Below are 72,089 nucleotides of genomic sequence, written 5' to 3'. Positions count from 1 at the left end.
TCTGCGTGAAAAGTTTTTGACACACTTTAGCCAGCAACGACGTTCCATTCGCGATACATCTGACGTCATGAACATTTGGCGTCGCGATGACGAGAGTTTGGAGGATTTCATCACCAGATACAATAAAGAAGTATTGGAGATTGGCGGAGTTCATGAGCAACTAATACGCGCACAATTCAAGTATGCGGTTAGATGTGACGACATGATTAAGGTCTTATCTGGAACAGAAGGCCTTCCAAAAAGCTGGGAGAAAATAATGGCGGCAGCTAAGGTTTACGCGCAAACTGAGAAGAATCTTACTACAAATAGGCCACCGCCACCACACAACAGGCCTGCGGACTTAAGCTCAACCAGCGAAAGAAGGACAAAGAAATCATGGCGTGAATCTGGACCAGGAAGTCGTTCGTCTGAAGATGCCCGCACAACAATTAACAAACTCACCGCGCAGAGGGAGAACAAACATGAAAATAGGGAGAGACAATGGACTCCCCTAACAAAAACTCCGGCGGAGGTCTTAAGTACCGAAGACTATCAATTCAAACCCCCAATCCCAATGAAAAGCAAGCGTAGACAAGACCCGACACAATACTGCGAATATCACAAAGATAACGGGCATACCACGAACAACTGCATCTCTCTACGCACAGAAATAGAGAAAGCCCTCAAGAGCGGCGAACTCACACATTTACTCCAAAATGTGCGTAAAGAGATTAAGCAGATAACCCGGGGTGAAGAAGGCCCAAGCAAACGGGTGAAAACCTAAAAACCAACTCTATAGGTTTCCTGCGGAAAGACATGATTCATCAAGCAAAGCGGAAATGTTAGAGAGTAAGTTAAGTTTCACATAATTATTTTAAAACTTTGTAAAAGCCTCTGTGCTCTATCCGTAAATAAAATTGCAAAGTTTCTATTATTTCTATGTTTACAAAGTGCATGCAATTTCTTTTAGTAAGCGCAAAAACATTATGGTAGTTCTAAAAATAAGCTTCATGAACGATCAGTGATAACATCACAAACGGCCACAAGTTCAAACATCAGCTTTAATACCAACATCATTCGCCTTACTCGACAAAAGCAATTGTACTCATGCAAGATATTGTAAACAAACAAATAGAAACGTCATCCTATTCTTAGCGTACAGATACGCCATAAACAAAAAAAATAAAACTTTAAAGCACGGCAGTGTTTAAGTTACTTGCGCAGCAGCGCACCAGCAGAAATAGGGATTTACATCCCAAATATTACAAGAAAATTGTCCAAAACATTTTTCAACCTATGACAAATCTTCACCCTCATCCGGAAAGATTTCCCTTAGTTGCGCTACGTGATCATCAGATTGCAGCGCAACATTTATCAAATCCATAACCGGCAGTTGCAAGTTGTTGAACTCTGTCTTCAAGGCAGCAAGCGCGGCACCAGTATCCACACCAAAGGTTGCAGACTTACTGTTGTCCCAGTCAACCTTTAAAGAACTGTTCACATGATGGGAACATTCAGCATATCCTTGCGCATACCCATCTCTTCGCGCAGCAACCACTAAACGAGCAACGGTTTTATCTAACTCTTTAGAGTTCAACACAGACTCAGTAACCTATAAAGAGAGAGAAAAGATGAATGAACAAAAAGCGCGTTAACAAGTTTTACAACGAAAAGGAGAAAAGTAACTTACACAGGCAATACCGCGATCTTTTAACCAAGCCATATCGTCCTTCAAAGGTTCAAGCTCGCTTTCCGCCGTAACCCGCACCATTTCTGAACTCTCCAACTTCTCTTTAGCTTCAGATAAGCGGCTGGAGGTTTCAGTATTCTCGGAATGCGCAAGCTCCAGATCCTTTCTAAGTTGTTCCTGATCAGCAACCAAAACAGTAAGTTCTTCTAACTCTTTATCTCTAAGGGCAAGAGTGGCTAAAACTTGTACCTCTCGTTGCTCACTGCGCTCCCTATGAGAACGCGCCTCCGCTAGCGCAGCTTCTACATCAGCTTTCTCTTTTTTCAACTTATCTACCTCCGCATCTTGATCCTTTAATTTTCCAACCTCAGCTTTAAGGTTGTTAATGATATCACGAAGGTTTGATTTCTCAGCAATATCTTTTTCACAAATTCTTCTCCACTTTTTGCGTTCCTCAGAAGGAGAGCAGCTTCAGCTTCTGCTTTTCTCTTCCAACCAGCTACAGACCATTCCTCAGTCTTGCGCTCAGCTTCAAACTTGGCCTGATCAACTTCCAATTTAGCCTTCAGCTGAGCCAAGCGTTTCTCATCTTTGGCGAATTTCTTTTGAGACGCCATAAAAGATTCCTGGTCCTTATGCATACTATACCACTCACGCACTATGCGATGAGTGGTAGACACGTGAGAAGCAATCTCTTCAAAATAAGATTGGTAGGTTTGTTCATAAGAACGACCTTCTTGAAACTTGACTTCTCCAGGCGGAAGTATCCCCTGCATCCAGTCCTGGCATGTGCGCCAACTCGAAAAGGTGTCACCTTTCTTTAAATTCCAAACAGGGGTGTGAGGATCAGAGGCATCTTTCTCCACATAAGTCCGGTACTAATAATCTCCTAGAGTTTCTTTCGGACGGATTGGAGACTGTTTACCAACATCAGCGGATGTGCTTTGCCCCTCAACCGTCACCTTCTCAACACGCTCAGGCATAGCATCAGAAGGGTTAGGGGAAGAAGTTGAAATTTTTTCAGCAGACGTTTCTTTCCTCGGATCTTCAGTAACAGTTTCAGGGGTATGTGGCCTACCAGCATCATCCGCCACACCTGGATCAACAACTTTTTCAGCCTCTTTAGCAGCATCAACAGGCTCCCTAGCCTCAACAATATTCTCCGCGCCATCATCAGCAACCCCTGTAGGCTCTAACTAGTCAAACCCAGGAGAACGCGGAGGGGTGGATGGAAGCTCTTCATTTACCACGGATTGCAGTTCTGTGGGAACAGAGGAAACAGGAACCTCTGAAAAAACAACAAAAATCTTTAAAAGATTTAACGCGCATAAAGGAAACATGAAAGGACAACACTTACCAACAGATTCTGAAATAAAAGAGTCAAGATTCCCTTTTCTGGTAATTTTATTCCTCTGAATTTTCTTAGGAGGTTGACCCTCCGTATCAGTATCAGCTTGTTTCCTTTTACCAGCTTTCCTGTGCACCAAGTGTTCGGGACTAGAATCCAAATCGATAGGATCACTTGGGTTGGATGGGGGAATGTCAGCAGAATCCCTCGGTTCAGGTTTCGGCTCTCGTACAGATACTTCAGGGGTAAGACCCTCCAAAGAATCAGAAACCACCACATAATCACACCTGGAGTCAGAGGAACGGCGCATACCTTTCTTCTCTCCAACATTTTTTGTCTTCGAAACATGAGCTTTATCAGCGCCACCCTTCTTCGGCGCAGAAATAGAAGATACCGCGCGTTTCTTCCTTTCAGGGCCTATGCCCAAATTCAACAACTCACCTACAAAGGCGCACACAAAAATTCACCCACAAAGCGTAAAAAGGAAAACAAAAACAGCTATAGCTTACCAGCACCAGCAGTTGGTTGGACTGACAGATCCGCATCCCGCGGACGAACAAAATTTCCTACAATACGATGGTACCAAAGTTCCTCGTCAGGTTTCTTCTTGATGGTACCCATCCTTCTGCCTTCCCTCTTAAAGGCAACAACATATAAAGAAACAACTGCAAGCAAAAGAATACCAAGTTTTTTTTAAAAAAAGAAAAAAAAAAGAAAAGAGAAAAAAAAATGGAAACGGGGAAAACCCCAATCTTACCATGACCATCCTCGGTGTATACCGGTTTGTCATCACGATCCATCTTCCAATTCAAACTCATGCTGGCCCCAACAAGAGCTTTCTCTGGTAAAGCAATATTGGGCACATCCTTCAAATCTTGATACCAGTTTTCATCAACAGGGGTCTGAAGCGTCTCGATCGGAACGTCTTCTTTCCCCCTTAGAACCATCTTCACCGGAATTATTCCGGCCTTGATAAAAAAGAATTTTTGTTTCCAGTCGTGAAAAGATTTTGGGGGTTGCTGTAGAATCTTCTTTGCAGAAGCCCTCTGAACAAATGAATAGAACCCTTAGGTACAATGCATCTGATGAAAAACCCTAAATCGGGAAACGGTTGGCTCAACATACATTGTCCGACACACAAATTCGAAATGTCGAACCCTAACCATACCAATGGGATGAAGTTGGGAGATATGCAGGTTGTAAAATCCAAGGATTTCAAGAAAAAACTTAATGACAGGCAAGCGAAAGTTACCTTCACAAAAGAAATCCCAAAAACGGGTAATATACCCAGCCGGAGCATCCGCTGCAGTCTGCCCCTCTTTAGGATACAGAGCACCCCAGCTTTTCGGAAATTTAAGATTCTGAATCAAGCCATCAAAGGCCGCTCTGGACCACTTTAACGGTGGAAGAGCAGTTGACATTTCTTCAGCAAGATCCTCTTGGTGTTCTCCGGTCGACATAAGAAGAGGCACTAATAAACTTTTTCTCAAGAGAACGGAACAGGAGAAGTTTTCAACAAAATAATGATTACACAAAAGGAGGAGATACTCAATCGTTATATATACTCATCGCAATAAATGGCATAGGTAACCGCCACAGCAACTTTTTCGAAAAACACAGTTCTCCAGGCAGCAAAGAGAATAGTACCTGACACAAACGTGCCTACACACGCGCGTGTAGGACACGTACAGTAAAAAACAACTGGCAATGACAGACTGTCATTCAGGTTTACTGTACCAGTCTCATCCAAAGCCAAAAATTTTTTACAAAAACCATTATGAAAAATCAGAATGAATCTTCCTCCGGAAGTTGTCCCCTCATTTTTTATAACAAAAAGCATCTCCCTCTCAAAAGTCCAGTGCTCCACTTACTTGCATAAGTACAACACTAGACTGGGGGGACTTGAAGGGGTAAGGTCCCAAAAACCCCATAAAAAGCGCTGAGGACTATACCAAAACCTTACTGATCAACCTTATACCTTGCGCGACCGCGCACTGGTCTCACAAACAGAAATTTAAAGGACAGTCAAACTGTCAAACACTTACGCGCCCAAAGGAAATCATAAACCTTTGCGCTTCCTCCCATAAACAAATGATGAAAATATTGAGATGAATACTCCCGCCTTTATATCCAGACTTGGATATTAATTACCCAGACTTGGGATTTATTTATTCACCTGTCTCCACACGATAAGGTGCCACACCAGATTACAGCAGTAATCTTCTAGAAGAAATACAATCGTGCACCACCAAGACGGTTACAACCGTCTGGACACGTGTCACCATCTCATGCATCCCTGAATTCACAACGGAAGCATGCAATTGGAGAGTAATCTCCACTTGATCACTTTACACGTGGCAAATTCCCAGCCTTTGATCTATGTCACGATCCGTGTGCTCTCACATCGGATCAAAAAGCTTAACGGAAGGGAATGTAACCGCTTACGGGGTTAGCATCTTCCGTTAACTTTTCACTAACGGGTTTTCCCGCCTAAAAAGACTCCCGGCTATAAATATGAGATGGAACCCAGGTATGAATTCAAGTTACACCCACTTACAAAATACATCTTCTTATTCATTACCAATACTTATTCTCACACCGGAGTCGGGTCAAGGAGAGAACCCCCTTTCTCCCCTTGGCGAGGCTAACGGTGCTCTTTTTTGCAGAGTTATCGGAGAAGAAGATCAATCGGATCTGAATCAATCGAGTGGAAACCAACCTTTTTATGCGGATTCAAACCCCCTAGATATCTCGGTTCCGACCATTTATCTAGTGTTTCTTCAGTAACCTTTGATTATTTCCGCACTTTTGCACTGTTTAAGAGATTATCTTAGTTATTGTAGTAGGCCCCTCTTTTGAAGGTGACGTTACCCTCAACCCAGTAGTTTGAGTCAGCAAGGATACAATCCTAAAGGGTCGGATTATTGAAAGATAATTAATTAAGTTATTAATGCATAATGTGGTAGGCCCCTCTTTTGAAGGTGACGTTACCCTCGGCTAAGTAGTTTGAGTCAGCAGGGATACAGTCCTAAGTAGCCGGGTTAAAGTTTTAATAGTAGTTTAACTTATGACGGGGTCAAAGAGTTTGGACACCCGCCATCCAATACCGGTGGGTATTGAAGGAGGTCCTATTAAATTGGCCTAGGTCCTTTGCAGGATCTATACACTGAACAATGGCTAGACTCTTACCAAACCGTTCCCTTAACCCCCGACCAGGTAGCCAACATATCTCCATATAGACCGTGGAGATATGAATGGTGAAAATCTTTTATTTTATATAGACAGTAAAATAATGCCAAGACACCATGGGCAAACGATAAGGAAGAATCACTTTCAACATAAGAAACTAGTTATTAAAGTCATTAATACATAACCAAATAAAAAGTGCGAAAAGATTAAAAACAAAAAGTATTAGACTAAACACTTGTCTTCACCAAGTGATGTAAGAGACTTAGGCAAACATGGCCTTTGATTGTCAAGAACTCTTACGATCAATCTTGGATCCCGAGACAACTCACACACTCTATGATGGACAATGGATGATGGTGGTGGGTGAAGTGTGAGAGAGGTGGTGTGCCAAGGGATGAGTTGCAAGCGATCCAAGCACTCTTATTTATAGGCTGAACAGAAGCTCGGGCACGGCCCCGTGTCCATCCTCCTCTCTTTCTTCATTAATTGCAGTTTGTCTGCATTAGTTGACCAAGCCCCCGTGTCCGCTAGGCACGACCCCGTGTGCAGAAGCGTATCTGTATTATCAAGATTTCCTCAGATTCTACGAATCTAAGAGTTGACCATGGCCCCGTGTCCGCTGAGCACGACCCCGTGGTGGGCGATAGAAGCTTCTACAACTTTGTCTTTTCTGCTGACACTTGGGCACGCCCCCATGCTCATTGGGCACGGGGCGTGTTCAGCCTTCTGTTCTCTTGTTTTGCTTGGGAAGATGCTGTCGGGAAGGCCGGGCATGTCACGTTTGTTCCTTTTCTTGTATATATGTTAGATTTAGCTGCCTTTTTGCTTCTTTTGTTTATTTGAGCTTATTTAATCCTGAAAATACAAAAGGAAGGCAAAAACACACTTTTTCCAACATTAGTACTAAAAAAGGGTTAGTTTTATGCACAATTGATGTAATTTATATGTTACATTTTGTGCACCTTAGTTATTCAGAACTCTTGGCACCATGAGCTGAAAGGCTTTTCAGCAAACTGTTTTCTGTTGTCCGTGACCAATACTCCTAGTAACCCAAATCGACAAATGATGTTTTCCCATACAAAATCAATGATTAGCTTTCCTGTTATCTTTTCCAGTGGTTTCACTTCCAGCCATTTAGTGAAGTAGTCTACAGCTACTAGAGGAATTTGACTCAACCGTTGGCTGGAGGGAATGGTCCAACAATGTCCATCCCCCATTTGTGGAATGGCCAGGCAGATGAGATGGGAACCAAGTCATGCTTTGGGCTGTTTGGCACTCGAGCATGTATTTGACAGGCTTCACATTTTTTCAGTTGCTCGTTTGCATCTCGATGCATGGTGGGCCAAAAATACCCGAGGTTCATCAACTTTGAGACTACTAATCTTGGGCCAAAATGAGCTCCACAAATTCCTTCGTGAACCTCCTTGATCAAGTATTGACTTTGTTTCGGGCCAACACAACGGAGCAATGGTCCAAGGTATCTCTTTTTATAAAGGATATTTTCTTGCAACACATATTGTCTTGACTTTATTTGAACCTTTTCGGCTTCTACTTAATCACTTGGTAGTTCACCATTTGTGAGGAATTTGATCAAAGGGGTCATCCAATTTGTGCCTTCTTCAGTGATGACATCCTGTACCTCGAGCTCTTGAATCGATGATTGCTTCAACACTTCAACCAATACCTTTTTGATGAGATGACTAAAGGTTAATGAAGCAAGTTTGCTTAGTGCATCAGCCTTTTTGTTTTGCGATCTTGGAACTTGTTTGATTGTGCATGTTTCAAATGCATTCATAAGCTCCTTTGCCTTTTCACAGTATTTCTTCATGTTTGGTTCTTTGGCTATGTAGGTGCCACTTACTTGGTTTGAAACAAGCAACGAGTCTGTGAAGACTTGAAGCTTTTTGACACCCATGTTTTTTGCAAGCTTGAGTCCAGCAATCAATGCTTCATACTCAGCTTCATTGTTTGTACTCTGAAATTCAAATGAAGGGCATAAGTGAATTCCAATTCATTAGGATCAATTAGAACTAGCCCTGCTCCTGACCCTTCAATGCTGGAAGCTCCGTCAGTAAAGAGCTTCCAGGTATGGGGATCAGAGGGTTCAGTGGAGGCTGTATTTACTTCCGTTATTATTTCTTTGGGTATTTCCAAAATGAAATCAGCCAAGATTTGGGCTTTCACAACTTTTCAAGGAACATAGGTGATGTTGTGTTCACCTAGTTCCACAGCCCATTTGGCTAAACGTCCAGAAGTTTTGGGCTTTTCAAGTACATTTTTGATTGGTTGGTCCGTGACTACTTGTATGGGATGTGCTTGAAAGTATCTCCGAAGCCTTCTGGCTGTTTTGACTAATGCAAGAGCAAGTTTTTCCAGTGGGGGATACTTGGTCTCTGCCAACTTTAAGGTTTTACTGAAGAAGTAAACAGGTACCTGACCCTTGTTTCTTTCGATGGTCAGGACTTCACTGATTGCATCCTCAGAGATCAGTTCCCGTGTTTCAGGAGATGCAATGTTTGGTAGTGAAGCTAGGTGTTGTTTCATTTGGTTGAAGGCTTCCTCTACTTCTTCTGTCCACCTGAAGTCCCTTTTGTTTGTACACCCTTGAAGGGTTTTGAAAAAAGGAGGGAATCTTTCTGCCAGTTTAGAGGTAAAACGCTTCAAGGCTGACAACTTGCCGTTCAAGCTTTCAACCTCTTTTTTGATTTGTGGGGACTTTGTATCCAGGATAACTTTGAGCTTGTTGGGATTGGCTTTTATGCTTTGCTTTCCTACAATGAGCCCCAGGAACTTGCCTTCCTCAAACCCAAACGAACACTTCACCGGGTTTAGCTTCTTGTTTATCTTTCTGAGGTTTTGGAATGTCTCTTGAATATCATCAAGCATCTGCCCTTCAGTTTTGCTCTTGATTACCAGGTCATCCACATAAGCTTCCATGTTTTTTTTTCTAATTTGTTCAATAAACGTTTTGTCCACCAATCGTTGGTAGGTTGCACCTGCATTTTTCAGGCCAAAAGGCATCTTTTGATAACAAAAAATACCTTTGTCGGTATGGAAGGCCGTTTTCTTTTCATCTTCCCTTTTCATTTGAATTTGGAGGTAGCCTTTATAGGCATCAAGGAAGCACTTGAATGGGAACCCTGTAAGTGAGTCCACTTTGAGATCAATTTCGGGCAAAGGATAACAATCCTTTGGGCAGGCCTTATTCAAGTCTTTGAAATCTACGCAAATTCTCCATGACCCATCGGGATTCTTGACCATCACAGGGTTGGCTATCCAAGAGTGGTACTTGACTTCTTGGAGTATGCCGGCTTGCACCAACCCTTCAACCTCTTTGCATGCAGCTGCACTTCGATCAGGGGCAAGGCTCCTTTTTTGCTGAACAATGGGCTTCACATTTGGTGGAATATTAAGCTCATACTCGGAAATTTCCCTAGGGATGCCGGTCATGTCATCAGGATACCATGCAAAGATGTCCATGTTGTGGGTCAACAACTTCTTGAGGTATGAAAGAGGAGTGAATTGCAAGGATTGTCCTTTATATTTATACCCATTTGCAGGCGCTGTACTTTATGTTTAAAATTGACGAGTTTTGTACTTTATGTTTTCAAATTATACACATTTTGTACTTTAGCCCTAACCCAGTTAGATTTTTCTGTCAAATCTAGTCATGTGCAATGCACATGAGGGTAAAATTGTCTTTCCACCCTATTCTTTAAAAATACATATAAAAACTAAACCAAGGACAGTTCATGTACTAACCCAGTTAGATTTTTCTGTCAAATCTGGTCATGTGCAATGCACATGAGGGTAAAATTGTCTTTCCACCCTATTCTTTAAAAATACATATAAAAAACTAAACCAAGGACAATTCATGTACTTTAATTATAGATACATGTAGTGAAATTTCTAACCTTCAAGAAACCCTAAACACCCAAATATTCGAACATATCCTATCTGATCCAAACACACCGGCATAAATTCAACAACACGAACACATACATTAGATAAATTGAATCAAATGGCGTTCAGATTGAAGGAAATGGTGAAGAAAATAGGCGGCGAGAAGAATTTGAATCCCGGAGTGAAAGAATCGTTGAAGAAGAGTTTGCCGGGGAGTAAGGTGGTGATGAGCAGAGCTCACCGTGGAATTTACGCCGGCCAGCATATTCAGAGCTCACCATGGAATCTCTGATTGGTTACAAAATAGTATTAGATATAATTTTGTTTGATGTTAATTTGTACAAGTTGTGTTTGAAGATGAAGATTCAACAAAACTTGTGTTTTGTTTTCACTGAAAATGGTGAAATTGAAGGGGAAGATTGGGGGATGAGAATGGTGGGATCTATTGGAGATTTGGGGAATAAGAGGGTTTTGTTATGATATATAATTTTTTTTATATGTATATTTAAAGAATAGGGTGAAAAGACAATTTTACCCTCATGTGCACTGCACATGACCAGATTTGACAGAAAAATCTAACTGGGTTAGGGCTAAAGGACAAAACGTGTATGATTTGAAAACATAAAGTACAAAACTCGTCAATTTTAAACATAAAGCACAGTGCCTGCAAATAGGTATAAAGATAAAGGACACTCCTTGCAATTCACTCTATGAAAGAGTTTCTTGAGTAAGGTTGGTGTTTACCCTTATCCTTTGTTCGGGATACTTAGGGTTAATGGCCCAACCATGTTCTTCACTTTCCTTTTTTCCTGAGCTTTCTCCTTCAACCAGGAAGGTGGGGAACTTGACAATGCCTTGGCTAACAGAGACAGCCACGCTAAATTCACTCTGGCCTGGCCTTCTTATGATAACATCGTAGGTGGAAGGCATGTTGATTACGATGAAGGTGAGTGGCTTGGTTCTTTCCATTTCACCTTCCTTGAAACAAACGTAAGTGTCAGTTGGCCTAAAGGCTTGATGGGGATGTCAGCGATCCCCTTGATGGATGACTCAGCTGGGTGAAGCTTTGAACGCTCCTGGTTGCTGAGTTGGTTGAAGTATTTTTCAAACATTATTTTTGTTGCTGCACCCGTGTCAATGTATGCTTTACTTGTTTTCAACGTTCCCACAGTAGCTTCAACTACCAAAGGGTTTGAATGAAGCCCCTTTTGTGAGGGTGGGAAGCACAAGCATTGAAGCTCCCAAGCGTTGCCTCTTAGTAGGGGTTCCTTTAATATTCACCATGTTTACTTCCTTGTTTTTTCCATCGCCCATTTTATCTTTTACCCCCTTGATAAGGTGGGCAAGTTCTCCAGACTTGACTGCTTCCTCAATTCTCTTTTTGAGTCGGAAGCAATCATTGGTATCATGGCCCTTCTCTTCATGGAACTCACAAAATTGAGTAGAATTTTCATTTATTTTGCTCTTGGGCAGGGGCCTTGGTGGTCGGAAGCTATGCTTAACCTCTTCAGTGGCGAGTATTTCTTGAGGAGTTTTGATTAGGGTTGTGAAGTTCATAGCCTTGTCCCTGCTTGAAGGGTTCCAACCTTCAGACCTTCGAGGGTCTGAACTTCGAGATAGTCTGTCATAAGAATTGTAGTTACCTCCTTTTCGGTTAGGGTTGTTATGCCTCCAGCGTGACCCCTTTTTCTCTGCTCTTTGATGTCAACCGCCTCTTCTCCCCTGATGTGAGCCTCAGCTCTTTCGATGGCTTCCTCCAATGTAACACCACGTAAAAACGTGTCCAATTATGTATAGACACGTGTCCTAAACTCTGAATGTGTGAAAGATTGAATTCGAAGGACTAAAGTTGACAAACAGTGAAACTATGTATGCTGAGGGACTAAAAGTGTCAACATGCCAAACTTGAGCCTCTGAATGACCATACGTGTTAAATATATTCTTAAACGAGTGATTGATTGGATATAAGAAGCCATTTGTGAAAATAATCGGAAGATTATAAGACTACAAGGGTTAAACGTGTCAACATGTTAATTCTGACCTCTGAGTGACCTTTTAACGAACCCGAGGCTTCGAAATATTCAAATATACTCTCAAGAATAAGTGATAAAAATTTCACGTGGTTTCGAGATCGTTAAGCAAGTTATCAAGACTTTGGGCTGTAAGTGTCAACTTTACGAAACTTGCATTTATTATGATAATTAACGAACCCGAGCCTAACGAAGTTTGTTTATATATCCTTGGGCCTCTACAAACCAACTACAAGGGCCTTTATTGCCAAAAATGAAGTTAAAATAGGTTTAAATCGATCAGGGACTAAAGCTGCCAAGTCAGAAACTCATTTAACCTATTTCCCGGTTCTACGCGGGCCACGTAAGACCCTTTAAGATCTTACGCGGACCGCCTAAAAGTGCCCAGCGCAGAAACATCAGGACAGGTGCAGGTTTTCCAGCTCTAACCGACTTAACCTCAATTATAACCAATCTAGGGGCTGTTTGTCGGTCTTGATAAACCACTAGGACACCTGGGGTGATCCTAAGGCCTTCCTTAACACCTGCAATTGATCTAGACTCTTGGAAATCACTATCTAAAGAGCTCTAGTTCTTAGTTCATTTGCACACTACACTTGCAAACTTTCAAATACCTCACTTCTGGAGCTTGCATCAGTAGGAGAAGATTACCAAGTGTAGAAAAGACAGCAAGGACCATTAGTAAGATTTTAATTACTTGCTTAGTCGTTTTAATTAGCTTAATTACCGAAAAGTCAAACTTTTCGTAATTTATATTTGACTTTCGTTTTAATCACATATGGACCAGCCACTGATCAAATTGAAAGTGGTTATGGAACCATATGAATGTAAGTGATTAACCCCTAAAAGGGCACCTCCCAATTATCTCGTTTGACTAGTTAATTGTCGGGTCAAACTAGTTTGACAAAATGTCAAACTGGACAGAATATTTAAAAATGTTTTAAATTAATAAAACAGAAGTTCTAAATTATATTTTAACATTCTAATGACTTGGTAATTAATATTAGAACATGTTTTATCAGTCCTAACTCGACAATTAACAGTCTAAGGTCAGTTTATAACCGAAAGTTGCAAAATCTTGACTTTTGCTTTGACTTTCATTTCTGACCCGTGTAAGCTTAATTCTCCCATGTTTTAAGCTTCCATTAGGACCACATTACTCAGTAGTATAACCCTCTGAAGTTATATTGCATGATTCTTAGTGGTTTGAATTATATGCACTTGATCGTTAATATGCTTAAAAATGCCATAAACGCCCTTTTGACACACAAATGAGATTTTTAGCAATGTGAGAGGATAAAAACCTTTGCTACTGATATTTAGACTTGTCCTAAAAATTTGACATCAGTTTGAGGTCTAGATTAGGAGTTATGCTCATTAGCGTAATTAGAAAGCTTTTTATTAATTAAACGGCGTAATTAGCATATAGCCTTTTTAAACCCAATTTTTGATACCAAACTTTTTACCCACTGATGTAAAATAATATTTTGGGATTTTTGAAGATTTTTATTTATTTTTAAGTTGATCATAACATAGGATTCTAGCCTTGATTCGGTAAATGTCGGTTATACCCTTTTCTTGAATAAAATGAGTTTTACATAACATTTTGATACCAAACTTTTTGCTAGTGATTTAATATGATAAATAAAATATTTTGAACTTTATAAACTGATCAAAAACTCAGATTTCCTATTTTAACCCGAAAATCGCTTAAACCCGACTTTTACGCGTCTTAAGCGCATAGAATAAGTTAAAAGTATTTTTGGCACATAAAACTTATTACCTACTGATGTTTTAAGTTAATTTATGTAATTAAACAGTAAACCAAAGTTTTAAACTTAGAATTCTAATTTTTTGACCTTTAAAGCTTATGTGAAATTACCAAAATGCCCCTTCGGTGCATAGTTTGGTTATAAAAGATAAATTTCACATATATACAATACCGTACTGTTATAACTTATAAAAATACATATTTTTACGGATTATATCAGACCTGAAACTCAAGTTAATATTTAAACTCTTTTATAAGCATTAAAATTACCAAAAAGCCCTTATGGGACTTAACTTGGTTTAAATTACTTTTTGGGCATATATGTTAACATCCTACTGATGTATTAACATATTTCAAGCATATTAACAATTAAGACCTGTATATAATTCATTTTGGTTACCCGTTACGCGTTTACGCGTTCGGATCGGTTTACATGACTAGTTTACATATAATAACCGAAACGGGTCAAACCTTATCATTAAATCCTCAATTTCCAGAATGTGTTTAGTTTACCCATATTATACAAGTATCCAAACTTGTCGGGTCTAAACCACATTCTATTCCGGTTTTTGCTTAATCTAGCGTTTAGAACCGTAAAGTCTCTTTCTAGCTAGCTCAGGTAAATACTTTTAACTTATTTTCCCTTATACGGGCTTGGGATATGGTATTATAATAATACCACTTGGTCGGGTATGAAATCATTTAATCGGATTGTAATTAATAAATTGCATAACCCGTTTTAATCTGTTTTGTTTGATAACATGAACACTGGGGGTTAATTCGACTATGTCCTGGATATCCTCGGCTCATTTCATTTGAAAATGGCCACGACCTATGCACGGGGTGTAGGCATACACCTGACAGATGCAAATGCTAAAATATAAACCCACATGTTGGGGATAACTCCTTTGTGGGTTCTATAACTAGTGAGTCGGTTAATCACGACCGGCTTCCAACCGGCCCCAATTGTATGACAAACATATAAATCTGTATACAAGATTATTTTTAAATAATTGTCCCAAGTTATAAAAGATTTGTGCCATGCGCACTTAAATCAATTTTCATAAATGTTTTCAAAAGAGTCAGTTAATTGTATTTACCAGTGTAAACTGACGTATTTTCTTAAAGACTGATTGACAGGTACCTCTTGTAATAGGCTGGAGCTATTGATGTGCATAAAATGCAACATATAAATTACATCAATTGTGGCTTAAAACTAACCCTTTTTTTAGTACTAATGTTGGAAAAAGTGTGCTTTTGTCTTCCTTTTGTATTTTCAGGATTAAATGAGCTCAAAATAACAAAAGAAGCAAAAAGACAGCAAAATCTAACATAAATACAAGAAAGGAAACAAAAGTGATATGCCCGACCCCCCGACAGCATCTTCCCAAGCAAAACAAAGAAGACAGAAGACTGAACACGCCCCGTGCTCAGCAAGCACGGGGCCGTGCCCAAGAAGCAGCAAAAAAGACAAACCCATAGAAGCTTCTACTGCCCACCACGGGGACGTGCCCAGCGGACACAGGGGCGTGGTCAACTTCCTGCAGGCGCATTTATTGTAATTGCGAATTACAATTAATGAAGAGAGAGAGTCAGATGGACACGGGGCCGTGCCCGAGCTTCTGTCCAGCCTTTAAATAGGAGTGTTTGGAGCTCTTGCAACTCATCCCTTGGCACACCACCTCTCTCACACTTCACCCACCACCCACCACCATCACAACACCATCATCCACCACCATCATCCATTGTCCATCATAGAGTGTGTGAGTCGTCTCGGGATCCAAGATTGATCGTAAGAGTTCTTGACAATCAAAGGCCATGTTTGCCTAAGTCTCTTACATCACTTGGTGAAGACAAGTGTTTAGTGTAATACTTTTTATTTTTAATCTTTTGCACTTTTTAATTAGTTTTGTATTAATGACTTTAATTACTAGTTTCTTATGTTGAAGGTGATTCTTCCTTATCGTTTGTCCGTGGTGTCTTGGCATTGTTTTACTGTCTATATAAAATAAAAGATTTTCACCATTCATATCTCCACGGTCTATATGGAGGTATGTTGGCTACCTGGTTGGGGGTTAAGGGAACGGTTTGGTAAGAGTCTTGCCATTCTTCAGTGTATAGATCCTGCAAAGGACCTGGATCAAATTTAGTAGGACCTCCTTCAATACCCAAAGGTATTGGATGGCGGGGGTCCAAACTCTTTGATCCCCTCATAAGTTAAACTACTATTAAAACTTTAACCCGGCTACTTAGGACTGTATCCCTGCTGACTCAGACTACTTAGCCGAGGGTAACGTCGCCTTCAAAAGAGGGGCCTACCACATTATGCATTAATAACTTAATTAATTATCTTTCAATAATCCGACCCTTTAGGATTGTATCCTTGCTGACTCAAACTACTAGGTTGTGGGTAACGTCGCCTTCAAAAGAGGGGCCTACTACAATAACTAAGATAATCTCTTAAACAAGTGTAAAAGTGAGAAAATAATCAAAGGTTACACTACACACGAGTCGGATCCAAGTGATTCATCTTGTCTATCTGTTTTTATTTTTATTTTATTTTATTTTTCAGCATTTTAGTTAGTTTTATTTTCCTAGCTTAAAACCCTTTTTCTAACATTTTGATTTGGTTAGACGTTGAGGATAAACCGGTACTAAAAGCTCTTATGTCCTTGGACGACCTCGGTATCTTACCAACACTATACTACGTCCACGATGGGTGCACTTGCCCATATGTGTGTTTAGTGTTAGTAAATATCGTGTTTTATAAATTTAAAACTTGGCTAAAAAGTGTAAAAAGGGCTTAAAATATATACCTAAAATATAACACACTTCACGCACATCAAGTTTTTGGCGCCGTTGCCGAGGACATAAGGATTTTAAGAAAGTTAGGAATCAACGGCCTAATCAATTTTTTTTATTTTTCTTTTTATTTTTTTTAGGATTTTCTTAATTTTTCAGCTTCTGCAGAGCTTAGCACGGGCCGTGCCTGGTCGGACACGGGCCGTGCCCAGCAGTATCGCTGGCAGTTTTAATTTTTCGAGTTACAGAGGGCTGAGCACGGGGCCGTGTCGGTGCAACACGCGGCCGTGTCCAACTTTCCAGTAACTGGGATCCGGAAAACAATCGTTGTATCTCCGACCACGGGTCGTGTTCAGTGAGCACGGGGTCGTGGTGAACTTTCTGACCAACATTCTTTTCTGTTGTTATTGCAGGATTTGGAACCAGACGCCACCTTCTACGTAGTGTATGAGCTCCAGTTCTAATAAAGACATAAAAGAACCTCTAGAAGAACCCGAACGCTTTCTCATAAAAAGACTTAAAGCTAAAAACCAAGAGAAGGTTTCGGGGGACCCACTTCCAATGGCGGACCAACGTACCCTCATGGATTACCTACGACCCACCGTAGTTAATCTCGGCGCCGCTATCAATGCACCGAATGTTGAAGCCAATAACTTCGAACTTCTGCCACATTTGATACAAATGCTTCAAAACTCCGCAACCTTTCATGGGCTTGCGGACGAGGATCCCCATCTACGTATTACTAATTTCTTAGAAATATGTGATACCTTTCGGATCAATGGAGCATCAAATGACGCCATCCTCCTGCGAATGTTTCCATTTTCACTAAAAGACCGAGCGAAAGCTTGGCTCAACGCCCTGCCAGTGGGTTCGGTAAACACCTGGGATGAACTAGTCCAAAAATTTCTATATAAGTATTTCCCTCCCGCTAAAACGGCTAAATTAATGACTGAAATTAGTACATATTCACAAGAGGATGGGGAATCCTTATATGAAACTTGGGAAAGGTTCAAGGAGCTATTGCGAAAGTGACCCCATCACGGTCTTGCGGTATGGCAACAAGTATCCACCTTCTATAATGGGTTGTTGCCACACACGAGACAAACACTTGACTCTAGCTCCGGGGGACTTTTAGGTAATCGCCGCCCACATGAAATATACAATCAAATCAAGGAAATTGCTCAAACCAATTTTCAGTGGCACACTACCCGAGGCAATAAATCTATTGCCCCGGGCACCCACAAGGTTGATGAAAGCACTTCTTTACAAGCCCAAATCGAGGCCCTTTCTTCAAAAATTAAAAAGTTAGAAACAACAAAAACGGTCTCGGTAATGGCTTGCGAAGGGTGTGGTGGGCCACATGAAAATTGGAGTTGTATGAAAGAAACAGATGATCAAACAGAGTCGGTAAACTACATTGATAATAGACCTAGACCGTCGGGTCTCCCAACGGGTACCTACAACCAAGGATGGCGTAACCACCCTAACCTTGGTTGGAGAGAACCCGGCAATAATAGTAACCAACAAAGTCTAAATCAACGAACAAACTTTCAACAACCAAGAAATGAGTCACAAAATTTCCTTCAACAACAACGTGGACGAGAAAGGCTTGAAGATACTATATCTCGCCTCATCTCCGACACTGAAAAGAAAAACTCAGATCGATTTCAACAATTGGAATCGAATTTTAGAAATCAACAAGCTAGTATACAAAACATTGAAAAATAATTAAGTCAACTAGCCCAAAATTTCTCCGAGAGACCACAAGACGCGTTACCAAGTAATACCGAAACAAACCCAAAAGCTCAAGTTCATCTCATAACATTGAGAAACCGTACCGTGGGTCCCGCGGAAGCTCCGCCACCACCAGCAGAGGAAAGCACAACACCGCCCCAACAAGATAAGGCTTCTCCTATACTTCAAGAGCCCACCAAGGCTCCTCTGGTTCCGTACCCCGGTAGGTTAATTCGTCAAAAGACCAATGAGCAATTCGCAAAATTCGAAAGTCTACTAAAACAATTGCATGTTAATATTCCTTTCATAGAAGTCCTAACTCAAATGCCTAAATACTCAAAATTCATGAGGGACTTCCTCACTCATAAAAGGAAAATTGAATCATTGCAATTAGTTAACCTAGGCGAAGAATGCTCCGCCCTCGTACTCAACAAACTTCCCCAAAATAAGATTGATCCCGGAAGCTTCACAATTCCTTGCTCGATCGGGGAATCCCCCATTCGTAATGCACTAACCGACCTTGGGGCTAGCATTAACCTCATGCCCGCATCAATGTTCAAACGACTCGGCCTAGGAAAAACAAGCCCTACCAAGATGAGTATACAACTTGCCGATAGGTCCGTCAAATTCCCGCAAGGTGTCGCTGAAAATCTATTGGTCAAAGTCGACAATTTTGTCTACCCGGCCGACTTTGTCATACTAGATATGGAAGAAGACACCGAAGTCCCCCTCATACTAGGGAGGCCATTTTTAGCCACCGCACAAGCAGTGGTAGACATGAATGACAGAACACTCACTTTGAAGTATGGGGATAAGGAAGTAAAGTTCGGGGTTGGGAAGAGAATAGAGGACGATGACCCGGTCAATTACATGAAGGTTATTGATTCGAGTTTGGATGATGCTCTCCGACGGTGCAACATGGGATGCAAAACATCCCACTCGGAAAACATATAACCTCACTTTGGGTCTAGCCAAGGACCCTTATAAACGTGGCGCACCACGGAGGCATTCCGCGGAACTATCCTTAGTTTAGTTTAATCTTTTAGTTTAATTTCAATTTGCAGGAATAAAACACACTCGGGATGGTAAAGGATAACAAGGGAAACGAGAAACATATCCCCATACACGAAAACAGGACCATCCGACGACAATTTCTTCATTACAGTAAGCTCAGCACGGGCTGTGTCCGCCCAACACGGCCCCGTGCTGAACACTCTACAGAAAATTGCCCAGTTCAGGTAACTGGACACGGGCCGTGTTCAATGAACACGCCCCCGTGTCCATGCTTCTGTTTCTTTTCTTTAATTTTTTTCGCTGGCACCTGAACACGGGGCCGTGCCCGGTCCCCACGGGGCCGTGTCCAGGATGCCAGTAACATAAAATTTTGCTTTTAACACCATTTTACACATTCAATCAACCTAAAAACTTATTTTTGAGACACATTGAGGACAATGTGTAATTTAAGTGTGGGGGGATGCTAAAACCTTGAATTTTCCAAGTCCTAATAACAAGCCTTACACAAAACTCTATTGGAACCGCTAATCACCCCAAATTTTTTCAAAAATTTTCATTTTTTTACTTGTCTAAGTTTAAGTTGGGAATTCAAGTTCTAACAAGGTTATATTTTTACAAATTTACAACCGATAGCGTCGTGATAAAAAGAACCAACATAAGAAAATTACGAAAAGGCATGACAAACTTAATTAAAATTTGATTATATATACTTGATCACATAAAAACCCTTTCCTACAAAAGTGAGTTTTGAGCCTTTAACGAGCATACAAATATATATCTTTACACTAAATGCTCATTTTTCGTTTCTTGTGTGAATAGCCGCTTGGTTAGTACGACTCTAGAACTTGGCACAACAATACATTCCCGGTCCTTACCAACTTAAACCCGAGTAAGTAAATGATGGAGGCATTAGGACTAACCCCTTTTTTATTCTACACCATTATTTTTCATTTTTTTTACCACCTACCCAAACTCCCCCTAGTTAACCCCTTTGAGCCTAAACCTTTTCATTTCTTAACCCAAAATAATCACCCTTTTTACCCACCTAAACCTTTTTATTTTTAACCATTTTCTTTTAGTAACGACGTTTGGTTTTCTTATGACTTATGTTGAAAAAAAAATTTATTTTGATGAAACCAAACAAATAAACAAGTTCATAAAAAAAATAACTTTGTTTGAACAATTCATCAAAATAAAATAAAAATGTGAAAAATAAAAAGTCTTTCAAAAAACCGACGTTTGCTACGCTTTTCGCCCTTTTACAAACCACTAACCCAACCACCCACCTTTAGCCCAAGCCTAACCCTTCACCCAAAAAGTCCTCTTGATATTTACAAAGGTATATAGTTAAAAAGGAGGAGGATTGATTGCTTGGCAAGCTTATGGTAGGAGCAAGTTCCATGCCGCTCTCGAGTAATTCACTAAAAATACACCTTCGACCGAGTGTTGAGTGATTCCCCCGTGCAGTATGTGAACTTGTATATAAATGGAATTTTAAAAAGGTATGTTATGCCCTAATAAATAATTTATCTTATGAAACGTTTTTAATAAATCATGACGAATAGGATTGTAAATAAACAAAAATAAAACCTAAATAATCTTGGAATTCCCGACACTCTATGACAAGCCCAAAAACCTTCTCTTCTACCCATTCCATTTGGGAGTGAATAAAGCCACATTATAAAGAGTTTTGCTTGAGGACAAGCAAAGATTCAAGTGTGGGGGTATTTGATGTGCACAAAATGCAACATATAAATTACATCAATTGTGGCTTAAAACTAACCCTTTTTTAGTACTAATGTTGGAAAAAGTGTGCTTTTGTCTTCCTTTTGTATTTTCAGGATTAAATGAGCTCAAAATAACAAAAGAAGCAAAAAGACAGCAAAATCTAACATAAATACAAGAAAGGAAACAAAAGTGATATGCCCGACCCCCCGACAGCAACTTCCCAAGCAAAACAAAGAAGACTGAAGACTGAACACGCCCCGTGCTCAGCAAGCACGGGGCCGTGCCCAAGAAGCAGCAGAAAAGACAAACCCATAGAAGCTTCTACTGCCCACCACGGGGACGTGCCCAGCGGACACAGGGGCGTGGTCAACTTCCTGCAGGCGCATTTATTGTAATTGCGAATTACAATTAATGAAGAGAGAGAGTCAGATGGACACGGGGCCGTGCCCGAGCTTCTGTTCAGCCTTTAAATAGGAGTGTTTGGAGCTCTTGCAACTCATCCCTTGGCACACCACCTCTCTCACACTTCACCCACCACCCACCACCATCACAACACCATCATCCACCACCATCATCCATTGTCCATCATAGAGTGTGTGAGTCGTCTCGGGATCCAAGATTGATCGTAAGAGTTCTTGACAATCAAAGGCCATGTTTGCCTAAGTCTCTTACATCACTTGGTGAAGACAAGTGTTTAGTGTAATACTTTTTATTTTTAATCTTTTGCACTTTTTAATTGGTTTTGTATTAATGACTTTAATTACTAGTTTCTTATGTTGAAGGTGATTCTTCCTTATCGTTTGTCCGTGGTGTCTTGGCATTATTTTACTGTCTATATAAAATAAAAGATTTTCACCATTCATATCTCCACGGTCTATATGGAGGTATGTTGGCTACCTGGTCGGGGGTTAAGGGAACGGTTTGGTAAGAGTCTTGCCATTGTTCAGTGTATAGATCCTGCAAAGGACCTGGATCAAATTTAGTAGGACCTCCTTCAATACCCAAAGGTATTAGATGGCGGGGGTCCAAACTCTTTGATCCCCTCATAAGTTAAACTACTATTAAAACTTTAACCCGGCTACTTAGGACTATATCCCTGCTGACTCAGACTACTTAGCCGAGGGTAACGTCGCCTTCAAAAGAGGGGCCTACCACATTATGCATTAATAACTTAATTAATTATCTTTCAATAATCCGACCCTTTAGGATTGTATCCTTGCTGACTCAAACTACTGGGTTGAGGGTAACGTCGCCTTCAAAAGAGGGGCCTACTACAATTACTAAGATAATCTCTTAAACAAGTGCAAAAGTGCGAAAATAATCAAAGGTTACACTACACACGAGTTGGATCCATATGATTCATCTTGTCTATCTGTTTTTATTTTTATTTTATTTTTCAGCATTTTAGTTAGTTTTATTTTCCTAGTTTAAAACCCTTTTCTAACATTTTGATTTGGTTAGACGTTGAGGATAAACCGGTACTAAAAGCTCTTGTGTCCTTGGACGACCTCGGTATCTTACCAACACTATACTACGTCCACGATGGGTGCACTTGCCCATATGTGTGTTTAGTGTTAGTAAATATCGTGTTTTATAAATTTAAAACTTGGCTAAAAAGTGTAAAAAGTGCTTAAAATATATACCTAAAATATAACACACTTCACGCATATCAGCAATTAGGTGTCATAAGAGGATCTTGCAAATCCATAGATACCTGAAGTCTGTTATTTTTGTTTCTTTGTACTTTTATGATCCGCCTGTGGATCTTATTACATTCCAGTCTGTATATTCTTTCACTCGAACACTCAGACTTTATGGTTTGTAATAGTTTATTCACCAAGCCTTCCGCTCTCCTATTATATTGTGTGTATTGACAATGATGATATCAACTACGTCACGATACTCCCCGCCGGGCCCACCGGTAATATTTGGAAATATCGGGGTGTGACATCCAAGGTTTTGGGCAGGCACTTGTTGAAGTCCCTGGTGAGGTACTTAGAGGTGATTGCATTCATGAAGCCTGCAACCCTCATTTTTTCATCGGCCCCCACATACGTCAAACCTTCTTTTTTGTATCTCTCAATGAAACCCTTGAGGCTTTCGTCATCTTTTTGTTTGATCTGGAAGATCACATTGGCATCCTTCACATATCTCCTTTGTTGTGAGAAATTAGCCAAGAAACCCTTACTCAAATCATCAAAGGTTCGAATGCTTCGGGCTGGTAAGTCATTGAACCACATTCGAGCAGATCTTACGAGGGTTTGCATGAACATCAAGCAACATTCAGTGTTGGACCATTTCTCTATCCTTGCTGCCCCTGTGAAGATCTGAAGGTGATTTTCTGGATCTTCCGTTCCGTCATAGGTTCGTATGTGAGAAGGCATCTTTATCCTGGTTTGGAAATCATAATCAACAATTTGCTGAGAAAAGAATGACAGATTGCTTGGTATGTATGGTTTGGCTAAATCTTCTTCTGTTCTTGTGGCCGGGTTGTTGTTAGCATTCCCTTGGGTGGCCAGCACCTGGTTAATGAAGTGCTGCCAAGAAAAGCTTGCCATCATTTGGCCATCATTTGTGGCATGAGGTTGAAGGCTTGAAGGCTTTCAGGTGCGGCTGCATAGTTCACCCCTATAGGAGCACTCATAACGGCACTTCGTGCCAAAGGGAGGACAGACAAGGCTTGTTCCCACGTGGTTGTTGCAGGAGGTGGAAGGCTTGCAACAAGAGCTTGTAACAACTGATCTAAAGTTAACTCGTGCCCCAATGGTGCACCGGTTGCCACAGGCTGAGAAGAGAATAGAGGAAAAGATGTTGGATCTGGCCTTGCAAATGTATATGGATTGGGATTCGGAGGTGGATGGTTGGGACCAACTTCATTCCTGGACACGGCTGGTTGTGAGCTTGTGAAAGGAAGAACGGGCGGTCCAGGAGACAATGACGGTTCTGGTTCATCATAATCTAGCCTAATCCTTACTCCTTTGTCCCTTTCCCTGTTCACATATTGGTTAATGAGAGACCTTAACTATAGGAAATTGTTAGCGACCCCTTCAGGGGTAAGGTCAATACGTGTGGGAGTGTTGGATGTACCGACATTAGGAGATGGGACTCCCGAACGAGATGGGGTCGGTGTTTGGAATGATAGAAACTCGGGGATATGTTGCTCTTGTTGGAGGGCTCTTCGATGTTGAAAGTGAAGTAGGTACAACTAAAGGGGTTTGGCTAGTGCTGGGGGTAGAGGTACGTGGGACTTGATTTACCTCTCCCGGAGATTCTCCTTCAGACGTGATGATTTCAGAGGGAATGGAGCTACACTACTGGTCTTCTTTTGAGAAAAATGAGCGGCGTAGCCTCACGGTGGACGCCAACTTGTTGCTACAACAAATATGAGACCTGGAGTAGTGGACAAGCTGGTTAGGCAAAAAGCTTCAATGGTTGAAGTGTAACACCCCAAAAACGGGTTTGGTAATCAAACCACGTTAATACTAAAATACGGGTAAAGTACCATTAGTTGTAAAATTTACCCGGTGTGTATTAGTATTTTTTTTAGATAAATAAATCTAATGTTAAATAAAAAGGGTGAAAGAATGTTAATGAGAAAATAAAGTTACGAGAGGCCCGAATTAACGGGACTTAAAATAACTCGGGTTATAACTCCCTCGAAACACTCCAATTAACTAGGAATATCAACCTAGTTAAATATATGCCTTAAAACAATGAAGAAAACTTGGGTAATAACCCTTTTTACAAAGTTACAAACTAGAGGGGTCAAAAGAGGAAGATTGAAACTTGATTTTTATTAAAATCAAAACACTACACACACACGTGTGTGTGTGTGTGTGCGTATGGCGGCCAGGAGCAAGGAGAAAGGGGTTTAAACCCTAGCTCAACAATAACTTCAAATTAGAGGATCAAACGAAGGCCAAACTCATATTTGAATACACATAAACAATCACCAAGTCAAGGGGATCAAAAGGTATGTCGAATTTTTGACATTTATGAAGTTGTGAAAAGTCGATTAACTTTACAAGATGCGATTTAGGTATGAATCGTAGAAGCTATGACTAGATTAGAGATGTATACTTGCTTAGGATTAAAACCCTAAGTGAAAATTCTATATATATTGCTATGATTTGAATACTTAGATGAATTACCACACTCAGGTAAGTGGGTTTTAATGTTATGATGAAATTGATGATATAACTAGGTTTAGAATCATCATGCATGATAATGTTAAGAAGGTGTTTGATTAAATCATGAATTCGGGTACATGATCATAAATGACTTGAAATGGGTTTTGAATGTTAAGATGAAATTTGGTAGAACTTGATTATAGTAGGTGTTGGGACAAATGCTAGTGATATGATGAAACGGGTTTCACTCGTATATGAGGAACCCTTAGTTCTTGCAAAAAAATAGGTGAATAAACTAGTCAAGATAACCGATTAAACTAGTTAAAGTGTTGGAAATATAATAAAATTTGGTTGGAACTTTAGTTAAAACGGTGGCAGAGATAACGCCTACCGGGTAATTGAGAAATGCCTAAAATAGTTGACAAACTTGAATGTGCATTTTATATACTAATAGGCGTTTGACCTTTTAAAAGTCAAACCGACCATTAATAAGATCGAATGATAATTTTGATAGAAAATACATAAGATGGAATAGTCATGATTGACAATGACTAAACTAACCATCTTACGAAATATGATGATAGTTTGACGCCTAACAAGCTAGGTGGAAGCTAGTGGATGAAGCGGGTTAAACGGAGCAAGTACGGAAAAAAAAGCGTGGCATGGATGCAAGGTAAGTGAAACTTACACCCCTTTGTAGAATATTTTTTTATTCTATAAGTACAAATACGATAAAGATAATATGGGAAATATCGATTTCCGACGAAATTGATGCGGGTCGGACTAATATAAATAATAAAAACCATGGTTTATGGTAAAAGGGCAAAACTGTAAATTGATCACGAAATGACTAAGAAATTATGAGTTTTCAATAAGATTACCTTGTAGTGTAATCTAACATCGAGAAAAAGGGCAAAAATGGAAATTTGGTCAAGTGTCGACTAATGTAAACCGAAGCTAAAAGGGTACTCAAGGCGTAAGCCAAAATGGGCTAAATAAGTAAGGAAAGGGATCTAATGAAAGAAAATCCGAAATGAATCGGATGGGCAAATTGGTAATTTAAAAACCATGTCTTGGTACATATGTAATTGTTTGGTCATATAGGCCAAACGGGTCGAATGGTGGTGATAACACCATTTGACAATATCGAATAATGTGGCTGCCAAGTCTTATGTTAATAGGAACGATTAGCAATTCGTATAATTGCGTCACCATGGAATATGTGAAAAAAAATTAAAGCGAGGTATAAATCGGGTCTAATTGTTGACCCGGGCCAGGTACGTATATATAGATTTGTAGTTAAAAGTGCAATGATTGGTCAAATATTTAGTGAAAGTCCTTCATCGCAAAATGAAGGACTAAACTGACCAAAAAGCCCTCGATGGGTCAACCGGGCAACCCTTAAAGGTTGTTTAGAAACTTATATTAGGACTATGTAACCCTTAGATGTGTATAAAAATTGTACGCATAAACTTTCAAGGGTTAAATGCCCTAAAACGCGTCTTGCCGCAAAATGACATATCCGAGGGATAGAAGTAGGAATAAATAGTCTATCACATTAAATCCACCACAATCATAGTTGTGGTGGAAGATTAATTAATATGGATGGGTGGAATTATGATATATACAAGGAATGAGCGTAATTTAAGTTTAAAAAGTGCATAAATACCCTTAACGGGTCAAAATAGAAGTATAAGCAAAAGCGGGTTAAGAATGTGTATAAACCCGTGATTTGAACCTTGTACAATAGGATATAATTATAATAATATGTTTACAAAAAAGAAACAAAGGCGACAAACAAGTTTGTTAGATCAAATCACGAACTGGTCAAGAAGTGTCGTAATTGAATTTCAAGCTGAGAGCCTGAAATCTAAAATTTTGCGAAGTTAGATGTTGGATTTTTACTCCATAAGATGGAGAATTAAATTACGAACGCGTAGGAAAAAGAATCGCGTAAATCGGATCAATAACGAATAAGTTATGGTCGTTTCCGTAAAAACTGGTATTGCTGGAAAATGCAGGTCCCAGATCCAGACCTGCTGAAAAACGGTCTCCCCCGCGCCACGCGAGGGAGCAAGGTGGTGCCGGCGCGTGGCGCGACAGCACCCTGTTTCGGCGAAAAAATTTGTATTTTAATCAGTTTCGCTTCCCGGACTCGTTTAGACACGTTTTAAACTGCGTATGACTAATTCAATTCATGTTTTATGAATTGTAGGTATAATTTACAATACCGAAGGACGATCAACCTCAACGAAGAACCGAATACGATCAAGATACAGGCTTCCGCACACAGTTTCGTCGTCTTTTAGATGACGAATTCATACATCATATGTTGTATTGTTTATATTGAGAAAAGTTTTAATTTAACCGTATTTTCAACACATTTGTAATCATAATAACAAGTTTATTTTCGTAATCAATACGTAATCCTTTAGAATAATAGCAAGGGTGTTACATGAAGTTTGCCTAACGCAGGTCATGGGGTCCTCCTACGTTTGCTAGACGTAGAAGGAGGTTCACTAGTTATGTTTGTTGTTTACTTGAAATCCTTGGCTGAAGAAGGTTCAACCTCGGATGTAAGGGCAAGTAAGTTGTATAATTTAAAGTGAAGAAGAGAAACGTGCATGAAGCAAGTTCTCGAAAGACAAGAGAGAAGATCAGAGATCCAAGAATATCTGGACTGATCCGGAATGTCCGAAATGAATGATGTGTGATGTTATTATAGAGAAGGTTTCTTCCCAAAGGGGAAACCTTTGACTTAGTGAACCTCTGCTGGAGTAGGAGGCTTACCCATTTAGGGGTTAAAGGCTTTGGACCTGCGGGTAAAAGGCTGTTCTCTTTTGTGCACGTTACTTTTGCGGCTGAGTTGGTGAGTTATCAGTTGATGTGACTGATTACTGTGCTTGTTCTCTTCTGCTCACAATGTTTCGCGGGTTTTGAAGCCTTTAACCATTTATCCTTTTGAGCTGTTATGTGTTTTAGTCATGTTATTGAGGCTTGGGCTACCCCTGTCATCAATAACCGACCCGCTACTTTCGGTTTTAAAAAAAACCATTAACCAATCCTCGATTTTTTATTTGATTCGATTTTGACGATTTAATTTTATCGGTTAATTTGGGTATGATTCAATTAATTCGGTTTTTTTCAGACCCCTAATTCATACATTCGTAATTCATCAGTTGATGACAAATTTAATAAATACATTGTATTGTTGATAGATTCAATTGATTTTGAGTATTCTAATTCTAAATAGTATTAAATTCCACCGCTTAAGAAACACCTATCAATCATTATTATTACTATTTATACCACAAACCTACAAAACTAATAAACATTATTCTCATCCAATATACTAATTGACAACTTTGTTCCCATTTATATCCCCGCAATAATAACACACACAATCTTCAAAAGAATCACGAGAGAAGTGCATTTTACTCATTTGCCAATTTCCCATTTCCCATTAGTTTAATACTTAATCACATTCTAGAACATATTCATATCTCCATCTAGAACTTTTGACTCTTGACTTTGACCAGTCAACAAAAGTCCGTCCATCTCCGTCGTCCCTCCGCCGTGAAACTATCCCTCCAAAATTTCAAAAATACCCCTCACCTACCATACTAAACTCGTCAACCTCCACCAAATAACCTGACAAAAATATTAAATACCGAAGGACAAAACGGTCATTTCATCCAACAAATTCTATTCAAAAAGCAGCGGCCGGTGATCAATCAAGACACACGTTCTAAATAGTAATAATAATATAGCTTTAAGTACATTGAAAGTACTTTGCGTTAATATCATTGGATTCACATGGAGAAAAATCTGGAAGAAATGATTGAAGCTAAAAGATCAGATGAAGAAGAAGATGCAAATAACTTGAAGAAGAAGAAGAAGATGAAAAGGATCAGAAGAAGAAGATCACTGATTGTGAAGAGATTAAGTTGTTTCAGATCACAGGATTTTGGTCATCCGACGATCGATGAAGTTGACGGTGATGGTAACGTGGATATGACGTCAGCTTCCACCGGCAACAAGCACTCTCCGACGCACCTCGTTGTTATGGTCAACGGCTTGATCGGCAGGTCTGTGTTTTGGATACTCTTCAGTTGCTAGTTGAAATTGAAATTGAAACCCTAGGTTGTTATGTAGTGGTTAAATTAAATAGGAGATTATAAACTTTTAGGATCTGTTATTTCACCGGAGATTAAATATGAATCGGCGGTGAATAATCGTCGTTGATGTGGATGATTGTAATTGTGTGATCATTTAGGAAAATGGATGCTAATATAGGTTATGTGGTAAGATGCTGAAATAGATTCAATGTTTTGTTGAATTGAACCGTAAGGAAATCTGAAATTGGAGTTATGATTTGCCCTAAAGTGATCTTCATTTTCGGAATGTAGATGTTATACATAATAAGGTGTTCAAAACCGGATATCTGAAATTTTCGGATACCAGATTTCACTATCCGAATCCGTATCCGAAATTTTGGATATCCGATCGGATATCCGATTATCCAATATTTTTTTTAATTTTTATTTTTTAATATTCGGAACCGGATATTTTGGAGATTTTTTCGGGTATTTCGGATATTCGAATATCCGATATATCCGAAAATTTTTAAAAACACTATACGAATCCGAAAATTCGGATATCCGAATTCATATCGGATTTTCGGATACGGATAGTTTTGAACATCTCTACATATAATGATATGTCTGGCTTTTTACTTTCTGGCAGTGCTCATAACTGGAGATATGCTGCAAAACAGTTTTTGAAGAAGTATCCTGAGGATCTCATTGTTCACTGTAAGTGTTTCTCTTCCTTATTTACACTTGAGCTTCATTATCTAATTTCTGTATAGTTTGTACTCATATGGTTGGTTTGAATGAATACAGGCAGTGAACGCAACTCTTCACTATTAACATTTAACGGCGTCGATGTGATGGGAAACAGATTAGCAAATGAGGTTCATCATCTGATATATTTTCACTACCTTTAAAAACTTGAAATAACCTCCAAAGGGGTTTGCATAAACAACATTTAAAATCTTAAAATGACTTGTTTTTTTCTTTGCAGGTACTATTGGTAATAAAACGCCATCCTAATCTACAAAAGATATCTTTTATCGGTCACTCACTTGGTGGCTTAATAGCACGATATGCTATCGCTAAGCTTTACACACGAGATTCTACGGATATTCACTGCTTAGAGTGTGGCTCTAGTGCAAGAATTGCTGGTTTAGTGCCTATAAACTTTGTTACCATTGCCACTCCACATCTTGGTACAGGTGGACATAAACAGGTGAGTTGTAAATTATAATTTAAATATTGTTGGTTTGCCAATAATACCAGTTTATAATAACTGTTTTAAATTACTTCCCAGGTGCCGATGTTTGGCGGATCTAATACTGTTGAGAAAGTAGCTAACCAAATATCATGGGTTCTTGGAAGAACAGGAAGACACTTATTTTTAACTGATAAACCTCACGGTCAACCCCCGTTACTTCTTCAGATGGTCAACGATTGTGAAGACTTAAAGTTTTTGTGAGCCTACATATCTTATTTTTTGTGTTAATTGGTTTTTGTTATCGCGTTAACTATAAAAAAAAAAGAAACTTGCTTTTATATCTTTGTTCTATTCATATTTGCAGTTCTGCACTGCAGTCTTTCAGGCGCCATGTTGTCTATGCGAATGCTCATTTTGACCGTATCCTGTTTCTAGTTACGTGCATGTAGTAACATTTCAAATTTTTATAAATTTTGAAAATTATTTTATTTTTCTTAACTAAACACTATAGATATTGTGGGTTGGAGCACATCATCGATTCGCCGAAGAAATGAACTGCCTCAGGTATTATCTCCGGTCTCAAATATAGCAATTTCATTTATATTTCCATTATTTCGTATAGAATATCATTCGGGTTGTATCATATTGACGTAGCAAATTCTTAGAAAATTTTGTAATTATTTGATTTCAGCGGAAACATCTTGTAAGAAGTGGTAAATACCCCCATATATTGAAGGGAGAACAGGACACAACAAACACCGCAAAACAAGAAAACTCCATCAAATTGCCGATTAGCAACTTCAAGGCGGCCCGTGCTTCCATGGAAGGTATTGTTTTACGAAATGACGACTTCTGTACTTACGTAATTTTGACTTTATGCCAACTATTTTGACTTGCAGAAGCAATGATCAGAGGGTTGACTAAAATAAGTTGGGAAAGAATTGATGTTAGCTTTAAAGGAAGCAAACAAAGATACTTTGCCCATAACACAATCCAGGCAAGTATATATGATAATTCCACAATCCATATTATATTGCAATAATTTGTGAAAAGTCAAAATTGATATAATCATTCAGATTATTGTCAAAACTTAATATTAATTTCTTTTTTTAATTTATGGTCACAGGTAAACAGTCCTTGGATAAATTCTGATGGTGCTGATGTAATACAACATCTTGTTGACAATTTTCATCTACATCATCTTTAACAGAAGTTTAGTATTCATTTATGGGGCTTTTACAAATTGAAGCTCCCAATTTTGTAACCTTCATTATTGTTGTATCAGTAGTTATTATAGTTGAAAATGTAACGTCGTTGACCACGTAACGATGTCCATATTTCATTGACCTGTATGTATACCAACTATGTAACTTGTTTGTTTGTGGATGGTCATGGATTCAGATAGGCTAAAACCAAAACTGTAACTGATGTTTAGTTTTGAGATTTTCATAACTGAGTGGCGTTGGGTAGAATGATTAGCTTTTAGTGGCATAAGTGATTTGGTTAATTCAATTAGTTGTTAATACATTCAAGTTATATGTCAAATATAAAGCAACAAACATATTAATTTGTAAATGGGAAGGAGACAAGTGATATAATGTATATGAAAATTTTGTAATAAACTTGGTGGTTTCCCCATGCATCATCATACACATTAATTTTCCCATAAACTAAGGTAGGGTCTGAGAAGAGTAAGATATAGACAATTTTATTTCCATTCATAGAAATAGAGAGGCTGCTTCTAGTGAGACCCTCGGCTCGATAGTAGTTTTGCATCAAACCTTGGACATAAGACACATAACACTTAGCAATCGGGAGAAAGACTGATTGATGCATGTACCCCTTTGTCTTTCGGCTATCAATGCCACCACATGATGCATGATTAACCGTCCGTTGCGTTTAACGTTATTTTCACGAAAGTAATAAAATAACGTTAAAATTAGTGCAATTTCACTTTTTCCCCCCGAACACTCACACATATATATTATACGCGCACACCGCAAGCTGGATAAATGGTTTCCGCTTGAGTTGCATGAGGAAAATTGTATAAAAAGTTTATTCAGCAAAAATATTTGCTTTAGTGCTTTACTTGCACCGAATATGCTCCTTGTAACTAGTGGCGAAGCTTGAGATTTCCGACTGGGGGCGGAAGTCACCGGACATAAAAATTTCTATAAAACCCGGGGGAGTAGAAAACGTATATACCCAAAAATTTCTATACGAAAACTACATACTCTTCACTACTGAGCGAAAAAATTCAGGGGGTCGGCCGCCCCTTAAAAGCTTCGCCCATGCATGCTTGTAACTGAAAGAAAAACAGACAAACCGATAACATGTGAAAAAGGGTATTGTTACAATGTTACGTGTTTTATATCGATAGTTGGCATATGTACCCGTGGATGGTCATGGTATGGTAGGCTTTAATTCATTGGGAAATAATAAGAGGACACTATTAAAGCTACGGCGCGAATATGCTACGGTTGACTTTTTTGGTTTATTAATATTTGCTAGATTTGAGTGCGTATGGAGATTAGACACGACAAATAATATTTTCTAATTGAGGGTGTCACTTCAGATAGCAATGTTTGCTTTTTTTTTTTTTTTTTTTTTTTGAAAATTAAACTTCATTAAAACAGCCTCCGACCCAAAAGGGCAAAAGGCCAAACACAACACAGCACCCCGACCCAAACGGGCAAAGGGCAAAGAAATTACAACATATACATCGGGTATTTACACCACTCCGACCATCTAATATACTTACAAGTAGTTCTATTTTTAACCCAAGCAAAACTTCTAGATTTTAACTCCCCAATAATGTCATGCGGACTGCATCTTTTCTGATTAAACACCACTTCATTTCTTTCTTTCCATATGCACCAAGATGTTATCAAAGCCAACCCATAGATAATCTTCTCCTCCTTCTTACTACGCTTCATGAATTTGTGGATATCTAAAATATCTTTAAATTCAAAAAGATAGAGAGGCGGGATGTTGCACCACTCGCTGAATGCCGACCATACCCTTAGAGTAACCGAACAAGCAGTGAACAAATGTTCGACCGATTCCTCGGCTTCCTCGCAGAATGGGCACATAGATGAAGATATGTCCACATTCCTACTTTTTAAATTTATTCTAGTAGGAAGCCTATCCAAATTGCCTCTCCAATTCATTATATTGCACTTAATAGGAACCCATTTGCACCAAACAAAATTTGGTGGATGACATGGACCTCTATCCATTATCAACGCTGATTTTACCGTCTTCACCGAGAAACCGTTCTGACTATCACCACTCCAAATCCAAGCATCCTTACCAGAGGAGAGCCTCACCAAACTAAGCACCTCGTAACATTCCTTCCATTCCTTGAGCTCCTCTTCCGACTCAGGCTGCCTAGACCACTGCCATTTGAACACTCTGTTACCTCTTTCAGTTTCCATTCTCTCTGCCACCCTGCACGATTTAAACAACTCCAAACAAAAAAGATGGGGCCACCTCTCCATGAAGGGAAGGTTACCCACCCACTTATCGATCCAAAACCGAGTATCAATCCCATTCCCAACTTTACTCATAATAAGATGATTTAACCCTTTCCCATTAATTTTCATTTTAGAAATCAGTTTCACTATGTTTTTCCAGCACCCCGATATATTCTCGTTAATAGGGAGGAAGCTTCTTTGGTTATGCTTACAGTGACATGCTTCCACCAATTTACTCCACAGATTATGGTTATCCGCCCTATATCTCCACCCCCATTTGACAAGAAGTGCTTCGTTGACCTCTTTTAACCTGCTAATCCCCAACCCACCTTTTGACTTGGGCCAAGTCACCCAATCCCAAGCCACCTTTTGATAGCAATGTTTGCTAGTGGAAGTATGAATCTGGTTCCCCAAAGATAAATGCATACTTTTTGGAATGGTAGAGATTGTATTTGCATTATGAATAAAGCACAAGTTTGTGAGAAATGACAAAATCTTATAAAGGATTACCATTTTTTTTATTTTATTTTTTAATAGGCCTTGAGTTTATTGTTTCAAATATAACTTCATAATACTTAGAAATTCAAGAAAGTAGTTATTTTAAGTGTGCTACGTCTATGGTTATGTGTTATATATGAAGCCAAGGACGGTTGTGTATCCACTGGGTTCGCTTATGTCACTTTATTATATCAATGGATGCTCAAAACTACGTAGTATGTAAATAACCTCTCGTCCTTTTGTGCATCACATTATGTTAACATATACATACGCTTAGCTGACAAGATTTAAAACATTCACGAACAAGACTCGTGTAGTGAGTGTTTTATTCACGTATCTAGTTATTATGATTCCTATATAATGCATAAGTTTAAAAATTTAAACACCAATTGCATAACAAGGAGAATGCAAGTATGCAACAGTGCCATTCGTATAGAGGATGGTGGTCCAAGCATATCAGAGGTTTAAAAACTCACAAGTTCAATTGTTGTTTTTGATTGGTGTGTATGATCAATCAGGTGAGCGGTGATGTGAAATGTTATCAACTTATCAGAAGGTCAAAGCATGATTGTATCACTTCCATATATTTTCGTGAAAAGCAACAGATTAATGTGGGCTACAGTCCAATTTCTTACTCATTTACATAGAGTTGACTCTTCTTGGCTTTTTAAATGAATTTTAAAATTATATCTCGACTATTTACAAACCTCATAATTCCTTAAACATTGCATTATACATGGATAGCAGAGAACTTGGGGCATGTTGGGCAAACGTTATCTAAAATTTATGTAACAATCCACTCCATCCGACATTAAATTCTTCCTGAAGTTCCCATACTTCTTAACCACTTATCATACGAAAAGAGCATACAAAGTAGGGAGCGGTTGTCAAACATCAAATTGCACTTTGTTATTAGGGTTTGTACCTAACATTTTACATTTCGCGGGCATATATACGTGAAATGCCCCAAACCCAGGTGTCTCATTTGTCGGATTTACTTTTTAGCATATAATTCTTAAACCATAAATTTTATAAATACGTGGCGGAAAACAAATATCCAAAATTTAAACACAAAGTCAAAACAAAACAATTGTCTTTAATTCAAAACTTAACATAGATAACGATAAATAGGTTGCGAGTCTTCTAGAAAGAGCCTTCATCGGAGCCTACACCAGAGAGCTCTCGAACTATCCAACTTTAAGGTGATGTGCATGCTAAAAGTCAATTACATTGAGCGGAGTTCTAGTTAAATAAGGCAACTGTAACTTTAATGTGGACACGCGTACACAGAAAACCAACTTCCTGAGGGTAAGGACACCCTAAAGGACTGGTTCATCCAACAACAAACACGCCTTGCTGAAGAGTATTGCAGGCATATCCAAGAAAAGCAACGAACGACGGTGCGGACCTTGTCTTATGATTCCCCACATCAGCCTCGTCGCCAACCGTTGCTTACGGATGGCCACGCGAGAGGAGGTAGGTAGGAACACAGGGACAAAGGAACTTGTCAAAGTTTCGGTGGCACGCATAACAGACATGGTGGACACGGGAAAGGCCGTAATGTTAGCTGCGGGGGTCCCCGCGATAACATTCATAGCTAGGCTATTACCACGCACCACAACGAGATTCATGATGTAGACAATTACACGAAGGAGTATGACCCCACGTACCCAGATGGGGAAACACAAAGCTACCACACTACAAGGAACCAGCACGGTCGCATATACAGCAAACCACTGATGCTCGCGTACAATCAGATGCGGAATATGACTTCTCAAAGCCTTCCTCTTTCACAAAGAAACCAAAGTTTTCACGGGCATAATTTCGAATTACATGTTCCTTTACGTGCAAGGCAAGGAAACTAGTGGAGTGGATAATTATAATTATAATTATCATGTCCTAAAATAGATAGATTTTTAGCAATCCTAGTTATAATCTAATAGGTGTGTTTAGATTATAAATACCATGCTTTGGGTATTATTGTATGAAGTCAAGTTTTGTGATAGTTTCTTGACATTAATAAAATTTGGGGTAAATTACACTTTTCGTCCTTTATGTTTCCAGCGATTTGCAATGGATGACCTTTAACTTCAATAATTATAGTCACAGTCCTTTATTTGAAAGACTCATTACACGTTAGGTCCTTTAGCACTAACCTGGTTAAAATTATCAGTTAAGTTTCACCATATGCAAGGCACATGGGGGTATTGCAGTCATTTTACCATATTCTTTTATTTTAAAATATATTTATAAATTATAAAGAAATCAAAAACTAACTTAGTAAAAAAAAACAAAAACTAAAAAACATAATAAATCATATCATTTTGCTTCTTCTGCACATCATAATCAAAGTCAAGAAATTAAAAAACCAAGTGCAGCCACCACCAAATATTCATCTCTGCTAGTCTCCAGCAACCATGAGTGCCACCTCCACTGCCAGAAACCACCACCGTCTTCTCAACCAACATGCCAGAAACCCACCAAGTTCTAAGGTTTTGGGGTTGTTGTAAGGAGAGGCAAATCAGATTTAATCGATAAGTAACAAAAATAACAAAAATGTAGTCGGTATGCACTGCAGATCTGCTCAGTAAATCAGATATTCTTACAGTGAAGCTTTTAGACGAAGGTGAAATGTGTGTGCCATCAAGAACTTGCTTCTGCCGCCGTTTGATGAAGATGGGTTCTGTGTGGGGGTTTTCCAACAGAGTTTAGGCCACAAATCTGTTGTAATCAGTCGATAGAGATGAAGCCAGTGTCTGATTGAGTGCCAATGGTTGGGGCATGTTGTTTACTTCTTGATGGACTGAGTGGCCGGAAAAACAAATTGAAATCGACAAAGAAGAGCATAGATCTGGTGATGATTTTGCGTTTCCGATGGTGACGAATTCTAATTGTGGTGCAGCCATGCCGGTGTCCGATCCACTTCTTACAGTTCAAGTTTGCAGATCTAAGCCAAATAAACACACTTTGTTCTTGAATATTCTTGCGGTTCATGTTTGCAGATCTGAGCCAAATAAACACATTTTGTTCTTAATATTAATTTAGTTCAGAGGATATGGTTTTTAGTTCAGAGGATATGGTTTCAATTTTGGGTGCTTGGTTTTATAAATGGGTGCAGATGACGCAGCCCTTGACCCCTACCCCGAGAGCGGGTGGTCGCGAGCACGCAGAGCCGGTGGTATCGGTGTTTATAATTTGTGTTTATTAATTTGGCAGCGGAAATGAGACATCAGGACCGTAGTTAGGAAATATTTATCAGAGTTTAAAACACCAAACTTTTTATATAATTAAATAAATGGGATAAAACCCAAGTTTTCATTACAATACATTTGTAGGACAAACCCTGATTTATTGAAAACAAAATCTTATTTTTATTTAGGTAACTTTTATAGCCACATCTTTAAGCCTTCAGTGCTCTCCAGCTGGCTTCTATTAGCTTCACATTAAGTTACCTGAAACGCGTTTTAAAAAGGTTTTATCAGCAAAAAATATTGGCGAGTGCATCCCAGTTTAATCAAAACAGTTTTATAACTTTACAGTATTAAGATTTACAATGCTTGTATCTATCCAATTATTCAATACAATATTGCTACTGGGCAACCTTTGTCCCCCGTGCTTGCGGTCATGCTACTATTCGCAATAGTAACGAGTGTCAAGTAATGTATACAAAACCCCACATACTGATAATAATTGTAGAATTACAAAAACTTAATCTCTTTAAGTATTTTGATAAGCATTTAGGGTTTTGTAAAATATTTGAAACAATGACTCACAAAAAAGGGTTTACAAAAAGAGAATACTCACAAAAAGTGTGACAAAAAGTAAGATGTACTTACATTGCTGATTTAGATAATACTATAGCTTCCTGGTGTTTCTCCTGGTTATTATCTATTAAAAATTTAAACAATGCACACGTGTTAGTAAGATAACCCAAATCACATTAGCCATACAACACGAGACAGAACTCCAACGAACTGAGTCAGGCAGAGCCTTGACATGCGTTACGGAGCCCTAGATCAATCGGGTAGGGTAACAAATACGTGATCGGGGGTTATAATACTTACAACGAGACAGAGCTTCGTTTTTTAGGGGTATAATACCCGATTATAATTGCCCATTATAGATCAAAGAGAAGAAAGAAATTTGAACGGTTTGCAAATGAGGCCGAAGGCCTCTATTTATAGTCTGACCGAAGGCGGCTCGCGCCCTGCGACTCGCCTGGTCAACTGGGTCGCGGCCCGAAAGGGACACGTGGGGCACGTGGCTGGTTTGGGTGTCCTTGGCAACTCAACGTAGTAGACTTGACACGAAAGGGACACGTGGCTGGTTTGGGTGTCCGGCAAGTAATAGGGTCTCGCGCCCCGCGACTCGCCTGGTCAACTGGGTCGCGGCCCGAGAGGGCACTATGTTATTGTTTTTATTTGATTTTTATTAATATTAAGGTATTTTAGGGCTGTTTCTCATATACGGGGTATACTTTAGGATGTTTAGGGTTGTGTTAAGGGGTTTTAGGAAGGTTGTTATAGAAGAGTGGTTAAAGTTGACCTGAGATGTTTAAATCCATAAGGGTTTTTTTTTTCAATTCTTGATTTGTGGGTGTTTCAGATTGGGGGAAACCATATGTTTATGTTGTTTAGAGGGAGGGAGGTGTGAATTTAATGTTTATGGGATCAATCATATTGATTTGATGATGGATTAGTAAGAACCGGAGAAAGATTGAATCCACACAAATCATAAGGGTTCTAGAGAGGGTGTTTATGGTATTTATTTAATTTTTTTTTTGACATAAATGCCCTCACATGATGTGCACATGACCAAACTAACTTTAAATTTAAACTGGGTTAGTGCTAAAGGACGAAATGTGTAATGAGTTTTCCAAATAAAGGACTATGACTGTAATTATTAAAGTTAAAGGGTATCTATTGCAATCTGATACAAACATAAAGGACGAAAAGTGTAATTTACCCTAAAATTTGGGTGCTTAGCCAAGTTCTATTATTTTCCGATTTATTATTCTGTTCAATACCGATTCATCTTGTATTGGTATCAGAGCAACCTGAGAGAATTACTAACCTACGATTGAGCATTGGGATCGGAGGTAACTCACGTGTGACTGTGAACCAAAAGGAACTGTCTGGAGTTAGTATCGAAACGGATCTGGTTGCTGCGTAGATTCAGAGAAAAGGATCAGAATAGGTGACAACAAGTGTGGTGTGTTGCTGTTGGTTCTATTCTCAGACGAATCGAGGAGAGTAGCCGAAAATTACAACGGTGGTCGCTGGTGTGTTCGTTACTGTTTCGAGAAAAGGGAAGCATGGTTTCAATTTGTTTTATCCAAAAAAGTGGAACGGTGTTTTGATTCCCCATAGACAATTAATTGAGGCAATTATACTTGATTGTTTTTGTGTATTCCCAGAAGCACAAAAACAACGATTTTTCAAAAGGATTTTGGATTTCTTTATTAAAACGTGATTTGTTTTTAAGAAAACGTGATCTCGTGGGTTTAAACGCGATTAAGGTTTAAAAGCGTTTTGTTAGACGAGTTTTAAACGTGTAGGATGGAACAAACTGAACCAGTTACACCGGGTTCGTTTAATCTTACGTATAGTCGACGTAAGAAAAATATGGTTGGAAGCGATGGCAGTAGCGACTCGAATACCGAGAAATCGGTTCCAAATTCAACATCACTTCAATGCCCGATGTTTAATAAGGTTAATTATACTATTTGGGCGTTGCGTATTCACGCATTTTTGTTCGTTCATGGCGTGTGGGAGGCCATTGAACCCAGAACTGAAACCGATGTGAAGAAAAACAATATGGCAATTGCTTTGTTGTTTCAATCCATCCATACCGAAAGAACTGATCTTGCAAATTGGTAATCTGAAGACGACAAAAGAGATGTGGGATGCACCGAAAGTGCGCCATCTGGGAGCCGATCGGGTACGCGAAGCAAGCCTACAGACACTCATGTTAGAATTTGAGGCATTAAAGATGAAGGATTCTAGTACAGTTGATGAGTTTTCGAGCCAGTTAACAGGAACGTCTTCAAAAGCGGCGTCTCTCGGATCTATAATAGAGTAACAAAAGATCGTGAAAAAGTTTCTCAGTGGTTTACCAAGGCGGTTCATCCATATGGTAGCCTCGGTTGAGCAACTTGTGGATCTGAAAACAGTTGCATTCGACGATGTTGTTGGTCGAATGAAGGCGTATGAGGAACGCATAAAAGATGAAGAATTGTAGTCGGATAATCAAGGTACACAAACGAAACTTATTTTTAATAATTCTAATGCCTCTTCAAGTTCCAGACAGACTTCACGTGATTCGAGTAAGGGGTGTGGGAAAGGCTCGAACCGTGGACGTGGTGGTGGTGGACGCGGTCAAAACCAATCTTGTCAAAACTGCGGGTCACAAGACGGGTCCAACGAAGGGGATAAACAACAAGGAAAGAAGGATTATTCGAAGGTTCAATGCTTTCGATGAGACAAGTTCGGTCACTTTGTTTCGAGATGTCCAGAGCGAAAGAAAGAGAAGCAAGCAAACTTGATCGATGCGGAAGAAATTGACCCGTCTTTGTTTATGGTGCAAGATGTTCAAGAAATCGTTTACTTGAATGAAGAAAAGGTCATTCCAAAAAATTACAAGAATGGTTCGGAAGAAAAATACTTGTGGTATTTGGATAATGGCCCGAGCAACCATATGACGGGTAATATATCTTTCTTCTCTGAATTAAATAAGTGTGTTGGTGGCAAAGTTAAATTCGGGGATGGTTCTCAAGTCGAAACATGCGGGAAAGGGTCTATATTACTATTGGGTAAAACGGGGGAGCAAAGGTTAATGACCGATATTTACTATATCCCTAGTTTACGTAGTAATATAATTAGTCTCGGTCAAGCAACAGAGTGTGGATGTGATATTCGTATGAAAGACGATTATTTATTAATGCGTGATGCTCAAGGCAAGGTATTAATGATTGTTACTCGATCTAAAAGTCGTCTTTATACGATTAAATTAAAAGTTGGAAAACCCGTTTGTTTGAAAGCTCGGATTGATAATGAAAATTGGTTATGGCACGTGAGATTTGGTCACCTAAATTTCGAGTTCATGAAACAAATGGTGAATAAATATATGGTCGTGGGGATGCCAAAAATCAATCATGAAAATCAAATATGTGATTCGTGCTTAGTCGGGAAGCATACGAGACAATCTTTTCCGAAGACGGCGTCGTTCCGGGCAACGCGTGCCTTAGAACTTATTCACGGAGACTTATGCGGTCCAATTTCTCCGAGCACAATAGCGGGAAATAGGTATGTATTTGGCTTAGTTGATGATTTTTCACGTTTCATGTGGACTTTTCTTTTGAAGGAAAAAAGTGATGCGTTTGAAACCTTCAAAAAGTTTAAAGTCATGGTGGAAGTGGAAGTTAGTAGAAAAATCAAGACGTTTCGAACCGATCGATGGGGAGAATTTACGTCTCACGAGTTCAATCGGTTCTGTGAAAACGAAGGGATTATTCAACACTTAACTGCTCCATCTTCACCTCAACAAAACGGGGTGGTGGAGAGGCGAAACCGTACATTAGTGGAGATGACTTGAAGTATATTAAAAGCGCGACAAGTTCCTAATTTTATGTGGGGGGAGGCGGTGAGGCACTCAACCAATTTAGTAAATAAAACTCCAACACGAGTGTTACACGAAGACAAAACACCGTACGAGATGTTAGAAGGAAAGAAACCGGATCTTCAATTTCTTAAGGTTTTCGGATGTGTCGCTTATTTGAAAATTGTTGGCGGACATCTTCCAAAATTAGACGATCGTTCGACTCGTCTAGTTTATCTTGGAAGCGAAAAAGGTCCGGGGGCGTATCATTTATACAATCCGACGACTCGTAGAATTGTTGTGGGTCGCGACGGAGATACGGAGTTTGATGAAACGCGTGGTGGGAATTGGGGAAAAAAGATTGTTTTTAATAACCAAGAGTCTTGCGAACCAGGTATGTTTTGGGTAAACTTTGATGGCTTAATTGATACCGGAGATGGAACCGTGAATACAGAATTAATTCGGTCCACCTCTGAAATAAATGGTGACTCCGAAGATACAAGACATGATGTTGTTGGTTCTTCGACCGCTACTTCGAGTTCAACAAACAACTTTAAAGCTACTTCATCAGGCCCACAAAGTAGAAGCCCAGTTGATGTGAATTATATGGTTTTGCCAAATCCAATGCAGCGTGAAAAGGCTGCTGTTATTCATGCTCAAAGCCATCAAACTCCAAAACATGCAAGTATTATTTCACAAAAGTCAAATTTAAATGGTGGTCAAAACCAAACCCAAGATGGCGTGACTAGTGACAGTATGGAATCAAACGATGTTGTCACTCCCGAGCCATTTTACGACGATCCAACTGAAACATTGTTACACCGGTACCTTTTAATGATTATATATTAAATTCGGGTACGATTGATTTTAATGATTATATATTAAATTCGAGTACGATTGATGAAGATTTTTTTATTGCTTGCAGATGATGAACCAGTTCGCTTTGACGATGCAAAATCTAAACCGGAGTGGATGAGAAAGCAATGCGTGCAGAAATCGAGTTAATAAATAAAAATAATACGTGGTCGTTGACCGAGTTACAGCGTGGTGCAAAAGCTATTGGATTGAAGTGGGTTTTCAAGGTTAAGCGAAACGCAGATGGCTCACTAGATAAACACAAGGCTAGACTCGTGGCAAAGGGTTATGTTCAACAACCCAGAGTCGATTCTGATGAAGTGTTTGCACCAGTTGCTCGACTTGAAACAGTTCGGTTACTTTTATCTCTCGCAGCGAATGAAGGTTGGGAATTACATCATCTAGATGTTAAATCCGCGTTCCTACATGGCGAATTAAAAGAAGAATTTTATGTCGTTCAGCCGGAAGGATTCGTTAAAGAAGGCGAGGAGCATAAATTTTATAAATTGTCAAAGGCGTTATACGGGTTAAGGCAAGCTCCACGTGCGTGGAATACGAAATTTCACAGGTGCTCTCAAGAACAAGTCGTATATTGAAGAACCGTTGGAACGGACGTCTTATTAATCAGCGTGTACGTGGACGATTTAATTGTGACGAGTTCAAATTTGAAACTTATTATGGAGTTTAAGCGCGAGATGGCTAAGAACTTTGAAATGTCATATTTGGGGAAGCTTACTTATTATCTTGGAATTGAAGTGTTGCAGAGCAAGGACGGGATAAAAATTAAGCAAGAGGCGTATGCAAAGAAAATACTGACTAAAGCCGGTATGATTAACTGCAATCCTACTAATGTTCCCATAGACCCGAATGTGAAAGTTTCTAAATTTGAAGACGAAGAAGATTTTGATGCAACGGAATATCGAAAGATTGTCGGGTGTCTCCGATACCTTTTACAGACTCGACCAAATTTGGCGTTTTCGGTCGTAGTAGCCAGTCGGTACATGCAATGCCTGAAGCAATCTCATGCAACTCTCATCAAGAAAATTCTTCGCTATTTAAAAGGTACTTTTAGTTATGGCATTACCTATACTCGAGGAGAAAATATGTTGGACGGTTACAGCGATAGTAGTCACAACATAGATCCGGACGATGGAAGAAGTACTACGGGAAACATGTTTTATTTTGGGTCTTCTCCAATTATTTGGTGTTCTCAGAAGCAAAGTAGAGTTGCTTTATCATCGTGTGAGGCAGAGTATATGGCGGCTAGTGTAGCCGCGTGTCAGACGGTTTGGCTAAAAGAATTGATTGGTGAATTATTCGACAAGAAAATTCAAGCGACAGTGTTACGTGTTGATAATACCTCGGCAAATAGCTCTCGTGAGGAACCCAGTTTTCCATGGAAGGAGCAAACACATAAAATCCCGGTTTCACTACATTTGGGAATGAGTTGATCATGAAGATATCGTGGTCGAGCATGTTAGTGGCATTGATCAAAAGATGGATATTTTGACGAAGGCTCTTGGGAAGATCAAGTTCAAGGAGATGACTGAAAAGCTTGGAGTTGAAGACTTATCAGATACGAGTTCGAAATTCCGGGGGTGAATGTTGGTAATTTCGAATTATATGTTCCTTTGCGTGCAAGGCAAGGAAACTAATTAAGGAGTGGATAATTATAATTATAATTATCATGTAATAAAATAGATAGATTTTTAGCAATCCTAGTTATAATCTAATAGGTGTGTTTAGATTATAAATACCATGCTTCAGGTATTAGGGATTGTATGAAGTCAAGTTTTGTGACAGTTTCTTGACATTAATAAAATTTGGGTGCTTAGCCAAGTTCTATTATTTTCCGATTTATTTTTCCGTTCAATACTGATTCATCTTGAATTGGTCTATCTCTTGCGGATTAGACTACTGCTTCTTCAATTACTTTACTAGGAGTTTATACGTTATCATAACACACCGATACAAAAACCTAGTAAAATGCTTATTAGGGTCTTTTGCCACCAACGTCTTTTTCTTAAAAAAAATGTAACACGTTCAAGCATCACTATGCTACTAATGTTGTGTTATTTTGTAAATTAAACGAGCTTTAATTAAAATAAGGCCAAAACAACATGCTTAATGATATCAACTAAACATAAGGATAGGATGTTTGAAAACTAACATGTTCAATGTAAAAAGTTGTTAATATCTGCTATAAATTCTCGATCTGTAATTACAACAAAGACAACTTATGATAGTATAATACAAGTTACATCATAAATTGTCTTTGTTGTAATGTTTTATTGCTGTATTATTTTAATTTTTATGTTTAAAAAAGAACCACCAGTTAGAGTTGTAAAAATTGTAGTTTAATTTTAAAAAACCTTTTGTACAGATAAAAAATAATAAATAAAACAAGGTTGTTAATGTTTAAATACTTGTGTGTGTACTCTGTAATTTTGTTATTCTTTTTGTACCTATGTGTAAGTATTGTTTCTATATATTCAGATGCATCCTCCTATTGAGGTATGCGAAACATTCTCAATCATTCCTTTTTATTCACATGGTATTAGTGTGCCAGTGATCCTCCCCCTCCCCTCTCTCCTTTCGCCTCCCACTGTCTTTCCGACTTTCCGGCGCAATGGCCTCCTCTTCATCGAATGATTCTCCAGTCACCCTTAACACAATATTCCATATGCTCACTATCAAACTGACCTCTTCTAATTACCTCATTTGGAGGCATCAGATGCAACCAATCTTGGCCTGTCAAGACCTGCTGCCACATATTGATGGCACTGCTCCCCCCGCCGCTGAAGTTCTGGTCGACAACAAACCCTCCCCTAACCCGGAACTTGTCAAGTGGCGCTCTGAGGATCAAAAGGCCATTCTCATCCTCCATGCCAGTCTCTCTGAGGAAGCCCTTGCTGAGACTCTTGGCCTTCCTACTGCCCATTCTATTTGGTTGGCTCTTGAGAATGCGTATAGCAACACGTCCATTGAGCGCATCCAGAATCTCAAGGATCAACTTCGCCAACTCAGCAAAGGAACCCTAACTGTTGCTGATTTTGGCAGAAAATTCAAGATGTTGTGCGACCAATTGACTGTCGTTGGCCATCCGGTTCCGGAGGCTGACAAGCTGCACTGGTTTTTGTGCGGGCTAGGCCCGTCATTTGAAACTTTTTCCACTGCTGTGCGCGCGTCTAAGCCTTCACCGACCTTCAGAGACCTTCTTGCTCAGGCCGAAGGGCATGAGCTCTTCCTGCGGTCCATCCATGGGTCCAATCCCAACCCAACTGTGGCTTTTCAATCTCAATTTAATCACTCGGTTCCGTCCAGGGGTCGAGGGGGTCGCTCTCGTGGGACTTTGAACAGTAATCGTGGACGTGGAAGAAGGACACCACATTGCCAATTGTGTCGGGTTGATGGCCACTATGCTAATCGCTGCCCTAATCTAGCTTCTTTCGCCTCACATTCTGGGAACACTAATGAAGATCTTGTGCGTGCTTTCCATACTCAGTGCAATGTTATTCCGGATTTACCGGATTGGACCGCGGATTCGGGAGCCACCGATCATTTCTCTAACACCTCAAAGAACATAAATCAGGCCATTCTGGTCTCGCGCAACACCAATGTCACCTTTGGAAACGGTAAATCTCTTCCGGTCACTCTAAAGGGCCACTCCTCTATTTCACCTAATATACATTTAAATGATGTATGGGTTGTTCCGAATATGGTTCGCAACCTCCTTTCTATTAGCAAATTAACAACTGACAACAATATGGATGTTTTATTTTCACAACCAAATTTTTATATTCAGGATCGGTCGACGAGAAGGGTGCTCGCCCAAGGTCGGTGTGAAGATGGCCTCTATGTGTTGAATAATGGACCGAAGTCCTTTGCTGCTACCTCAAAGTCCTCTTTAAAAGCATCCTATGAACTATGGCATTGCCGTTTGGGCCATGTATCTTTTGATACAATTTTGTTTCTTAATAAAACTGGATGTTTAAATGTTATGTCTATTTTGCCCAAGCCCATTATTTGCTCATCTTGTGAAATGGCCAAAAGCAAACGATTAACTTATTCTCTAAATGAAAAACGTGCAACCAATCCTCTTGACTTGGTACACTGTGATCTATGGGGACCGTCCCCGGTTACATCTATTGATGGATACCGATACTATGCCATATTTGTTGACGATCACTCACGATTTACGTGGCTATATCCTCTAAAAAGCAAAGCTGAATTTTTATCCATCTTCATGGTATTCATCAACTTTGTGCAAACTCAATTTTCCAGAAAGATTAAAATATTTCAAAGTGACGGGGGTACGGAATTTACAAACAATCGAGTCAAAAAATTGCTTGAGGACAATGGAACTTTCCATCGCCTGTCTTGCCCGTATACACCTCCACAGAACGGACGAGCAGAAAGAAAACATAGACATGTGGTTGAAACCGGCTTGGCCCTTTTATTTAATTCCAACATGCCACCATCTTTTTGGGTTGATGCCTTTTGTACTGCCGTATACACTATTAATCGATTGCCTTCATCGGTCTTAAACGGTCGATTTCCATTTGAACAACTTTTCAAAATTAAACCCACTTATGACAATTTTAGGGCTTTTGGGTGTCGTGTTTACCCGTATCTCCGTCACTATTCGGAGAACAAACTCTCACCACGAAGCCTTCCATGCATTTTCTTGGGATACAATACTCAATACAAAGGCTATAAATGTTTCGAACCGGGCTCATCACGCACGTTTATTACTAGACATGCTCGATTCGATGAACATACTTTTCCCATAAAAGATGGGGATATCCCTCATAATCACTTATTGCCCTGGCAAACATACTGTGATGACTTTCCAGCTCCACATCATTGTGACACACCTCCTCCAACCATCCTAAAACCTCAGCCTACTAATCCACCTTGTGGCCTTTGTGATGATGAACCCACTTCAGCCCACTATGTTCCTCTCACTACTACCCAACCCAATCCTACACAACCACCCCATATCACGCCAACTCCAACTACTCAACCCACTTCTCTCGGCCCACCCGAACCACCCTCTTCCGTCATCCCAGACTCGATACAAACTCCGACCCACACCCATACCCAACCCGAACCAACTCATTCTGATTCCCCGATACAGCCTGACCTTCATGGTGACCTTCCTCAAAACCCTCAACCAGTCACCAACAACTCCACTCACCCTATGACGACTCGCTCCAAGTCTGGTATCTTTAAACCCAAACACCGTACCTACTCTGCTTATACCCAAACACATCCTCTATATTCGACTTTGTTCTCAAGTGTCACACCTAAAACATATAAAAGTGCTCTAAAACATCCTCGGTGGGTTGAGGCTATGAACAAAGAATTATCGGCCCTTTCCAACAACAATACGTGGTCTCTTGTACCCCGCCCTTGTGATCAAAACATTGTTGGGTCTAAATGGTTGTTTCGGATTAAGCATAAAGCAGATGGTAGCATAGATCGATATAAGGCTCGCCTTGTAGCTCAGGGGTTTAGTCAAATACCTGGGTTGGATTATCACCACACGTTCAGTCCGGTTGTTAAAGCCTCGATAATTCGCATTGTCTTGTCGCTTGCGGTTATTAACAACTGGGATTTGCACCAGTTGGACGTCAATAATGCTTTTTTGCATGGCCATATTAATGAGACTATTTTTATGGAGCAACCACCCGGATTTGCGGATCCGCGATTCCCTAATCACGTATGCAGGTTAAACAAAGCCCTATATGGCCTTAAACAAGCTCCTAGGGCTTGGTTTCATAGACTTAGTGCATTTCTATTATCAAATGGCTTTGTCTGCAGTCGTGCCGACACCTCCTTGTTTGTGTTCAAACATGATGGATGTGTTATGTACCTTTTAGTTTACGTTGATGATCTTATTCTTACAGGCAATCAGAAATCTGTTATATCCAACTTCATATCCAGCCTAAACAAAGAATTTGAAATTAAAGACCTTGGCAATCTAAACTATTTTTTGGGACTTGAAGTTGTTTACACGCCAAGTGGCTTGTTTTTAAGCCAAACCAAATATGCTCATGACATTTTGGAACGTGCGGGCCTTCTTAATTGCAAGCCTACTCCCACTCCTTTATCTCCAAATGCGTCCTTTGTTAAAGATGGAGTTCCATACAAAGATCCTACCTTTTACAGGTCTCTCGTTGGTGCACTTCAGTACCTGACCATCACTAGACCAGATATTTCGTATGCGGTGAATCAGGTGAGCCAGTTCCTACAAAACCCTAGTATTGATCATCTTCAGAATGTCAAACGCATACTTCGGTATGTCAAGGGAACGGTTAATTTTGGTCTTGTATTCTCACGTCCAACTCAGACGAAGACCATTGGGTACTCTGATGCTGATTGGGCTCGTTGTCTTGACACTCGTCGCTCCACCTTTGGGTACTCCATATTTTTAGGTGGCAACCTTATCTCATGGAGTGCTAAGAAACAAGCCACTGTTTCACGTTCCAGCTGTGAATCTGAGTATCGGGCAATGGCCAGCACTGCTGCTGAACTTGTTTGGATATCACATTTACTACGAGAACTTCATGCTCTCCCTCCTGATCGTCCGACTCTTCTCTGTGATAATAAAAGCGCCCTCTTCCTCACTCAGAATCCAGTTTCCAACAAACGCTCCAAGCACATTGACCTCGACTACCACTTCATTCGGGAACTAGTTGCCTCAGGGAAGTTGTCTACTTGCTTCATTCCGACCAAGCTTCAGGTTGCGGACATCTTCACCAAAAGTCTCTCACGTCATCAATTTGAATTCCTCCGTGACAAACTTCGCATTAGTCCACCACCGTTTCGCTTGTGGGGGGATGTTAATGTTTAAATACTTGTGTGTGTACTCTGTAATTTTGTTATTCTTTTTGTACCTATGTGTAAGTATTGTTTCTATATATTCAGATGCATCCTCCTATTGAGGTATGCGAAACATTCTCAATCATTCCTCTTTATTCACAAAGGTAAACAAAATAAAGGAAATAAGTGATGTCTACGAAGTAAATGGTTCTGACAATTGCTTTTTCTTTCTCAATGTCCATATTAATTAAAGTTTATCTGAACTTCATCTTCTTCGTTGTTTTAATAAAGGACATTTTCTCCGTTCTTTACAACGAACGCTGCAAGTTTCTAATGACCCGAAATTTTCATTTCCGTCAACCATAAATTTCATTTCTTCTTTATCTTCATCTATACTCAGTGGTATCCTAACATTTGCTTAGAGGTATCCCCGATAAATAAAATGAAGATTTAAAAAAAATACACTTCATCAAGAAAGTTAAGCGGCATCCCGAGCAACCCCTAACCCCTATATAGATCCGCCCTATATAATACAAAATGAAAGAAAGATGTTATTCCACGAAATGTTTGATAGCTTTCATATGCCCAACATTGTATTTTGTATCACTTTTATCTATTGTTTTCTCGTTCTTTCAAAAAGTATAACATAGTATCTACATCATCATCATATTCAGTAAATTGTACCAATAGCAAAGCTAAGGTAAGGTCTGAGGAGGATAAGATGTAGACAGTCTTACCTCTACCCCGTAAGAATAAAGAGACTGCTTCCACTAAGAACTTCGGCTCGATAGTAGTTTGCATCAAGCCTTGGACATAAGACACATAACACTCAGCAACAATTAAAACAAAGGCCGATTAGTGCATATACTCCCTTGTCTTTTGGCTATCAACGTCACCACACGATTAACCATCCCCCTTTTTTAACGTTATTTTCATGAAATTAGTAAAATAACGTTAAAATTAGTGCACTTTCATTTTAGCCCCCTAAACACCCACATATATACATTATATGCGCATACCGCAAACGGGGCGTAGATAGTATCTATGTAATATAATATTTGTAGTTCTCAAACCTCACACAGTGTATTATATTAGCACATAAATCTTTATACATGAACGTGTTGCTATAAAGATAATCAATCAGCAACCTTCTCTTTATTATAACCTTAACAATTGGAAGAAAGGGTGTTGGACCGGCTAGCTTGGTTTGTTAATGCAATAAAGGTATTATCTTGTAACACACCCTCCTCTCCCCCTTAATTAGTAAGTAACCTTTAATATTTCAGTAACACACTCTTTACTCATACAGAAATTAAATTTTATATCCGTATCATATTTTGATTTAATTATTCGGTATGCTAAAATCAAAAGGCAGACTATTACACTCACATATATTATATTTAACACTTTAAACCAAAATATGAACAATTTTATCGAATAACCATATCAATACTTGAATCAAATTATTATCATTCCTACCTTGAATAACATCAAGGATATTATTTAAACCTGGTATGTTTGTTATGTTTATTTTCAAGTAACGATAGCCAATGTCACATGACAATGTAAGAAAATAAGAATTTATTCATTTTACTTTTAATTTTATATTTTGAGGACTAAAATTTCGAACACCATGCGCAAAAAAAAAAAAAAAAAAAAAAAAAAAAAAAAAAAAAACCACATGTCCAAAAATTTAAAATACCCTATAGATTTATTAAATTGTCTAAAAATTTAAAATACCCTATAGATTTATTAAATTGTTAGTTACAAGAGTTGGTAACTAATTATCCCATATATATAAATAAGCAACTTTTTTATGCATTTGCACTTGTACCTTGTGTTTTGGGAGTTTCCCAAAAAAAATTTGATTTTTACCCATAGTCCCCCACATATCACCCAACCTCACAACCGTCTCCCAGAAGAAGAACAACGACCCCGGCAAATCCCCACTATCACGGCGGCAGTACCCATTGTTTGTAATCACCGTGAATCGGAATTGACAGGAGGTATGCCAGCAGCTATGCAAAAGGTTGCCCGAATTCTTGACAGTGATCTATGCAAAAGGTTCTTAACAGCGATCTATGCAAAAGGTTGCCCTAATTCTTAACAGCGATGAGTTAAGGTATTTTTGCTCTTTATTTCGATTATCTAGAGTTTTTAATCGGAATTTTAAATCATCTCAACTAGATATATGTTTGCTTTATTTTTCACGAATCTGTTTCTTTTATTCTATTAATTGATTATGCAATTCTTCAGAAATTGGTGTGAAGTTACCTAAATAGACCACTTTTGAAGGAATAAGTTTTGTTGATTATTGATATTGAAGGTATAGATTTTGTTGATTATTGATATGTGTAATGTTGATTGCTGGTTTTGGTTTTGTTTTAGTTTTTTGTTTGAAGGGATTAAACGGTAAATATATGATGAGGGTGATTATGCTTATTAGTAGTCTTCAAATCAAGTGGCCATTTATTTCTGAACAGTAAGTATTTGTTGATGTTTTTTTTTTTTTTTTTTTTTTTTTTTTTTTTTTTTTTTTTTTTTTTTTTTTGCAGAAAGTGATGTTTAGACTATGGGGTGTGGAGGGGCTTGGGTTGGGGGCATTGCTCGACACGTGCCGAGGGTGAGATCCACAAGGTAATACTCAAAAAGTAGGGGCGTGGTGTGGTGTGGCTTAGCTTGGTGTGACGATCCTATATTTTTTTTTAATTAAACTAGCTGTTTGGCACCCCCAACGGCTATATTGAACCAGCCAACCAAAGCCAGCCATGTCACCCCGCCCCACGCCAGGCACAATCCCCACGCCAGTGGGTCAACGCTAGCACGGTGTGACCTAGCCAGCGTTAAAGACTAACCGCCGTCCCAACCCACGCCCCACACCCCACAGTCTTATGTGGCGTTTTTTTGTTGTTGATGAACACATTTAATAAAAGTTGTTTTAGGGAGATTTGGTGTTTGTTAGACATAGATGGATATCACACAGCTATCACCACATTGGTGGGGTGGTAGAGGCTTTGTGCCTCTTGGAGAGAGACCAGAAAGGGAGACTTTTGAAGGTTCTGGGTTCAGTCGGGCATCCAATTCGCCCAAGATTTGAAGGTTCTGGACTCAGGCATCTAATTCGCCCAACATTTACTCATTGATTATTACATTTGCTTTCTTAACGATTTTATTTCACATCTTACACTAGATATACAGAAATGCTGATTCTTCACATAAAACTGAAGCAGATAATTGAAGAATTTGTTAAGTCACAACAAAGGAAGAGACATGGTGAAGAGATGAGTATGCAAAGCTAATGGAGGGATACAATAAAATGCAGCAAGAAAAAGACATTCTAACGAAGGTATACAATAATCTCATAAACTGATTCACTTATTTTGACTTTTTGGAATCTTGAAATTAATTTTCACTTTGATATTGATTTATTATATGTTTTAACAGAAACTAAAAGCATGGAAACCCTACATCAAGAGCTTATCAAAATCTGGAACTCAAAGCAAAAGAACAAAAGGTAATGTATTCCAACCAACCGTGTTATTCATTAGTAATTTTGGGGGTTCATACCTCATAGTGGGTATGGAGGTTGATAGTTGCTATGTGGGTTGATAGCAGCATGAATAATACATGAACACCATGTAATTTATGAACCATTTCATCAAGGTGGTATTTAATTGGCATATGATTTTAGGTGATTAAAGGATTGAAACAATTTCTTTGCTCAGACAAAATGGGCTTCGAGGACAACTTTTGGCTATTTAAGCAGGAGGTAGAATTTGTTTTCATTCAATTGTAGTGACTTTTGAAAGAGGATTAAAGTGATTTTTGTGTTGTATAACCCGTTAGGCATGAAAGGTGGGTTGAACTCTAAATTTTTATGGATATTATACAACATTTATGAGTTTTTGTAAAGAAAACTCTTGAAACCAAAAGTGTTATTTTCAATTTCAAACATGCTACAATATAATGCGCAATCCTTTGACTAAGTCCGCATCTACCGGCATCAATGCTTAGATGTTTAACCACCAGTCAAACCTACAATAAGTGTATGGGTTAGAGACTTTGTATAATTAACCAAATCGTATCTATGCTGCGTGTTGCGTTACGTTGCGTGCCGCCGCAACGCGCGGCGGGTTAAAAATCCTAGTTTATCTTAAAATGTAAAATAGTTAGTTCACCCTCTATTCTTACACTAGCATAATGATATCAAATTATCAATTTATGCTAGTAGCTATAAACAACCATAATTCAGTTGAACAATTTAGTTCTAATCTACCACAGATATTTTTTCAATCAACATAATTTGAACGTTATTCTAGTAAACGTAACTTTATGTATGTCCCCGTTTGGGAAAAGTTCAAGGACTCGTATTGAAGCTACTTACAAAAACCTAAAAGATAACAATTCACCTTTTACCTACCTAATTGACAACATATTTGTACTATTTTCATATATAGTCTCTTGGTGACAGTGTGGCACCAAGTGTTTATCCACATCAAAGTGGTTCAAGTCCGTCTAAAGTTTAACGTATACACCCAAGTGAAGTTCATAACATCTTGTGATCACAGATAACACATATGGTTTCATGCGTGATTAATTAACATAGACTGCATAGTTGGATGTCATTTTGTTAAGTGAAGTAGGACTAACTGTTCAAATAGCTCGTAACTTGAAGTTTGCTTGAAAATGACTCAGTTTGTAAACAAACCAAGCTCATGACAAGGTTGGCTTCTCGTTTGGCTCACTTAAATTAACCCCAACACTCTTTAACATCTTTATAGCCCAAATAAAACAACTTCAATCTTTTAAGCTCAACTCTTATTATCCGGTCCACTTCACATCAGGCCTAACTCATTACCCAAACATGCCAACTCACCCATTTTGCCACCCCTAATAATGAGTTAGGATGGGTATGGGTTAAGATGGGTTTGGGTTAGGATGATTTTATTAAGAAATGGGTTAGGATGGGCTTAGGTCAAGATGGATTTTCGTCAAGATGGATTTGGGCATGATAGGCTAAAAATATAAATAAATAAATAAATAACAAAAAAAATCAAAAAATAAAAAAATCAAAAAAATAACTCCTCGCGGTTGATGGACGTGGGGTTGTTTCGGGCTGTGGTGTTGACGACGATTAACCATACGGCGTATAATCATTTTGTGGCAGGTGCGGATACCGTTGAAACAGGCCAGACTGTTAGGAGGTATCAAAACATTATATAAACTGACAGTAAACCGATCTTCAAATAATTCATCATCACTGTAATCAGCAAATGGGTGGTCATTTGTAGCACTAGTGATACAAACTGGGACACTGGGTAATTTCACTGGTCATTTGCAGCACTTGCGGTCTTAAATCACAAAGTTTAAATTTAAAAATCATGCAAGTCTAACAGAAGCATTTCATCGAGCAGTTGGTATGCATATATTATATTACAATGTAAAAACGTCTAATTTGATTCATTTCAGCCCTATAATCACAAATTTAAACAAGAATCATCATTAAATTCGAGCATTCATGCACTAATGTAAACTTTGATTTTCAAAATCGATAGGATTTACCACCAGCAAGCATCTGTCACAGTGAACAGATGGCTTGAAGTTGTTACTTGTTTGGAGTCTACACAGCCATAGTTGATTCAATACAAACAGTGGATTGCAGTTAAGAAGCGGGATTGTAGAACAAATTGGTTGGTTTCGGTCTTCATTTGCTACCCAGATCGCAAGACCAAAGACACCCAAAATGCAACAATTAATCCGGTCTTCGGTTCTTATATATCCTGGGTTTTGGGTTTCAATCGAGGTTCATGATAATCGATCAGATCAATTTCTACAGATCAACTGTGTTGGGGTGTTTTTATACTAGCTCATTCTGGAATCTGGATTTGTAAAGCATATGATAAACTTTATCATAGATATCATCTGACCCACGAATTATTTTAAGTAAATATCATACAACCCATCCTGACTCATCCTTAATTATTTCTTAACACATCCTCATTTTTAAAATGACCAAAAAAAACCAAATGGGTTTTTATTGTCAGGCCTACTCATTACCCAAACCTACCCAACCCACCCATTTTGCCACCCCTAATTGTCACTATTCAAAGGTTAAATATGGCAAGGATGTAAAGGGGGTTTAACAAAAGAGGAACAGAACTGTAGGAAGTGCAAATGTTAGGACTTCACATTAAACCCTTAAACTTTAACTGTTTTATCTCTGTTGTAAAACATTTTTTCCTTATTACTCCCACGAAACGACGCACGCTTGAGAACCCATTTGGTCGAGTAGTCATTCGAGCATCAAGGCTAATTCTAACAAAACATCATGTAAAAAAACACACGATCAAATTGGTTAAATGCAGTAAGAAAGCGTATATATAAAGTCACCATGACCAAATTCCAAATCAAATATCTACAACACATGCAAACTGTTGGTTCACCATTTGCTGCTACATTTAAAAGACGTCAGAATGCATAAACTCCTCATCTTTCTTCAGCAATAACATCAAGAAAACCAGTTGAATCTCACAACTTTTTCTGCATGTTTGGCCACAACTTCACGGTTGGTTAACTTCAGGTTCTAACCACTTCCAGCTTCTTGTTAGCGACCCAACTTTATTATAATCTGGCGATAAACCCTTTACGATACGCTGCCAGACCGTTTTTTGTACTTGCTTTTCGCCAAATTCAGAAGAAAATCGGTAAATATATGCTCGTATTCTGGCATTTTACCATACCCTGAAAGTGTAACATCCAAAACATCCGTAAGATCATATATTTTCAAGTACAAAATAGATCTAAAGTTGAAAAGCATAAATTACCAGGAAAATAGTTTATATCGATTACATAAAACCGATTCTTGGTTCCATGCTCACGAATCATATCCAAGTTGAACAGATGAAGCCCCTGCACCAAACAGCATACAAAATATAAATAAAGCGGTTTTATTTATTTATTTATTTTGAAAAAGAGAAGGAAATTGGGGTATACTAGACGACGGCGAAGTTCTCTGGCAAGGCGTTCAAGTAAGGCCCGTGGAGGAAGCTCTGCAAGAGAACAAAGAAAACGAATCAGGTTATCATGTACTTTACCACAGGTGATTAGTGCCTTTTCTAACATTTTTACAAGTAAGAAAAAGATTTACCACCAATACATGGGTCTAAATCTGCATCATCTGCTGACTGGGAAGCAGATGAGACCCGAGGAAACCGGAATACACCAACACTTCTTGACAGCTCACGCTTGCTGACATCAGGCAACGAGAAACGCCTAACAACCTTGATTGCATCCCCGACAATGTACACTTTGAACAAAACACCTCCTAAAATCACATCAGTGATAACCATTTTCAATTTTCAACATACCAAACATACGGATAATTTCATATCTACCAACAAAACATCATAACATCAACTACACCCGTTTTTTAATTTATGACATTTATACCCTTCCTTCAAATTGACATTACGATATAGTCGTCATATTATAAAATATAGATTGTATTTATAAACATATAAATATGAAATATTAAGTATTTTGAACGGGTAAATTTGATATTAATATTTTTAGTTGGGTAAAGGTTTTGGTATATACTTTTTGGACCCCCTGGTCTTATAGAAATTTTTGGGTATATACGTTTTCGACCCCCCGGTCGGAAATCTCAAGCTTCGCCACTGGTAAAGGTGATATGTTAAATTGCAATTAAATACCGTGATTAACGAACTCTTGAAGAACAAGGGGAGGCTCAAGCTTCTCAAGGGAATACTCATCGAAAGCTAGTGATAGTTCATGTGACTTTGCAACCAATGGCTTTGCAACTGCAACACGTGTATAAATTATAAGAAAATTAAGATTATAAAAATATATATTTTTATAGAAGTGTGAGAACTTACCAAGAGGAAGGGTTAATCCTGCCTTCTTAACAGCGCTAGAGATGGAAGATGGGTCCTTTTCTATTACCAATTGTTTCGGGACGCCTACTGTACCTGCATCCGGTACTAACATTTGAGAACCAACTCTTTTGGTAACATAAAGCTTTAAAATATTAACTTTAGTGAAAAGAATTACCATATGCATCAGAAAAGTCCAGATCAGCTACATCTTGAAGCATAGATTGTCGATTGTGAACATGTTGTATTGCATCTGGAGGATCCAGGACCGTTACTTCTGGATGTGTCAGCCGATAATCCTACAAAAATCATACAAAAAAAAGTTAATTTATAATAAATATTGTATAGTTTTCTTGTCATTGTAAAATATCGATTATATAAACATAAAACACATGTATTACTGGAAATTATCAACTTTATATAAAATAAAAAATTTATATCGTAATCCAAAATGATAGCTATGAATAGTTGTAGTTACATATAAACTAAGGAGATGTTTGTTTAGCTCTTAATGGGGCTTTTAATTGGTTCAGACCTCTTACTGGTTCAGCACTTAATGGTTCAGACTGTTTGTTTCGCGAACAAATGTTTGAATGGTTTAGACATTTGCCTCTGAATATTATACCAAGTCTGAATGGTTAAGACCTCTAATCTGAAATGGTCAGGCATTTGCCTCTGAACGGTTAAGCATTATACTGGCTCTTAATGGTTCAGACCTCTTACTGATTCAGCACTTAATGGTTCAGACCTCTTACTGGTTCAGCACTTAACCATTCATATATTGCCAAACAGCCCCTAATATTATATAACAAATGTCACGGAATCATAGGAGAAATGATAAAATGACATAAATCTCACAAAATTAAGCCATGTTTGGCTTAGCTTTTCAAAACAACTTGTAACTTTTTGGAAAAGTTAATAAGTCACAATGAAGTGACTTATTGACTTTTCCCCTCACAAAATAGTTTCACCCAAACACTTTTTAATTTTTCAAAAAAGTCAATAAGCTAATAAGTCACTAAAATAAGCAATCCCAAACACCCCCTTAAAATGGTTTCACAGAATTTGTATATATGTTTTTTTTAATCAAGTAGGATTTGTTGCATCTTTATCTTCGTCCCAAAATATACATAGCTCAACTAATCATAGAGATTTGTGTATTTCTAAGAAAATTTTCAAAAAGATAACAGAACATACAAAAATAACAAGGAAAACCAAACTATTCACAGTCAAATTATATATAAATAATTCATTTAAAAATTGATCCCCTAAAATCTGTGTTTATTGACATTTATAATAACTATTATAAAATAAATATGAAAGTTTGAATAATTTAAAACTGTTAACATGTATATTGTTACGACATTTTCACGGAAGCAGGACAGTCAAATTCAGGTAAACCTCAATACCATATATATTGTCATTGTGTATACTGATGACAAAGATGTTATAAGTATAGTAATAATGATATTACAATAAAGAAGATGATTAACAAAACCAACCTCGAGAATTTGTTGCCACTCCTTCCCAGATAACTGCGCAAAAAAAAATTAAAACAAAAACATCAGTGAAATCATATATTAAAGATATGTTGAAAAGAAAGAAATGAAATAGAATGAAAACTTCACCATTGTAGTTGATATATGTATTCAGACCAATATTGAAGAATAGGCCGCACTGACCTTATGCAACACAATGTCAAAAGGACCTTGATCTGAAAGAGGCCTTGTTTGATCAATAGGAACAAAAAATATCCCCTTATTCCTGAAACCATTACAACCAACATTATTATTATTTAAATAATCAATTTATTGTCAAATTAGAAATTGTACTAACACGAATCACTATTTAATGAAAGACTCATTTCACCTAATCCAAAACCGAATAAATAAGTCATTTATTGCACAATATACCCATGTAGTTGACCCCGGGCTTCCGAATAATAATAGGGGTATGAATCTAACATGTATTGTCAACAATACAGTAAGCAAAGTCTATTATGACCCACAGTTGAAAAGTTATAAGAGAGGGTCCAAAGGGTCAAACATATCAGAAGGGGTCGGTCTGCTATGTTGATCCTCTATTTGTCAAAATTTTCTATTAATATTAAGAATACCCGACTTGTATTGTCGACGATACAGTAGGCAAAGTCTATCATGACCCGAGGTCAAAACGTATCAAAATCAACAGGGGTATCCAACTTATAATGCCGACGACATAGCAGGTGAAGTCTATTGTGACCCGCGATTGAAAAGTCCAGGTTCTAATGTCACATCCGAATAGTCACACACAAGAATCATTCTAGAAAAGTATAAAAATCCCACTAACCAATGAAAGGTAGGTGATACTTATAAAACAAAACAACTGTTCCTTAGACCTAAAGGTACAACTACTTCAAACTTATAGTACAAGTCACTAAAGCATTATACTTCATGTCTAACTAACAATATTGCTTGCAAATACCATCTCTCTATTCCAACATACAACTCATCTTTTACAAAGCAGATAGAATCAAAGCCAAAACATATAAAAAAAATATGAGAATATTCACACAATAGAATCATTCTAGAGAAGTATACAAACTCCACTAACCACTTGTGTGTGTGTGTCGGGGGGGGGGGGGGGGGGGTGGGTATTGTTTCTTACACATAAAGGTACAACTGCTTCAAACTTATGGTACAAGTCACTAAAACAATGCAGTCCATATCTAACTAACAATATTGCTTGCAAACATCATCTCCCTATCCCATCTCATCTTTTACAAAGCAGATACAATCAAATCAAGAACATGTCAAAAGAATATTAAAAAATATTCACACAATAGAATCATTCTAGAAAAGTAAACAACTTGTGTGTGTGGGGTGGATAGGGATATTTATAAAGAAAAAAGTATGTTGTTCCTTACACCTAAAGGTACAACTACTTCAAACTTACAGTACAAGTCACTATACCAAAATAGTTCATATCTAACTAACAATATTACTTGCAAATACCATCTCTTTATCCCAACAAACAACACAACTCATCTTTTGCAAAGCAAATAGAATAAAGCAAGATTATATGTTCTTTATATTTTTCATCAAAATCAACACAAAAAGGTAAAATTTTTCATCAAAATTAACAAAAAAAGAAATAAGTATTATTTAAATTAGATGAAATTAAGACAACCCAAATAACAAGATCAACAAAATACCTAGCCAAACCTTCAAATTTGGGCTGCAAAAAGCTCTTAATCTTCTTAGACGTAAGAGCATAACCCACAACAACCACCTTCTTCTGGAACCCTAATTCAACAATCGACCCACAATCACTATTCGATTCCATATCTCGATCCTCTTCGCTCTCATACCTCATAATTGTACGGACGATTTAGAACCGAATTAAGGAGAAATGTAGGAAGAATTTTGGGGATTTTGAGAGGAGATAAAAGGAACAATAATAACAAAGGGACAAAATCAAAATATGAGATATGAAATGATTCAAATTGAATGTGAAATTGGTGTGTGGTTGTGGTGTATATATAGACAAACAAACCCTAGACCTCGGAGAAGGTTCGGGTGGCCACTTGGTTAGATGTTGTGTATGGTATGAGATGACGGTGAATATACATGAATACCCATTATCAATTTGTCATCTTTTTTGTAAGTATTGTGATGTGGGGGTGATGAGTTGTGACCCATTTTGGCATATTTCTATGTGTCACTAAGAATCAAGAATTCTCACCCACTCCTTTTTATTTGGGGTGTTGGTGTTGAGAACTTTTTCTTATTCCATTAGTTATAAGTCGTATACCCCGATCATTCATGATCATTTAAAGTGTAGGTTATGAGTTCGAGATTCGGTTGAAGCAAAATTTCTCTGGGTTGAATAATAGGTTTTATCACAGTGTACGTTCGGGTGGTGGGTTTCCTCTGGAATGGCGACGGGTCGTGTCTCCAACGTCATCTGCGTTCGCAGACGTAGATGACCTTTTGCCATTGGGTTTACTTGGGTGATCGAGCTTTTATTGATCGTTTAAAAATATAGACGATGTGAAGGTTTTGTATAATTATAGGTTTCTTTTATGTTTGATACATTAAGTGAAATATTTGTTGGATGACTCAATATTGTTAGGTAGCATGAGCTAGACTTGGGCTTTAGTTAACCTTTTATATTTTAGGAGATTATCATATTTCCTTCTTGTTACATAAAACATATAAAAAGGTATAGACTTAAGATATAAACTAGTTAAACAAGACATTTTTGTAGAAAACTAGACGAGGGTGAATACGTTTTTTTAATTTCTTTGTTAAACATTTGTTTTACTTGATTAAACACGTGTCAAGAACCCAACAATGCACTTTTAAGGGAAGGGATGACAAAACTGATTTATAGAGGTTCGAGAGATGTTAACTAATCTCTTTACGTCCGCTACCTGTGTCACACCCCCAAAATCCCACACGCGGAATACCACCGCTTGGGAGCGTGACTGACCAGGATCAAGCCATCAATCATATCAAACATTGCATTTAATATAAAAGTAAATAACGTAAGTCACCATGACATGATTGATGTTTCAAAACCAAATACTGTTTTAAGTAGCGGAAGCAATGTAAAGTAAATCCAAATAAAGTTATAAGTTCGATAATGTTCATGATCCATCAGCCCACAACGACCTGCTCCTCCCTGTGCAAGCTCCGTAATGTACCTAAGGTCCTGCAAGGCATGCAGCAAATAATCAACAAACTAGTTGAGCGAGTTCACAGAAAGTAAGTTCATAACGTAATGCATAAGTATAGCTAGTGGGGGCTTCCCAAACTAGTGTGTACTAAGGGTGGGGGTTTCCCATGTTCATCCTGGTTAATGAGGGCTTCTCATTAACGGTACTTACTAGACTAACTTCCGACCATGTGTTCTTCTTTACCGAGAACAGGAATACGTACAGGGTCACGTAGGCTTTACGTGACGTGCCCTTCCCCGAGGACAGTGGTACGCGTGGGGGGGGGCTACGTAGGCTTTACGCAGCGTGGCCTTCCGACCTGGAAGCCAGTGAATGGTATTGGGTTACGTAGGTTTTACGTAACGTGTCCTCCCGACCCGGGAGACATATGGCAAATAAACTGGGTTACGTAGGCTTTACGTAACGTGTCCTGACTAACCTGAGGACGATGGTCTATAGTCTGGTATAAGCGTAAGTACGAGTAACTCTTTTAACGATAACGTATCCAACCCAATTCCCAACCCGGGAATCCCATGCCTTGGCTGTGTGAACTCACCTTGGTTTGCTCGGCATATACACAGAAAGTACAAGTAGCAAGTAAATGGTCACTCACGTCCTATCATGGTTATTATACGAGTCAGGTTCGTATATAGCACGTATATAGTAATCACGTATAGTCATGGCAAGCACGTATGCACGTAATCAGATAAGACATAGCATGTGAGGATCCAATTGTCTAAGTCCAATCATACCCGGCCCAATGACATAAGCAGCCCAATAACAAAACAGTCCAGATTCTCAATCGGCCCAAATAGCAAACGCATACAAGTCCATTAATAAACAGTCCACAATTCAAATCGTTGGGCTCAATAGATTGGGCCCGTGACAGTGAAGGCCCAACAGTGTGCGTGTAAACGATGGTCTCGAGTCGCAACGGAGATCTCGAGTCGCAACCGGAGATTACGAGTCGCAACAGCTGGTTGCGAGTCGCAATGGAGATCTCGGTTCATCATGGTCTGGTTACGAGTCGCAATCTGACTCGCAACCGTGGTTGCGGTTCGTGCGGTTTGGTCTCGAGTGGGTTCCGACTCGCAACGAGCGATACCGAGTCGCAACCGTGTGTGTGTAACCGGTTTCCATAAATCCTGCATTGACTTATCCGTGATTTCAGCTAACAGTTAGGCAGTTTCGGAAATCAGATCAAACAAGGATTATTCAACATTCAATCATATTCATAATGTCTTCAAATCATTATCATTTAGCAAATTCATAACCGTATCAAATCAATAATCGGATTATCAACCAACACTAAACCGAATCTTAATCATAACACCGTCCTAGCATGCACCCTAATTCGCATGTACAAAACAGAATCATCTCAGCCGATTACAAACATCAATTCGGACCAATTAACAAATCACTCATGCAACCTATTTCGTATGAAAACATGATCATCATTCACAGAAAACCGATTAACAAGAACACCATCAAATAACTCATACCAACCGAATACTAAATCATACAATCCGATTTATCATGGCATCACCTAAGCATAAAACACAGAATCATAGATAATATACTAACCGATTACAAGTAACGAGATGTGATCCGAACAAGAGGGTGATCGGATGGCCTTGTGCCGTCGGTTCCTAAACAAGCCGAGAGAGAGAGACGAGATAGAGGAGCTAGGGTTATGTGTGTGTATTCTTGTGTTGTAACAAATAAGAGGAAAACAAGACCCTTAGTTTTGGTATAGTGGTTGCGAGTGGGGAGTGGGCCAAGCCCACTCGGCTGCCTAATGAACTCGTGAACAAGAAGTGGCCCAAAAGGCTCGTGTACTTGGTCCGCATACATACGACATACGTACACACATAATGCATATAACATAACATATATCATGAAATCAATTAATCATTCGGGTTTATAAAATCACATATCGTGCACAAACGTTACATCAAAGCAAGCCTAAAGTTCGAGTTGTCACATTATCCCCAACTAATTGGAAATTTCGTCCCGAAATTTGGTATGCACTCACTGAGGAAGCTAGGTAAACTGTGCTGTTCACTGATTTTCCTGGGGTGTCACATCCTCCCCCCGTTGATCTGGAATTTCGTCCCGAAATTCCGAAGTAGTAGCTTCGGCCTCAGTAGTGGTTGCCTGGTCCCCGAATAACTGGGGGTACTTTTCTGTCATCCTGTCTTCGCGTTCCCAGGTGTACTCTGGGCCACGTTTGGAGTTCCAACGAACTCGGACAAGAGGGATTCTCTTGTTTTTGAGGACCTTCACATCCCGGTCCGTGATTTCTACTGGTTCCTCGACGAACTGCAACCGCTCGTCGATAGTGAGTTCCTTAAAAGGAATGATGAGATTTTCATCTGATAGGCACTTCTTTAAGTTCGATACATGAAAGACATTGTGAACTGCCCCGAGTTCAGCTGGTAGGTTCAACTTGTAGGCTACCTTGCCAATCTTTTCTATAATTTCGAATGGTCCGATGTACCGCGGATTTAGTTTGCCCCGTTTGCCAAAACGAACCACACCCTTCCAGGGTGAGACTTTCAATAAAACCCGGTCCCCGACCTCAAATTCCAATGGCTTTCTACGCTTGTCCGCGTAGGCTTTCTGACGGTCGCGTGCTGCCGCCATGCGTTGTCGTATCTGTGCTATCTTTTCTGTGGCGTCCACTACAATCTCTGGACCCGTGATCTGACTATCTCCCACCTCTGCCCAACAGAGAGGTGACCGGCATTTACGCCCGTACAATGCCTCAAATGGAGCGGCTTGGATGCTGGTGTGGTAACTATTATTATACGAGAACTCCACCAAAGGAAGATGCTTTTCCCAGCCGTTGCCGAAATCGATAACGCATGCTCGAAGCATGTCTTCAAGTGTTTGAATCGTTCGCTCAGACTGCCCATCCGTCTGAGGGTGATATGCTGTGCTCATGTCTAACCGTGAGCCGAAAGATTTATGCATCGCTTGCCATAGTTCTGACGTGAATCGTGCATCGCGATCCGAAATGATAGACGTGGGCACCCCGTGCCTCGAGACAACTTCTTTAAGATAGACGTCTGCAAGTGTGGAGAACTTGTCCGTTTCCTTAATAGGTAGGAAGTGTGCAGACTTGGTGAGTCGATCCACTATGACCCATATTGTATCGTTCCCCCGCTGGGATCTAGGTAAACCCGTAACGAAATCCATGGAAATTTCCTCCCATTTCCATTGCGGTATCTTAGGCTGCTGAAGTAGGCCAGTTGGTTTCTGATATTCGACCTTGACTCTCGCACAGGTCAAGCACTTTCCAACGTACGTAGCGATGTGGGCCTTCATACTAGGCCACCAATAAGTAGTGCTGATGTCGTGGTACATTTTATCCGACCCTGGATGTACCGAGTAGCGAGACTTGTGAGCTTCATCCATTACAAGTTCGCGTAAACCGCCATAGAGAGGGACCCAAATCCGGCCCGTTACATAGTAGGCGCCGTCTGCCTTCTGTTCCATCTGCTGTCGTGAGCCGCGTAAGGCTTCAGCCTTGACGTTTTCGGGTTTCAGTGCTTCTGTCTGAGCAGCTCGTATCTGTGCAGGAAGACTAGACTGAATCGTAAGCTGTAGCGCTCGCACGCGCTTCGGTAAAGTGTCCTTTCGACTAAGGGCATCAGCCACAACATTGGCTTTGCCTGGATGGTACTTGATAGCACATTCGTAATCGTTAAGTAATTCGACCCATCGTCGTTGACGCATATTCAAATCCTTCTGCTTAAGAATATGCTCGAGACTCCTGTGATCGGTGTAAATCGTGCACCTGGTACCGTACAGGTAGTGTCGCCATATCTTAAGTGCAAAAACGACAGCTCCCAGCTCTAAATCGTGCGTCGTGTAGTTGCGTTCATGAACCTTGAGTTGACGAGAGGCGTAAGCGATAACCTTGTCACGCTGCATTAACACACATCCAAGTCCCCGAATGGATGCATCGCAATATACCACGAAGTCATCTGCGCCCTCTGGCAAAGAGAGGATAGGTGCACTGCAAAGTCTATCCTTTAGGTGCTGAAAAGCAGTCTCCTGGGGTTCTCCCCAGCGATAGGTAACACCCTTCTGTGTCAGTAACGTAAGCGGCTGAGCAATCTTCGAAAAGTCTCTAATAAACCGTCTGTAGTAACCTGCCAGACCCAAGAATTGACGTATCTCTGTCGGTGTACGCGGTGCAGGCCAGTTTCTGATTGAATCTACCTTGGATGGATCGACATGGATCCCATCCTTGTTCACTACGTGGCCTAAGAAGTGGACTTCACGAAGCCAGAAGTCGCATTTAGAAAGCTTGGCGTACAACTGTTCCTTCCGAAGGAGTTCCAAAATAAGGCGAAGATGCTGCTCGTGTTCCTCCTGACTCTTGGAGTAAATCAGAATGTCGTCGATGAAAACTATGACGAACTTGTCAAGATAGAGTTTGCACACCCTGTTCATAAGATCCATAAATACAGCAGGCGCGTTTGTTAACCCAAACGGCATGACAAGAAACTCGTAGTGACCGTAACGAGTTCTGAAGGCTGTCTTGGAGATGTCCTCATCCCGGACTCTCAGCTGATGATACCCCGACCTCAAATCTATCTTCGAATAGTAGCACGACCCTTGCAACTGGTCGAATAAGTCGTCTATGCGTGGAAGTGGATAACGGTTCTTCACCGTTACCTTGTTGAGTTCACGGTAGTCGATGCACATCCTGAACGTACCGTCTTTCTTTTTCACAAAAAGTACTGGAGCTCCCCAAGGCGAAGAGCTTGGACGAATAAAACCCTTTTCCAAGAGTTCCTGCAGTTGCTTTGACAACTCCTCCAATTCCGATGGAGCTAGACGATATGGTGCGCGAGCTATGGGTGCTGCTCCTGGAGTGAGCTCGATCTGAAATTCGACCTGACGATGAGGCGGTAAGCCAGGTAAGTCTTCAGGAAACACCTGAGGGTAATCACGTACAATTGGAATATCCTCCAATTTCTTTTCCTTTGCTGATGCGTCTGTAACGAGAGCCAGAATGGCTGTGTGACCTTTACGTAAGCACTTCTGAGCCTTCAAGAAAGAGATGATGCCAACCACTGCACCACTCTTGTCGCCTTGAACTTCTAGAGGTTCCTGACCCAAACGAGGAATGCGAATAACCTTTTCGCTGCATAAGATTTCTGCCTGGTGTTGGGATAACCAATCCATCCCAATCACGACGTCGAAGCTACCCAAGACTATGGGAATGAGGTCGATAGAGAAAGCTTGACCAGCTAAGATAAGATTACAACCCTGAACTACGTGCGTGGCTTCTAGACTTTTACCGTTAGCTAACTCTACTACATGTTTGGTGGGTAAAAGTGTTGGTGCACGTTTTAGCAGTTGACACATTTTCACAGACATATAGCTTGTATCCGCACCCGAGTCAAATAAAACAGTAACGTAAATATTGTCGAGGAGAAACTTACCCATAACAACGTTGGGATCGTTCACTGCGTCGCCTCGACCTAACACAAAAGCACGACCACGAGCTTCATTGCCGTTGTTGTTGTTGTTTCCACCATTGTTGTTCCCGTTGCCCTGGTTATTGTTGTTGCGGTTCTGGTTCAATTGAGGGCAATCGCGTTTGAAGTGACCTTCAGCCCCACACTGGAAACATCCCCGGTTTCCACGCTGTGGCTGCTGCTGCTGCTGCTGGTTCTGTGGAGCTGGTTGCTGAGGCTGCTGATTCTGATTCGCAGGACGGGGGCTCCTACAGTCTTTGGCCTCGTGCCCCATCTTAAGACACCTTTGACAGCGACCCTTGTTACACGGGCCGTGGTGATGCCTGTTGCAGTTGTGGCACCTAGGTTGACTACCCTGATATCTCCTCTGTCTGTGACCACCAGAGGATTGCTGACTGGGACTCTGATAGTGATCGATCTTCTGTTGTTGAGCTTGAGACTGTACGGATGCTGAACCTTTACTCGAATCTCCATCCCACTTTCTTTTACTGTCACCAGATATAGCAGGAGTAACTGAGGTGGTGACGTTAGCAGTAGCATTAACACGCTTGGGCAGTTTATTCTGATCCACTGCCTGATCGGTGATACGGTGAGCGAGACGCTGAATTTCCTGAATGTTCTCGAGGTTAGCCGACGTCACGTGGCTCTGAATTTCTGGCGCCAATCCCTTGAGATACAACTCAATGCGCTTGTATGGAGGGTCCACCATAGTAGGACACAGAACGGCCAGCTCATTGGACCGTTTAGTATATGCCTCGATTTCCGATCCAACCATTTTCAAGTTATAAAGCTCGTCTTCCAGCTTGTGTATGTCTTCCCGCGTGCAATACTCACGCTTGATGAGTTCCTTAAAATCGTTCCACGGGGTGGCGTTAGCAGCTGCCAACCCTAAGATCTGAACTTGGGCGTTCCACCAAGTCAATGCTATTCCTTCCAAAGTACCGGTGGCAAACTTAACCTTGCGAGCCTCAGGGCACTCGCACATTTCGAATACCGATTCTAACTTTTCAAACCAATGGAGGAGTCCCACTGCCCCCTCTGTGCCGCTGAAAGAGTTTGGACGACAGTCCATGAAATTCTTGAAAGTGCAGACTGGCTGCTGCGCGTGTTGACCTATTGTGTACGAATAGGGCGAAGTTAAATACGAGAGTTAATGTAGGATCTAAAGATCCTAGTGTGTGCCTATACTGCAGGATATACTACCTGCTTGAGCTGCTGCAACTGCCGCAGCAACTTGAGTTTGAACAAGAGCCTCTAGCTGGGCTTGTGTCATGTTGATTCGTCCAGACATGATCTTCATAGTAACAAGTAGCATACGTAAGAATGGTTCGCGAGTAGGGCGATGACAGAAAAGCGTAGGCATATAGGTGTTCTCATGAAATCAAGCATGTGTATCTAAGCGTAATGCGAGCAAAGTTCTAAACAGTTCTAGCAAACAGGCAATAAACATAAACCTTATTACCTAGAATGTCGAGTCTTGCACGTGGAGCGAAGCGTCGTTGTGGATCGTTGAGAGCACTGTACTGGTTATAGTCCGGTTCTAATAAAAACGTTTTCCCATATTAAAACCAAGTTCTCTATAACCAATGGCTCTGATACCAATCTGTCACACCCCCAAAATCCCACACGCGGAATACCACCGCTTGGGAGCGTGACTGACCAGGATCAAGCCATCAATCATATCAAACATTGCATTTAATATAAAAGTAAATAACGTAAGTCACCATGACATGATTGATGTTTCAAAACCAAATACTGTTTTAAGTAGCGGAAGCAATGTAAAGTAAATCCAAATAAAGTTATAAGTTCGATAATGTTCATGATCCATCAGCCCACAACGACCTGCTCCTCCCTGTGCAAGCTCCGTAATGTACCTAAGGTCCTGCAAGGCATGCAGCAAATAATCAACAAACTAGTTGAGCGAGTTCACAGAAAGTAAGTTCATAACGTAATGCATAAGTATAGCTAGTGGGGGCTTCCCAAACTAGTGTGTACTAAGGGTGGGGGTTTCCCATGTTCATCCTGGTTAATGAGGGCTTCTCATTAACGGTACTTACTAGACTAACTTCCGACCATGTGTTCTTCTTTACCGAGAACAGGAATACGTACAGGGTCACGTAGGCTTTACGTGACGTGCCCTTCCCCGAGGACAGTGGTACGCGTGGGGGGGGGGGGGCTACGTAGGCTTTACGCAGCGTGGCCTTCCGACCTGGAAGCCAGTGAATGGTATTGGGTTACGTAGGTTTTACGTAACGTGTCCTCCCGACCCGGGAGACATATGGCAAATAAACTGGGTTACGTAGGCTTTACGTAACGTGTCCTGACTAACCTGAGGACGATGGTCTATAGTCTGGTATAAGCGTAAGTACGAGTAACTCTTTTAACGATAACGTATCCAACCCAATTCCCAACCCGGGAATCCCATGCCTTGGCTGTGTGAACTCACCTTGGTTTGCTCGGCAGATACACAGAAAGTACAAGTAGCAAGTAAATGGTCACTCACGTCCTATCATGGTTATTATACGAGTCAGGTTCGTATATAGCACGTATATAGTAATCACGTATAGTCATGGCAAGCACGTATGCACGTAATCAGATAAGACATAGCATGTGAGGATCCAATTGTCTAAGTCCAATCATACCCGGCCCAATGACATAAGCAGCCCAATAACAAAACAGTCCAGATTCTCAATCGGCCCAAATAGCAAACGCATACAAGTCCATTAATAAACAGTCCACAATTCAAATCGTTGGGCTCAATAGATTGGGCCCGTGACAGTGAAGGCCCAACAGTGTGCGTGTAAACGATGGTCTCGAGTCGCAACGGAGATCTCGAGTCGCAACCGGAGATTACGAGTCGCAACAGCTGGTTGCGAGTCGCAATGGAGATCTCGGTTCATCATGGTCTGGTTACGAGTCGCAATCTGACTCGCAACCGTGGTTGCGGTTCGTGCGGTTTGGTCTCGAGTGGGTTCCGACTCGCAACGAGCGATACCGAGTCGAAACCGTGTGTGTGTAACCGGTTTCCATAAATCCTGCATTGACTTATCCGTGATTTCAGCTAACAGTTAGGCAGTTTCGGAAATCAGATCAAACAAGGATTATTCAACATTCAATCATATTCATAATGTCTTCAAATCATTATCATTTAGCAAATTCATAACCGTATCAAATCAATAATCGGATTATCAACCAACACTAAACCGAATCTTAATCATAACACCGTCCTAGCATGCACCCTAATTCGCATGTACAAAACAGAATCATCTCAGCCGATTACAAACATCAATTCGGACCAATTAACAAATCACTCATGCAACCTATTTCGTATGAAAACATGATCATCATTCACAGAAAACCGATTAACAAGAACACCATCAAATAACTCATACCAACCGAATACTAAATCATACAATCCGATTTATCATGGCATCACCTAAGCATAAAACACAGAATCATAGATAATATACTAACCGATTACAAGTAACGAGATGTGATCCGAACAAGAGGGTGATCGGATGGCCTTGTGCCGTCGGTTCCTAAACAAGCCGAGAGAGAGAGACGAGATAGAGGAGCTAGGGTTATGTGTGTGTATTCTTGTGTTGTAACAAATAAGAGGAAAACAAGACCCTTAGTTTTGGTATAGTGGTTGCGAGTGGGGAGTGGGCCAAGCCCACTCGGCTGCCTAATGAACTCGTGAACAAGAAGTGGCCCAAAAGGCTCGTGTACTTGGTCCGCATACATACGACATACGTACACACATAATGCATATAACATAACATATATCATGAAATCAATTAATCATTCGGGTTTATAAAATCACATATCGTGCACAAACGTTACATCAAAGCAAGCCTAAAGTTCGAGTTGTCACATTATCCCCAACTAATTGGAAATTTCGTCCCGAAATTTGGTATGCACTCACTGAGGAAGCTAGGTAAACTGTGCTGTTCACTGATTTTCCTGGGGTGTCACATCCTCCCCCCGTTGATCTGGAATTTCGTCCCGAAATTCCGAAGTAGTAGCTTCGGCCTCAGTAGTGGTTGCCTGGTCCCCGAATAACTGGGGGTACTTTTCTGTCATCCTGTCTTCGCGTTCCCAGGTGTACTCTGGGCCACGTTTGGAGTTCCAACG

The 72,089-nt window shown here is 39.7% G+C and overlaps 2 protein-coding genes, 1 long non-coding RNA gene and 1 other non-coding gene across 12 annotated transcripts; 2 read left to right on the top strand and 2 right to left on the bottom strand.

Moving 5' to 3' along the window:
* Window positions 1-17,651: 17,651 nt before the first annotated feature.
* On the bottom strand, window positions 17,652-17,758 carry LOC118489936. Its single transcript, XR_004887947.1, has one exon. It is a non-coding gene; the product is annotated as a small nucleolar RNA R71 (small nucleolar RNA).
* An 11,303-nt stretch (window positions 17,759-29,061) lies between these two features.
* Window positions 29,062-31,999, top strand: LOC110919923. Its single transcript, XM_022164172.2, has 10 exons — window positions 29,062-29,406; window positions 30,065-30,132; window positions 30,223-30,293; window positions 30,404-30,628; window positions 30,710-30,870; window positions 30,978-31,033; window positions 31,125-31,177; window positions 31,305-31,440; window positions 31,513-31,610; window positions 31,740-31,999. The coding sequence occupies exons 1-10, from the start codon at window positions 29,135-29,137 to the stop codon at window positions 31,818-31,820; spliced, it is 1,221 nt and encodes a 406-aa protein (XP_022019864.1). The 5' UTR covers window positions 29,062-29,134; the 3' UTR covers window positions 31,821-31,999.
* A 19,696-nt stretch (window positions 32,000-51,695) lies between these two features.
* Window positions 51,696-53,798, top strand: LOC110919904. Of its 8 annotated transcripts, none has more exons than XR_004880420.1 (6): window positions 51,696-51,988; window positions 52,123-52,348; window positions 52,809-52,965; window positions 53,057-53,212; window positions 53,311-53,380; window positions 53,558-53,798. It is a non-coding gene; the product is annotated as an uncharacterized LOC110919904 (long non-coding RNA). The 8 variants fall into 8 exon arrangements; XR_004880421.1 differs by having other exon boundaries at window positions 51,698-51,988; window positions 52,255-52,348; XR_004880422.1 differs by having other exon boundaries at window positions 51,698-51,988; window positions 52,255-52,348; window positions 52,800-52,965.
* A 2,399-nt stretch (window positions 53,799-56,197) lies between these two features.
* LOC110919889 (inositol-tetrakisphosphate 1-kinase 3) lies at window positions 56,198-61,516 on the bottom strand. Of its 2 annotated transcripts, none has more exons than XM_022164149.1 (10): window positions 60,952-61,516; window positions 59,387-59,522; window positions 59,261-59,293; window positions 57,937-58,057; window positions 57,762-57,854; window positions 57,579-57,686; window positions 57,014-57,190; window positions 56,860-56,915; window positions 56,691-56,775; window positions 56,198-56,607 (listed from the first exon to the last, which is right to left on the bottom strand). In XM_022164149.1, the coding sequence occupies exons 2-10, from the start codon at window positions 59,387-59,389 to the stop codon at window positions 56,510-56,512; spliced, it is 774 nt and encodes a 257-aa protein (XP_022019841.1). In that variant the 5' UTR covers window positions 59,390-59,522; window positions 60,952-61,516; the 3' UTR covers window positions 56,198-56,509. The 2 variants fall into 2 exon arrangements, with proteins under 2 accessions (XP_022019841.1, XP_022019832.1); XM_022164140.2 differs by having other exon boundaries at window positions 59,441-59,522; window positions 60,952-61,410.
* Between the last annotated feature and the right edge of the window lie 10,573 nt (window positions 61,517-72,089).

This window comes from Helianthus annuus, chromosome 2, assembly GCF_002127325.2.
Source record: "Helianthus annuus cultivar XRQ/B chromosome 2, HanXRQr2.0-SUNRISE, whole genome shotgun sequence".
NCBI classification, from domain to species: Eukaryota; Viridiplantae; Streptophyta; class Magnoliopsida; order Asterales; family Asteraceae; genus Helianthus; species Helianthus annuus.
This window is presented reverse-complemented; position numbering and strand designations above follow the sequence as displayed.

Excerpts from the sequence above, each read along its gene's own strand:
- LOC110919923 (XM_022164172.2), top strand. The coding sequence starts at position 29,135 with ATGGAGAAAAATCTGGAAGAAATGATTGAAGCTAAAAGATCAGATGAA. Across the intron at positions 30,871-30,977 it reads TGTGAAGACTTAAAGTTTTT|TTCTGCACTGCAGTCTTTCA; the intron begins GTGAGCCTACAT and ends TCATATTTGCAG. Across the intron at positions 31,441-31,512 it reads GGCCCGTGCTTCCATGGAAG|AAGCAATGATCAGAGGGTTG; the intron begins GTATTGTTTTAC and ends TTTGACTTGCAG.
- LOC110919889 (XM_022164140.2), bottom strand. The coding sequence starts at position 61,112 with ATGAGGTATGAGAGCGAAGAGGATCGAGATATGGAATCGAATAGTGAT. Across the intron at positions 59,523-60,951 it reads AAATTTGAAGGTTTGGCTAG|GAATAAGGGGATATTTTTTG; the intron begins GTATTTTGTTGA and ends TAATGGTTTCAG. Across the intron at positions 59,294-59,440 it reads TTGACATTGTGTTGCATAAG|TTATCTGGGAAGGAGTGGCA; the intron begins GTCAGTGCGGCC and ends TTTTTTGCGCAG.